This window comes from Rattus norvegicus, chromosome 13 (genome assembly GCF_021556685.1).
Source record: "Rattus norvegicus strain SHRSP/BbbUtx chromosome 13, alternate assembly SHRSP_T2T, whole genome shotgun sequence".
Taxonomy (NCBI): Eukaryota; Metazoa; Chordata; class Mammalia; order Rodentia; family Muridae; genus Rattus; species Rattus norvegicus.
This window is the reverse complement of record NC_141546.1, coordinates 100,457,900-100,529,988: the sequence shown is the minus strand read 5'-3', so window position 1 is coordinate 100,529,988 and position 72,089 is coordinate 100,457,900. Positions and strand designations below refer to the sequence as shown.

Below are 72,089 nucleotides of genomic sequence, written 5' to 3'. Positions count from 1 at the left end.
GGACTGGTACCTGCATCTACACTGCAGCACGGGGATTCTCCTCAGGTGGTGTTTACATCCCCAATGTCCACAGCATTTTACCACATCCAGTAGAATTACTATGTCTTTTTGACTGCCACCTTAGGTTTTCTTGTCCAACTATCTGAACTTTAGGATAAACTTCCTTAAACATTTTATACCCTCAATAAACAGAATCATTTTTATGCCCTCAATAAAGAGAATAAAAAGATTTTTTTGCACATATTAGTCAGTAGGAATTTAACTGTGCATAAGAAACATAAAGGTCTGTCTGCCACCCAATTTCCCTACAATGATAGACTGTGTCCTGGAGCCATGAACCAAGTCAACTTCTTTCTCCCTTAAGTCGCTGCGTCAGGTGTTTAATCACAACCGGAAGTGAGTTGGAGAACAAGAAGCTGGGTGGGCTGGAGATGCTCTTTATAGACTGGGTACACATTCAAGAGAATGACATTTTCATCTCTGAAGATTGTTATATTTCAATGATGACTTCTTTGATTTAAGAGAAGATGAGAAAAATGGTATCCATCAGAAATTACTCTGATGATAAGAGAGTAAGGGGAGAAACATTTGGGAAGATGAAGGACCTCTTTATAAATCCTGATCCACAGAAATATTTATTAAAAAAGATCATATGCATGTTCTGGTAATTCAAGCACAAGTGTGTTCATTGATGGAAACAATATGGGGATTAAATATCCACCACAGTTGTCATACTGAATGAAAAAGTTCACTGTAAATACATTGAGGAAGAGGTTCGTTTACAAAACTCATTATCACCTCAATTTTCATCACCATCATCATGACCATCATCATCACCATCATGACCATCATCACCATGATCATCACCATGACCATCATCATCATCATAGCCACCATCATCATCACCATCATAACCACCATCACCATCATCACCATTATCATCTTCATCCTCATCAAATTACCACTAAATGAAATGTTTATCAAACAGCTACACCATGAGAAAACTCCACTGATACTAAGGTAAACCAGCAGCTGTGTTTCCCAAATACTTCATACAATGGTAAACATACAACTTTCTAGATAAATCTGTTTGCATACTGGGAATGGAAGAATTCTGAAACATTTAAACCAAGATTAGACCCACAGTGCCATCAATGAAATATCTATTTTCAAATGGTCCATTACTACAACTTAATGTTAAAGAAAGTTCATAAAGATTCTGTCCTGTGCTATAGAACGGGATCACTAGGCTTTGTTGTATCATACTCCCTTAGCCTGCATCCATCCCCAGACCCTCTCTCCACATCTTTCCTTGCCTTCTCAGCTAGCATCTGAGTGTGGGCTAATCAGAGACCACATGACCAGAAATGGTGTTCTGTCAGTAGAGACCCTGAGACCCTCAAGTCTTTTAAAGGAACCCTGTACTACATCCCATCCTAGTCCCAAGGAAATCACAATAGTCCTGGGAAAGTTAAAGGATCAGCTTGCTGATGCGTGCAGACATATCACACACAGATAGTACAGCCTCGAGAAGAAAGAGGGACCCCAGAGTTACTGATGCTGCTGGGCCACCACAAGCTTCTGGAATGCTGGGCAGGTCATGAGACCTTTTCTTCTCTTTAAGTTAAAATATAAAAATAAATAAAGCAAACAAAGAAACAAATGATTTTTGTCCTTGGGAAGGACTTTATGAGACCATTAAAGAAATATGGAGGGGTTAAGAACATGCTAAAAATGAAGTTTGTCATGAGAAGAAAGGGAGGAGGAGGAGAAGGAGGAGGAGGAGGAGGAGGAGGTGGTGGTGGAGGCCTCTGAAAGTTTCAAAGGGATATGTTTTAAATTCTGGGAAACATTTAAGACAAAGTTTTATAGGATGAATGTGGTATTGCAAATGTGGCCATGAAAACTGAGAAGCAGCTTCTTCAGACTGAGACACCTGATCAAATAATCGTTAAGTCTGAGTTGGTGGATTCCAGGACACCCTCTCTCCTGGGTCTCACTTGGTCAGCAAGCGCCACATGAAGTGAGCAGGGCGGCCAACATGAACACCAATTTATTGATGGGAGATTCTTGTCAGAGAATGTCCAGTAGCACCACCTTCAGGAGAGCCATGTAAGGGATAGTCTTGTAACCTGAGGAATGTTCTGGAAGACACTACCTGTAGTTTCTGTCTAGGAAGTGGGTCTGACATAAATCAGGAGAAAGACACTTATTTTTAACATTGGTCACTTTCTCTTGGAATGTTTCTGATAAGGCCAGGTTGAAAACATAATTGGATAGGGATATTCACTTTTCAAAGCCAACCACAGCAGAAGTATGAAGCCTGTAGTGAGGCTTTGAGGGTACAGTGTTCCCACAGGTGTGTATGTTTGAACACACTGGCTTTTTAAAAATATCAGTTCAGTTTTCTTGTACAATGCCTCTAATGCTAGTGTTGTTGCTGTATTTCAAGATGATGAGTGTGGGGAGCATGGTCTAAGGCTGTAAGCTACTTGGAAACTGGGATGTCCACACAAGAGTCATCTTTTGAATAGCTCATTTAATCTACACAAATTCCTTGTGATATGATAATATATAAGTTCCTCAATCAGGCTCGACTCCAATCTGAGGGAATCCCAAGGGAGGGCAACTTCCGGTCTCCTGTGCACTTACTCTTTAAGGAAGAAGACATCTACATATAAACCCTCAGAGACTGTGTGGCCTTGTGTATGAGTGATATATGGGAATACCACTTATTTCATGACTCATAAATAAATATGCTTGAACCCATTTCCAGGTGTCTGGTGGTCAGTTGAGGGATATGACTCTGCCCACCATGTTCTAGAGGTTCTGGTTTGTATTCTACAAGTTGAGTCTTTAGAATTTCTACCTCCCAGGTGAACCTTCAGGACACAGAGCACATCAAGCCCATCCAAGGTGGCTTACCAAGTTTCCAGGTACAGTATCTTCATCAGGGCAAGCAAGGGAATGGCTAGGCCTCCACCATAGCCTTAGACATCAGTGTGTTATATGACTGCATCCAGGAAATACATAAGAAGTCTTTGGCAAGTCCTCTACATTTAAACAAAGAATACCAACACCTCATTAGCCCAACAGACTCTGCCTTGCCAGGTCCTGGGTGTGGGTGGAGCCTCACTCAGAGGGATCTGCAGAAAAATCCTAGGAGGGAGAGACCAAGGACACACTCAAATGGGTGCCATTCATTTCCATTTTAAAATCCTTGGGAGCCAGATTTGGTGAGGTACAACCTGAAACCCCAGCACCCGGAAGGTGGATGCGTTAGACTCTAGAGTTCACCTTCAAACCCACCACAGATCCAGGAGCAGGCCTGCGGGACTCACCTACTCCCTCAGAGCTAGGCTTCTACTCCACACTCTGGGTCTCCAAGGGAGATATACTCTCTTTAGATCTGTTTCGGTCCGGATGAGCAAACCCTTTGGCTTCAGCTTTCAGGGAAGGGAGTTTGCAATTCTAGATTGCACTTAGTAGCAGAAAGATTAAATCTGTTCAGTGTAGAGAAATCTAACCAAAAGCATCATTAGGGAAGTGCTACAAAGTCACTAAAAGTCCTTAGTAGGTTTAAGAAGCTAGTCAGGTTCCTGACCCTCTCTGCCATCCCCTCCCTGGGTCTACCTCCTCTCCTCGAGGAAGTGTGTGAAAAGTGTTAAGAGCTAATAAAACATTCTGTCTTACTTTGTAAAGTGCCAGACATTGATTCTGTTCAAAACACCGTAGGTGGTGACTTCTTGTTCCACTCTCTTTGCCAGTCACTCAAATGGAAAACACTGTGGAAAGAGAAAGACTGGGGATGGAGGAGGAAGGATAGAAGTGGGTGTTCCTGCCTGGACTTTCAGACAAGATGGCAGTTTTCACATGTATTGTATTAAAGAAACACACATGATGTAGAGAACTATAATACTCCTGTCCTCACTGTCCCATCCATTTCATTTGGATCTTTCCAAGAAATACCGTACTGTGCTCAGCCCAAGAATGAGATCAGACTCAGCTTCCCCCCATGTGGGAATGAGGCAAGAAGGGGCAGACCAAGAGAGGCTGAAAGGGGGGGATGTTTGAGGGAGGAAGGGAAACCACCTCAATGTTTCTCTGAGGCAAGCCCAGACCTGGCAAAGACAAAAACAAAAACAAGAACAAAACAAAAAAAAACCAGAAAAGGAGTTGCAACTCAGATGTTAATCTCACCCAGTGAGGGAGGTGGCTCTTGAGAGAATTGAGCATGCTCATTTTAGAGAGGGGGAGGGGAGGGAGAGAGAAGAGAAAAGAGAAGCCATGAGATTGTGGGCTGGCTCACTGGTCCACATTCAAGTGTGTGTGTGTGAGAGAGAGAGAGAGCTTCATATAATGTATTTAGATAATTTTCAACCTCTCTGTAAACTTTTTCTAGACCCACCACCACTTCCCTACCCATATAACGTTGTGTCCTTTAAAATGTTTAATATACCAAGTGCTGTTTGTGCTAAGTGCATGTCCTCAGACAGGTGGCCATTTGGTAGAGAATGGTCATAGCTATGTATGTTCTAAGAGAAAACAGAAAACCTGCTTCAGCAGCTATAAATTGCAAATATCTCCTTGGCTCCCGTGGGACTTGATATCCCAGTCCCTTGTCCACGCTGGGGTTTGGTCTTGCTTGAGTTTGCACATATCTTGTGCAGGATGTGACGACCACTGTGCATTCATCTCTGCAGCTGCCCAGCTGTGACTGGAAGACACTGTTTACTTGTTGTCACCTACCACCTCAGTCTCTCCTGCCCCTTCCTCCTCAAAGATCTATGGGTGTTGGGAAGAAGATGTTCTATTTAGGGCTAAGCATTAAGGAGTCTCTTACTCTCTGAACTTTGGCCAGATGTGGGTTACTGTGTTACTCACAAGTAGAAACTTCTATAAAGAGGACAGAGCAGTGTAGTAGGCCATGGGTAGAAGTCATTAGGAACTGGTTACATATACTGTCCTCTAGTAGAATAATAGTAATAAATTAGCTCTTAGGCCCTATGATGTGTGTATCTGTAGGTTCTTGGCTCAGTAATAGTGCCGAGTGTGGGTTTCACCTTGTGGAGGGGGCCTTAAATACAGCTAGAAGGTGCTTGGTTATTCACGTGATATTCATGCTACTATTGTCCAGTGGAAATGTCCTCAAGGTCAGTTATTATTGTAACTCTAGGCATTTACAGCTAGGTAAGATAGATGGTTACTCTCCTCTAGTATCATTCACAGCACCTTTCAGTATCTCAGAAGCTAACCAGTAGGAATGAACCTTCCATGTCAGGTACTAGCTTGATTTCTCCATGTTTTATGACCCAAGTATGTGATGTCTTCAGCTAACGGGTATTACTGTCAAGTTCTGGAGAGCAACAAATAGCATTGCATTACCAATAGCCTGTAATGTTTAGAAAATCCACAAGTCCTCACTTGCCAGCAAAATCAAAAGAGGCAACACATTGCTGGAACTGAGATTACTTTTTTCTGGCTTGTGGTTTCTAGTAGGACATTGTTATAATTAATTTTAACTCTTTTTGGGTATGTATACACAATACATACATACATACATATACACATACATGTGCATCTACTGTAGTGGGTTTCTTTATGACTTTTATAGAAGGTCTTTAATATTATTTTATCCTTTCCCATACACTTTCCTCTAACCTATCTCTTCCCCACTGCAGTTTAACTCTTTGTGTTCTATCATTCCTATTTATACCTTCCCTCCCTCAAAAGACATCCAGAGGTCCACCAACTGGTGAAAGGATATTGAAAATGAGTCATATTTACACAATGCAATATTATTAAGGTGTTAAGAAAAGTAAAATTATGAAGCTCACAGGTAAATTGATAGAACTGGAAACAGTCATTCTGAGCAAGGTAACCCAGACTCAGAAAGACAAATGCATGTTTTGTGGACATCAGCTATGACTCTTCACATACATGTGCTTCATTTGGAGTACTCATAGAGACCAGGGAATTCTCCAGTTTTCTGTACCTTTCTTGCCACTTCTGTCGTGAGGTAAATTTTTATGTCATCTCCTCATCCTGTGGTAAATCCTCACTGACCTGTCTCCCTGCTGTCAGAGGATCCTGCCTCTGCTATCGTCTCTTCAATGGATAACTGACAAAGAGGAAGTAAAGAAACAAGAGCAACCTCTAGCTCTTGAGTGTCAAACAGTTACAATCCGTGGCAAAAGCTACATATTTGAAGACTGTAAATGTTTGGGGTTTGAGAGACAGTTCAAATTTACAAAGATGTGATTCTAAAGGTGAGGCTTTTTTTTCTTGGCTCTTGAATATGAAGAAAAGGGAACGAGGTAGAAAGTTAATACAAGAGCTAGAATTCAGAATGGGTTCCCACTCCATCTTTAGATAAAGTTTAGGAGCTCCACAGAAGAATGTGGTTTCACCAGAAACAGACGTCTTCTGGGTACCCTAAATGATGGTGGAGTCAGCTAAGACTCCCACACTGACCTCTATAGACACAAGGCTGAAATTAAGACTGAAGGTCTGTTGGGGTGCTGTGGGCCTCAGCACGAAAGCATCAGTCATTTACGAGGTTTAAAAACCAATCAAATGAGTACACAGGCAAAGTCAGTACAGTTCTCTAAACATGAGAGCACCAACAAACAGCGTCATTTAGTTAGACATGTTTACCCTTGCACACCCAGTTGGAATGAAAAGGTAAACACAGTTGGAAACTTCCTTTCTTCCCAAGTCTAACCTTAACCACGTGTCATCCGTATTGAGACAATGAGAAATTGCTCAATTTATCTGTATACACTATGAGTTCCCTGGTTTGGTAGCCCAATATGTACTTCAAAGTATACTTCATTTCTTCCAAAAGGCTGGCAAAGAGCTTTGCACTTCGCAAAGGTGGTAAGGCAGGGAGGAGATGGAGAATGACACTTTTTTTTTCTGAAAGGAGAAAACAGTATGGGAGAAAAAGTCAATGAATGGACAAGAATCTGTCCTTAAGACTTTGGGGAGTATACAGCCTTCTAGTGAAAAGGCCAGGGAACTTATTTTATCTTATATATTTCAATTCAAAACAAACATCTATGATTTCAAAGAAGATTAAGCCATGAGAATGTCAGATATTTATTAAATGACTACAGCTTAGAGCTGTATCCTCCTATCAGTTGGTCAATGTGTAGGAAAACTTGATTAGTATTAGCCTCAGAAATACCCAATGTGGACTGTCCACCGATTGCTGGGGGCAGAGGACTCTAACAATCTGAAGGAGTTATAAAGTCTTTTTAAAAACTCTTCTAGATCATATTACCTGATTCTTTGGGCATTTTTCTAGAATGGAGAACAGAATATAAACTTGTAATAATTCTGGATTACTACTCTGGATACAGGAGACATTGACACAGGAATGGGAGTGAAAAGACGATAGGAGCCAGAGAACCAGAGCATGTGCTGTGAGATAGTGTCTTCTATATGTGACAAGGAGGTGCACCCATGAAATTTTGAAGATGTAGTCACCTAAAGACCGGCACAGTGGCAATACTAATTGACATTGCAAAGTGGCTGGTTTCCAGGATCAGTCTTGGAGAGCTGGTTTATCTCATTTAGGAAAAGTGAACTCATCCTAGTATGATTCCCAGTCAATGCATGAGAACGCCATGGCTGCCCCAATAAGCAATTAGGGTGCTGTTCTCTGAGTGACAGACAGTGCAAACCAAGCTGCTCTGTCTTTGAGCCTTGCTCACAGAACTTTTTCCCATACTCGTCTTTTGGGATGGAGACACTCTTGTCCTCTTGTGATTGGAGGAACCTTTCCATCTGAAGAAGTATCTTACCTGACAGCACGTTGCAAGCCCCAAAGGATCCAACTGCATCTGTCTGGACTTGTGACTGGGGCTCCACGATGAAATGGAAAATACAAACATGGAAAAAGTTAGCCTGCTCTGTGATCCTCAGACACAGGATGCTTAGTCAGTCAGCTACAGGAGCACAAAGCATAGAGCGTTGGGCTGGCTAGCACATTTTTCTCTCTTTCAGCGTAGCTGATGGCATCCCTGGACCTAGAGATAATGGGCCAGACCAGAAGAGAGCAATAAAGGTGAAATAAAAGGACCAAAATCACCTTTTGGTATTGCTTTGCAAACATACATACATACATACATAAACACACACACACACACACACACACACACACACACACACACACACACACAAGACCTTTGACTGTTAAAGGCCCACTTATTTTCTAATCTGCTCCGCCTATCCAGGTGTATCTGTCTGCACTTTCACCAAGTCAGGGCAAGACAGGTTCTTTTTAGCAGAGTTACAAATATCTTTACTCATAAAGTTCCTTTCCTCCTGAGGAACCTGTCCTATTCTAAACTCTCACCTCACCTATTAAGTTTTCTTACATATTTCTGTACGGAATTTGTTCCCCCTTCTTTGTCTTTCTTGTGTGTGATCTCAGTATCAAGTCAGCATACTGCTATCGTTGACTTGTGTTCTCTTTTAGTTGTGTATTTGCCGTGCTGATTTAGGCAGTCAGGAAAAGCCCTCACTCTCTACCACACCCTGGTCCAGCATCTAGAGAAAGCCATCGGGGGACTTTCGTAGTGCCATCGTGGAGAAAAAAATACTGATCTCTAAGTTATATGTGTACCTTCTCAATATATAATTCAGCCTTGCTTATGTCATTCAGAAGGATCCCAGTGAAGAAAGTATTCATGTCCCCTTCTACAGATGCATTCAGAGTTAAGCAAATTACCAAAGTCACATAGAAAGGGTCAAGGATAATATCCACAGCCCAGGCAAATACTTACGCCAGTAATCCCAAGTGCTTTGGTGACTTGGTGTTGGTATGTTGTGACGATATAGCATAGGGGAAGCATAGATGTTTTCCAAAATGCCATTGGCGATAGGATCTGCGATTGCCTAGCTTTCTAACACTAAACGGTGGAGCTGGTTAATTCTTCATTCGTGCAATTGCAAATCCTATAGCTGGCCTGGGTGGTGACTCAGGCGCAAGCTTAAGGACCTGAGCCCAATATCCAGCCACTGGGGAAGCTGAGGCAGAGGGCTCCAGGGTTCACTGGCCTGCCACAGTAGCCAAGTCTGTGAGCTTTAGGTCTCAGTGAGAGACCTTGTCTCAAAACACAAGGTGAACTTCACCTGAGGTTGACCTTCTGTGTTCCCCACATGCATATGTACACACCCATACCCACATGTGTGTACTTGCACATACCTGAATATACATATATATTACACATACACATTACACATATAGCTTATACATATACATACACATACATTATACATATACATTACACCTACACATTACACATATACCTTATACATATACATATGCATCCACATTATACATATACATATACACATACATGTACATGTACACATTATACACACATATACATACACATATACATTCACATACAATTATAATATACATTATACATACATATATAGAAGGTCATGTCTCCCTAAAATAGTATAGAAGTGTTTTTGTTGGTGTGGGAGGATAAAAACACATTGCAGAGCCATACAACAGTCTCTTAATATTGCTACAGAAAAAAATTAAAACTTTGTGATTTGTGCACTTAAATGGAGATATAAGTGGGCATTTTTTTCTAAATCTGATATGGAATCTAGAAAGACCACAATGGTTACCACAATTGTTAGTGGTTATCTGAAGGCCTTAGAGGAAAACTTCTTTTGTCCTTGTTTAAATGTTTTTTTTTCTATTCTTAATACAATTGTCATAGTTTGATTTTTAAAGTTATATATGGTATGAATACAGAGATTGTCTCTAAAAATAAGTGGTTCTGTTTTTATTTTTAAAAATGAGTTCTTTTGTGTTTGGGTGACAGAAAACTTAGTTTATATTATGAAATGTCAAACTTGCCCACAAGCAGCAAGGAAAGCGGCCTTTGTGCTTGTGGGAAACCCTAGAGAAAGAGCCGGGAGTTGGGTGATATCCCTGGATACAAGTGTGGGGCACAGCCTGGCTGGATCCCAGTAGCACATGGAGATATTAACTTTTCCTAGACATCATATCTCACAAGAGATGGAAACAATCGTTCTAAATTTAACCAATTGGAAAACAGGAAGAACCTTAGACAGTCCATTGTATAAAGGAATGGTAACCCACGAGAGACACAAAAGCCCATTTTATTATGGGATTGCCCACAATGGAAACTTCTCAAGGCACAGACAGTATTCCTGCTATGAGCCTTCATGTTATGCTGGGAAGGATTTTTAATTCTTTGAACTCTAAAAGAATGAGCCTGTGGCCTTTAGACTTGGGTACTCACGGTGGAAGTAACTAGCAACATGGACGTAGTCTTTTCTGGCTGCAGAAGATGAAGGGGATGGGGTGGGCTCATTGTGGCTATAGTTCAATCTACATCTGCTACCTTGTGGAAACTCAGACACTGTGGATCTAAACCAACAGTCTCTAGAGATAACAATACATACAGGGATCTTTCCTGTGTCTGACTTAGATCTTTCCAGCTTTAAAAGCCATCCTTAGAATTGTCCCACCCCGGGGCTGGGGATTTAGCTCAGTGGTAGAGTGCTTGCCTAGCAAGCGCAAGGCCCTGGGTTCGGTCCCCAGCTCTGAAAAAAAAAAAGACAAAATAACAGAATTGTCCCACCCCATTAAATTGCTTCAAGTGGAGCCACTCTGAATGTCCTTTCTCTGCTCCATGCCAGCATCTTCTAAGCCTTCAGTTCCTGTATTTTCATTGGATTACATGGCGTCTCTCAGCAAACTCCTTTCTTGGGCCATCACACCTGCACAATGAACTGAGCTGATCAGGGAAGGCTTGGTGAAGGAAGTAAGCAGAGATGGATTTGGTACAGGAGAGCATGCTCAGGAGAAAGGGACTCTCAGGTAAGAAAACCACTATTAGCTTAAGCACAGAGAGAGGCAAGGAGACCCCATGTGCAGGAGCCGTGCTCTTGCTTAAATAGGGAACACTGATGGATGGTACATGCTTTTGCTTTATTACTGTTCTATCTCCTTTTCACATTTCCATGTCTCCAAGCAGCTGCCTGACCAAGTGGTTCTTGACCAACTCATTGGCTGTCTCTCGTTCCTGCTTTGAGTTCAGGCTGTGAGGACAAATCCTCACCTTCTCAGCGGAATTCACCTGATCTTTGTTGACCACTGGTCCTCCCTCATGCTTGGTCTAAAGAGCTGGTCACTCACTTATGGGTTTTCATAACTTTCTCTTTCAGTTACAGTTCTAAATACCTGGCTGAGAGTGAGGTCAAGACCCAACACAACACACACGATGTCACATCATACTCTCTTGGCTCATTTCTGCCCCAGAGTTGACCTGGCAGGACCCTCTCATGTCTTCTAGTGTGTTGTTTTGGAGTGAACGTCATAGCTAAGGACAAGGCCAGTTTCTTATCTCCATCCTTTGTACTCTTCCTCCTCTTTGTGTGTGTGTGTGTGTGTGTGTGTGTGTTTGTGTGTGTGTGTGTGAGAGAGAGAGAGAGAGAGAGAGAGAGAGAGAGAGAGAGGAAGAAGGAGGAGGAAGAGGAGGAGGAGGAGGAGGAGGAGGAGGAGGAGGAGGAGGAGGAGGAGGAGGAGGAATCAAGAGATCTTTTCTCTACCATTCTTGCCCATGTTACTGTGAGACATAGTTTCTCACTGATCTGGAAGCAGGTCACTATGCTTAGCCAGTGGGCTAGATCATTCCTACGCTTCACCTATCTCCTTTCCCCCACAGCTGTAGTTATGCATAGCCATGACGAGCTTTTATATAGGGACTGGCCATTTGAACCCAGATCCTCATTTTCGCAGAACTAATGGTCTTACCTCACATTCCCTGACTGAGAAGACCCAGGCAGGACAGTATAATGTGTTTGATGGAGTTTTCCACACAGTGGACATTTAAACACTTTCAATAGTTGCTAATTTAGTCTAGGTTGTGAATAGAATTATTTTTCACTAGGATAGATTAATGTTAAAATGATTTCCTTTAGAAATCTTACTCCAGAGAAGCATTTTTAGGGAAATGGCTTAAAAAGAAAGAAAGAAAAATCAAAACACAAAGTTATGTTCACTAAAGAAGCAAATCTCTGATAAAATATATTTCAGAAACCATTTACATATGTAACTCAATATGTGTATGTGTGCTAGACATCATCTTTTTTTTTAAAGATTTATTTTTATTTATATGAGTACAGTGCAGCTGTCTTCAGACACACCAGAAGAGGGCATCGGATTTTATTACAGATGGTTGTGAGCCACCATGTGACTGCTGGAAAATTGAACTCAGGACCTCTGGAAGAACAGTTAGTTTTTTTAACCACTGAGCCATCTCTCCAGCCCGCTAGACATCATCTTAAGTGCTTTGTACTTATCAACATGCTTAATCTTGTAAGTAGTTTTACTCCTACTTTGCAGATGAAGTGCCCAGACATATGAAGTTATGTTAAGACATCTAAGAATAGATCACAGATACATGCTCAACCATAGTTAAATTATGCTACTCTCACACATGGCAATATTTAGAGTAATGATCATTTTAAAGCCTCAAGAAACAAAAAAATAACCATAATTCCAGGGAAAAGTTCAGTGATGTTGTTTTGAATAAATCATAATTAGTGACATTTTAGAATTGTAGTTATAAATGAGACAGTGTACGAAGGAGAGAAATGGCTGCTATATCAGAGCGATGGATTTGGTATTTATTCGGTTTAGTGAGGATTATTTCACCATGATTTTGCATGCTATTGAAAGGTAACCAAATTTTAAAAAGAAGTGGAAGTGGTAGTTGACCCCAGTTCTGCTGAGCAAATCTACTTCTGTCTGACTTCATTGTGTTTGTTTGTCTATTATCCAATAGTTCAGCTATCTTTGCCCTCAGAGACTATAGCAAAAATGATTGATAAGATGGAGATTTGATCCCAAATTGATACTTCCTTTAGTTGCTGCCTGGGGGAACTCTTTTTAGTCAAAGACAGTCAAGGAGTTGGGATATGGCCTGAGGAATGGGCTTGAACTCAGTCCCTCATGAAGGTTTTTGCCTGAGAAGGGCAGAAGTAGTTTGCACCTGCTGGTTGGTGGTGTTTGACAGGGACACTGTTTGCTGTGAGGCACAAGAAGAATGTAGCAGGAGCAAGCCTTCTCACACCTGTACTCATGGACACGTGTGCGATATGTTTGACATTCTTTGATTTGGGAAAATTCTGATTTTTGTTCTCTATTCTATCTTTCCACAAAAGATTAAAACAACAACATTCAGGGCAGGAAATATGGTGGTTAAAGTCCTTGATGACTAGGGTTCAATTCCTAGTACCCACATCTGAGCTCAGAGCTGCCTGCCATTCCAGCTCTAGAGGGCACAGCGCCCTCTTCCGTTTGCCTTGGGCACCTGTACCCAGAATGTCGAATACACACACAGATCCACATGTGCACAAAGAAATGAAAAAACATAGAAATCAACCTAACAAAACAAAAAACAAAAGAGGAAAAGTACAACAAGCAAAGATGTAGAAATAGTTTCTATGACTCCAAAGACAAAAATGTTAACTTATATGCACAACTCTGTCTCACTGTGAGACATCATCCAAAATAGCAGAAAAACCAACATCCATAGACTGAAATAGGCAAAGACCTTTACAGGAATCACAGCCATTTAACAATGGCATTTAAAACAAATCAAGGGGAGTGGAGTGTGAAATCAGACCCCACTCTTTTGCTTCCAAGTACCCGGATCCACAAGAGGCAGGCACATCTGTTTCTATGCACATCTGGATGTTCGCCACCGTCCCCTCTACCTTTAGACTGACACAAACAAAGCTGCATGGACGACCTACCCTCCACCAGCCTTTCCTCCTTGTGTAAACCATGGAATATTAAGCCCCACGTCTTTCAGATGAGCAGCAGAAGTGGACATTTTTAAGGCTTGTGCTTCCCACAGGAAGTCCCAATGCACCGTGGACAGATGCTTTCGATTTTGTGGGACACAGTGGGACTTTAATGTCTTCAGCTTTGAGGGATGTTAAATTCCAAAACTCCTTCACTAACCTAAAGAAACAGTAATAAAACATGCTTCAGGATTCAATTTGTGAATTTTCTGAGGCAGAGATGGATGAACTCTTTTTTTGGGGGGGGGGATGTGACCCAAGCTTTCACCTGACAAAATTGACTCCAAAATTTGAACTGGTGTGTAAAGTTCAAAATATGAATGAGTAGGAAATTTCTTCCTTAAAAGATCCTCTACTTTTATATCACCCACCACCATCTTGGATTTGTGGCTAGAAATAGGAGATATGAATTAAGGTGACAAGCCTTAGTCACACATAGAGTCAAGTAAGTGATTTAGTTTATCTCTGAGGCCATGAACTCTATGTTTGGCCATTAGAATTCATTTGGCTAATGAATTTCCATGGTAGTTTCTTTTCCAATGCCAAGGTCTTGCCCATCCTGGACAAACACTGAACGAGACAATCAGCCCAGTCGTTTGTCTTCATGATGTGATTCAAATCAAAGTTTCAAATACCTACACACACTCCTTGAAGTTTCTTTTTCTTTTCTTTCTAAAACAGTTCTTCCTGTCCTTGGAATTGACCGTGTGTAAACTCGAGCAGGCTTTGTAGACATCACGGTCAAGTGCATCAGCGAAACTCTGCACAGATTTTTCTCTTAAGGTTTTTGAATAGTTAGTCATTAATTTATTTTCATCATTCCCTTTGAAATAGTCTGTTGGTAATACACTGAGCTATAAGGTAACTGGCTCAGATTCTCTGGCTTTGGAATATATTACAGGCTACACACCCTTTCAAGGGAATTTGTTCGTGCAATGCTTTCATTGAGATAAGACCCGAGGGATGGCCAGTCACAAGGGTCGCAAGCTATCATAGCAGAAGGCATACCTGCTGGCATCAAGATCTGAGGCCAGTTTCTCACCATGTGTTTGAATGTAAACAAACTAACACAGAACCAATTCTTTCTCTTTGTGAAAGTGAGACAGGAGTGTCTTCATCCCTTTGTAAATTGCTTTCACATAGAGTCAGTCAGTGTGTGTTAGCTTTGTTCTGCTGCAGTCTGGTGGGCTAAGTGTGCCAGACATCGATGGAAATAACCCATTCCCAAACAGTTAGTGCATATTTTTTTTTACAAGAAAACCTGAGCTCAATTCAAGAAAGATCTTGACGCTCTTGGCTGCTCTTTTCTCAATGCTTTGCCAACCAAGAATTCAGAGCATGCTCAGAAATGATGGGGTTAAGAAAGAAACTGGAGCCAAGAAGTGGGAGAGAGAGACAGTCTTCAGGGAAGAGTGGCTTCACTGGCCAAGGGTCCATGGGCCACTTCTGGAAGAGAGGATAACTGAGTGCTTGCTAGGCCAGAGAGGCTGAGGCTGTGTTCTCTAGTTAGCGTCAAGATGGGCGGGGATGTATCGCAACTCTTCAGTCGTCTTAATAGCAAGGACCTTATTAAGCTGAGGGAACAGTGTGGGTGAGGATGAGTGACTCACTTTTAGTAAAAGAGGATAGTACTGGATGTAGGCAGGATCAGGGAGCTGGAAACAGAAGGCTAGTATCTTCCTTAAAGAACTCATGGCAAATCTTTCTTTGCCCTCTCTTTGGAACTCTGAGTAAGCATGCAGTAAGTTCTGTAGAAAAGGTTATGGCAGGGGTTCTAAGGCATTGCTCAAGCCAGGTGTGTATTCTACAGTGTTCCCTTTCTCTCATTACTTGACTGCTTTATGGCATTTTACTGTAGCAGAAGCTAGTCTAGTGCTCACCATGAAGCATTACCTCCTACCCCTGCTAAGGGCTAGCGTTATAGACAAACCTTTATATCCAGCTTAAATTCTTCTACATTTTAAAAGCTTAAATGAATATTCCTTGAAAGCCTGTAGCAGCTTCCGGGCACACTCTCTTCTCTGGTTCTCCTTATCTCTAAACGCTCTTCTTAAATCTCTATTAAAGTTTTCCTAACAAACACCAACTATGCTTGAAAATAGACATTAAAGGAGTCTACTCACTGTCTGGGACCAATACCACACCTTCAGCAGTTCTTAAAACGTGATGATTAATCTGCAAAAAGTAAATTTTAATGAGCTATGTTGTGATTATGGGGAAGTTCAATAAATTATTCTCTGTTCCTCTCTAAACTCTTGAAATACTTCAGGTGCTTATATATGAAAAAGGAAGAAAGGAAATTATGAGAATAAAGGATATACACGGTCTTACAAGTTCAGATAATCCCACTGGGGCAGTATTCAAGTAACGGGTTTTGAGTAACATTGGCCTGAAAGAGAGGTCAGGCTGCCTTCCCCAGGAATCTCTGAACTGAGTGGGAACGCAGGTGGCGTGATGGAAACGTTAAAGACTTCACCCATAATGCTCTGCTCCTTTATTTCCCCATGTTGACTCGAACAAAATAAATCTACATGCCCATAATTCCACGAAGCATCTGTTTCTTGTGGCTGCACAAGGCCTAAAAATATATAACATATGTTGACATTGCAGCAAGAAACAGAGCCATAAAAACCTCGAGGGACCCCCAGCTACATCTCCTTGAAAGCTTGTGCCTATGCCTGTGCTTGTCAGTGCTGAGAAAGACAGTGCTGGTGACAGAGGTCACTGATGTCACCATCTCTCCCCAACTCGAGTCTTGTATCTTTTTCACTGGGTTTCTCAAGAGACTACTGAGGAGCCTGCAGTCTAGACAGTCAGCGTGATTCCCAACGGGATTCCTCCCACCAAGATTTCATTGTGCTACAAGTGGCTGTTTGCAGGAAACACACAGTAACTTCTTTATTGCTGCCCATACCTTTTCTCTTTAGCTCACAAACTCTTAGCTCACCAGCCTCTGCACCTCATAATGGTGTGTCATGTTCTCCACTGGCTGAATCGCCAAAAAAGTAATAATGAAAACCACATCCCCGTGGGGGTTTGTGGGATATTTAACTCTCTCATTGGTCGTAATTCTCACAGATGTCATGGGCTGTGCATGCAGGTAAGGCTGAGTCCATCTACTCTGAATGCATTTTTTTTATATATATCACTTTTGTTTTCTGCAAAAAAAAGTATATATTTTTTATTTTCATTTTATGTGTATGAATGTTTTACCTGTTTGTTATATTTGTTTATCACATAAATGCCTAGTACCCAAAGAGGTCAGAAGAGGGTATTGAATCCCCTGGATCTGGAGTTACAGATGGAGTGAGCCACCATGGAATCATGGGAACTGAACCCAGGTCCTCTCCAATGTAACAAGTGACTTAACCAAAGACGCATCTTCAGCTCCCAAACACATTTTCTATTGAGTTACTATACTATGAAAACCTTCCTGCTTTACTTATTTATTTCTTAGAAGATCATAACTTGAACTCTTAGATACTATGTGCAAAGAAAACACTGGAAACGTTTTCTGGCAGAATTTTCCCTGCTGAACGAATGAGAGAGGATTAACTGGAATGTATGTCCAGATAACATTGGCATATGCTTCCTTGTTTTAGGCCTTAGGTTACACTTCAATCTTTAATAGTAGCCATATTTCATTGCATTCAAAGGACTAACATTATTTGGCTTTGCTGGGGGGACAGGAGTTGTTTAACAATCTCAAAGCAGATTTTTAGTTATAGTCTGTTTTCTTATATATTGAATAAACTTTGATCTAGCTAACTAGCAGTTTTTGTTGAAGAGAGATTCAAGTTAGGTATGAAGGTGTATTTTATCCATCCCTTCATACTCCCACCCCCAAATTCAGACCTATTTGTTTGTTTTCAGCTCCATACAAGACTTATGTTTCTCAGGTATGGGGACCATTGGCTAAGCTTGAACTACTCTATCGAAAGAAGAGTATGCTCGGGGCAAATGGCATTTTGTTGGTGCCATGAGAAAGTAACACAAGTTCACCAGGCTAAGACATTCCAAAATTATTATGTTCTAAGATGTGAGTGACCTTGCCCAGATCTCCGTGAGTTCTCATAGTGACAGCCACAGTCGTGGCTTCCTGAGCTTTGACTTAGAGCTGTTGGAAAAAGATTGCTTGCCAGACAACTGAGTTTGTGAAGGTCAGTATCACAGGGCTGAAAGACCAAGGACTCTACTTCATCGAGAGTGTCCTGGAGGTGCCAGTTACTTATGGACTTATGGTTCTTTTTGTGGGGCTTCATATCTAGCAACAGAGGATGGAGAACTTACATTTTGTAAATGAATCTCTGTCTCCTCCTCCTCTCCTGTCTGCCTTGTTGCTTCCATTCCTCCTGATGCATGGCTCTGAGACCAGCAGGAGGAAGTTCTCTCCTTATAGAGAATCATTTGATAATTTAAGCTCATGCAGATGAGCTATGATAATCTGCATATCCATGGTCTACAACCTGAACTACATGGGATTACTTGGTCCAGGAGACAAAGCATAGTTGTAACTGTCTGAAATTAGGAAGTGGGAATTTTAGAATGGGATGCTCTTCCTTCCAGCACGATTGGGGGTGTTTTATCTAACACTGAGCGGGTATCGGGAGAGGACTGGAGAGAAACAGACTGTTTTCTTATACTAGAACGTTTTCAGCCAAGAGAAAGTACTAATTGGTAATGGAGTATCCTGTGGAGAGTCTCATGGTGGCACATTAAGCCACTAAGATACTGAAGCTGTGACATCCTAATGATTTGACGGTGTTTTCTGTTAGTAATGCATGCTGGCTAGATTTTATGTCATTTGGGATGAGGGATCTTTAGTTGAGATCAGCCTGTAGACAAGCCTGTGGGTCATTTTCTTGATTAAAGACTGGTGTGGGTAGACCCAAATGATGTAAGAAAGCAGAAACTGAGCTTAGCAGGGATTAGTACAGGGCTCAACAGTCTGGCTGTTCACAGTGGCAGATCATCCTTCTGCCTGCTCTGTTCCTAGTCTATCACCCCGCAGGACCTGCGTTCTTTCTGTTTATACCCACTTGGGAAGGTATATGACCCTCTGCAGATCACATGAGGAACTGGACCTGACATCTGCCCATAGACTATTAGATCTTGTATTAACTTAGGGGACTTCACTTTATTCCTAAACAATATATTCCTAAACAATATATTCTAAACAAAGCTAGCACAGTGTTGCGGTCCTAGAGGGGGTGGTTCTAGATAGTACAAGAAACCAGGCTGAGCAAACCACAAGGAGCAAGCCAATATGCACACTCCTCCAGGACCTCTGCATTAGTTCCTGCTTCCAGACTCTTGCCTTGCTATTTGCCCTGACTTGCATGAATTATGAAGCATAAAGTGTAAGCTGAAATAAATCCTTTCTTCCTCAAGTTGCTTTTGGTTATAGTGTTTTCTCACAGTTCTAGGAAAGTACATGAGAAATAGTGCCCCTTTTAAAAACGTGGTGTTAAGTTCAATCAGGCTTACTTTCCCAGAGCTTAAGAATGGTTTTAATCAGTAGAAGTTTGTGAAATCTTAGTAAGTGATGAGTACTGTTTTTTGTTTTTAATAGGGTGTTTATGATTCTACAAAAGTTATTTTTAGTCCTTCTTTGAAAATGGTGCTTGTGGTAAATAGCTTCATCAAGTTGACACAACCTGGAATTACATGGAGAGAGAGTCTTAATGAGGGATTGCCTACATGGAGTTGACATGTGGCTATGTCTATTAGGGAGTTGTTTTACTTAGGTTGAATGATGGGGGAAGTTCCAGCCCACTGTGGATGGTACCATTCCCTAGGCAAGGGATCATATGCCATGGGACTTCACTTCAGTTCACAACAATATCATGAGGCAATGGAAAAGGAATTTTTAATTTCCTCATGATCAAGTTGATATACCCAGAGGATCAAGGTCTTGTCTTAAAGTCACATGAATGTCAAATGCAATTGGTCTGATTGACACTCAGCAACATCAATGGCCCGCCACTCTCCACAGGGTGATGCTGGAGTAAGCCAGGAGCTTTCTATAAGACGTCATTGAGAATGCTCTTTATCTCACACACTGCTAAAGGGGTGGGAAGTTCCAGAAGATCCTCCACAGAATTCATTAGTTCCTTAGGCACTTGTAAATCTTGAGACTTTTTTCCCTTGCATGTCCTGTAAGATATGCACTCCAGATAAATTTTGTTACTGGGCACATCTGGGACACTGGGGGTTAATATGCTTCTGTTCCTCTTGCCTGAACATCTTGCTTCACAACAGCGAGCACAATCCCTCTTCCCTGCTGGAGAAGAGGCTCAGCTGCACGGAGATTAGCTAAGAGCTGAATGCAGGCTGATAGGCCAACCAGAGCGATAAGACTTGATTCCACCGAAGCTCCAGGATCTTTCTAGCTTTTCCAGACCCCATTCAGCTGAAAGAGGTAGGGGTGAGAGGTCACCCTGAGTTATACAAACAGATCACTCCAGTTACTCCCACTTAGCCTACAATTGATTGAAAGGCTTGTGCTCAGGAAGGGGGGCATCCCTGACTTCTTAAGACTGCTATCTGGGGGACTGCCTTTTCTAGTCAACCTAGTGGTTCGCCTATGTTTGTTTTGGTGGTTACGCAACTGGGTTCATTTCTGTCAGTCTGTTAGAAAATACCCCATTTCTCACAGAACTCCGTGGGTGCTGCCCATCAGAGGACAAGTCTTACATTTGCCTTTTCTGTTTCCGTGAGCACCCTGATAAGACGTGAGGATGATGAAATCCAGTTCCTTCCCCATGAAGGAAGATGTTGGGGGGAAAAAAAAGCTCTTTACCGCAAAGATTTTTCTCAGAAAATTATGCAGTTTATATTATTTATTTGTTTGTTTGTTGCTTAGTATTCTTGGCTTTTATGGTGGTGATGGTGCAGGAGTTTGTATTGAATAAACTGAAGCTAGTGACATCTTAATATACAAGACAGAGTTCCTCCTTTATCGGCACTGTGAAGAGGAGCTGAGAGACGGCTAGCCTTAAACTCCCATGGCGATTGCCAGTGACATGAGCATTTCTAAGAGTAGATAATCTTGGGAACATGCGAGAGTAATAACCAGGAGCTGCACACGAGTACAGCCAGGCGGGTTGTGAAAGCATCAACTCTCCTATAAGAATCAGCAACAGTTTCTATGATGCCTCCATTAGTGTCCTGCCCTGTCCTTCATTATCCTGTTGCTTCCCAAGTGCCACATGACCTTCCTGGACCTAACCCCTACTCCAAGAGTCTTCCTGGACTCATCTACTTCCCAGCCACTAGTCTCCACGAGTGTCATGCTGAATAGAGAAGAGAAAAAAAAATCCCTCCACAGATTCTCTTGAGTCTGGGCAAGGTTTTGGGATACCAACTTTAAACCTGCCTTATCAAAACAAAAGCAAACATGTGGATCTGATCCAAGCAGAGTGCTATCAAGGGACTGTCCACTAGCCTAGGAGTTTCTCAAGATAAGCTTCCTGTGGGATTTCATTAGGTGGAAGCAGACTGGGGATTTGCTTCTGGGGGAGTGGTGGGGAAACATGGAGGGGGTGTTTTGAACCTGCTCCACTTGTAGTCACTCTAGGGTGGCTAGTTAACTCTATGGTAGCAGTAAGTGAGGCCACATTGGTGGGTTAAAACAATTTAAAGGATAGTTTTATTATTAAATTCAGCATGTAAGTAGCCCAAACGAGAGGCTGATGGTTCCCATCCAGAGCACCTAAAGTCACGTGGCTTAGAGTTCAGAGTGACATTCACTTTCTTGAGTGGAAAACTAAATGTTTTGGGATCAAGAAGAATTAGTTTGAGTCTTTGTTCCCTCTGCCATTACCTCTGTGAGCTGAGGTCAATAATGTGACTCCCATGAATCTGTCTTCTCATGTGGAACATTGAGAAAAAAAGCAAATCCTATGGTTAATTTAAGGATATTTTGTGTTTATTCTCTTCAAAATGTAAGACTTGTTCTTAAGTTGGGCCATGCAGAGATATCTCAACACTGTATGTGGTAGCCAAGGGGCAATGTTACAGTCTGGCCTGCCACCCTCCCTTGTGTCTCTTAATGGCTTTCTTGTTTCAGACCAATGTTGCTTGGATCAGATCTTCCCCTTCCAACTTCCTCTTGGCACGGAAGTGCCTAGATCCACAGAGGTCTAACTCACTGCCCAGAGGGCTGTATCTCAGCTTAGTGTTCCCACGTCTCCCACGTGTTTGTACCTCCCTCTCTGTTGTGTTAGAACTCTGTAGACCCAGGGTCAGGAGGCTCCCTGAGGACTCCGCGTGTACTTGGTCACTATTGGTAACTCATACAATGAGTCATTCAGTTTGTCTAGCCTAGTTGATTTCTGAGATCACTAGGTGAAAGAGAGTAGAGGTGACTTTTATGGAATACCTCCACAGGCCAGGAACTTGCCACATCATTTAATTTTATGTGAAGACCAGCAAGGGGAGGTATTGGCACTTGTAGTTCTCAGTGAGGAAAGCTGACCTCTGGCCTCTGAGAGGGCACATCGATCCTGTGAAGGGAGCTCTTGGACCTGACCATTTTATTAGCCCACGGATTGCAGGAGTCCCCGTGGAGGGTAATATGCCTAATGCTTCCAATGCGTCTGATAAGGTGCTCTGGGAACTCTTAAACGATGCTATATGTCAAGAGGTGATGGGTTTATGTGAGGGTACAATCTAGTTTACACATGAGGATAGATTTTTAAACACCTCAGACTGTCCTGTGTGTGTGCGGAACACAGACATAAGCAGAGAGAAGTAGGGGAGGCAAGTGAAGAGAAGCCACGCTCTTCTTATCTATGGGGGTCAGACTCTGAGGCAGTGTGGCTCAGGGGAGAAGAAAAACTGCGACTAAATCTTAGGGTGGTCATCCTTAAACCGTGTTCTCCTCACAGAATCATTGAAGTCCTGGGCCTCAGGTTCACTATCTAAAAGGTAATGAAAGCCTCTCTTGGGTTGACACAAGCTGTGGGGAGGCTTAATGGAGGTGCTGTTTTTAGAGCCTGATGTAAGTTCTTGCAGAGAGAATCTCTTATAAGCATTACCTGTCAATAAAAACACCAATGGCCAATGAAATGAGGCAGGAAATAGGAGGTGGGACATGGCAGGAAAAGAGAGGATTCTGGGAAATAGTGAGATAATAAAAGGAAATGAAGGGAGAAAGGCTGGGAGAGATTTGAGTGAGATGTTGGGAGAGACGACACATAGGAAGAAGCAGTCCAGGACTGAGGAGAGGTAACAAATCAAAGGGTAGACAAAGAAGAGTTTAAATGGGTTAAATAAGTTACAAACTACTCAGGGATAAGCCAAAGCTTATGGCCTAAGCATTTAATAATAAATAATTAGTCTCACAGCCATCCTTTTGAGAGCAAAGGCTGGGGAAATTGATTTAATTTAAAATTTTAATTTTAAATTGACCAGCTTTGAAGGGTCTACATGGAAAATGATCCGGAAGCTAACACAAAGCCGTTGGTCTCAGGTCTTATCCGAACAGAGAGATACACAGGACAGATAACAGAGTGGGAAGTCCAAAGGCTAAAGCATCCCACCGTAATGAGTGGGTTTGACGGCGAGCAAAATAAAGGAAAAAGCGGCGGTGCTCTGCTGTGCTCTGCTGTTTACTTCACACAGGCACTTAGACCATCACTCCGCTGCTATCAATCTGTGCAGTGTTGTTTCAGTTCATGGGGAAACTAGGGATTGTGTCTTCAGGATCAAATTATTCTCAAAAAGATTGCAAAAGGACCCACCAATAAATTTCGCTATCACAGTCTGTTCAGCAAAGAACAAGGGAATGCATGTCTGTTTTTAGGAATAGCCATGGAGGAGTTTGGATTCAAAGACAGCCTGCCTCCTCGACCTGGGTAAATACAGCTTTCCCCAAGAGAGCTCTGCTTCTAGTAATACTATGTATAGGGAGAACTAGAGATGATCCCAACCCCACCCCGCCCCCACCACCCCTGCTTGCTGCCACAGAGCTGATACAGCAACTGGGATTTAAATGTAACTTGAACTCAGAGTTCTTACAAAATAAGATGAAAACTGTCATTTAAAGGTTTCCAATGGCACCAAGTGGATTATATCTGCTCCAGAGACAGGCGTCTTATGTCAATCCCTGGGAACCATGTCTGTTTTCTGGAGGGCAGAGTGGATGCACGCAAAGTCAATTAAAGAGCTAACTGCATAAAAGACAGGGCTTTGGGACGATTCAGGCCACATTTGCCAAGCAACCCTGGCTCTACTTCCAGGGCCTTTTCCCGGAGAAGCAGGAGTGTGACTAATGATTTGAAACTGAAATCTGAACATCAAGGGTTGGGGTTGGGGGAGGCGAGATAACTAGACCAACTGCTCGACTCCTAAGGAGCAGAAAATTCTATACTCACCATAGATACTTTATGAATAAGAATTTAGTCTGAAATGAGACTTTATTATTTTAAAAATGAAGGTCTTTCCATTAACAGAGTAGAAGAGATAGAGACTGCACATGTGAGTGTGTGTATGTGATGTGTGGTGTATGGAATGCAGTGTGCAGTACGGTGTGCAGTGTGCAGTGTGTGGTGTGCAGTGCATGGTGTGCATTGCGTGATGTGCAGTGTGTGGTGTGCAGTGCACGGTGTGCAGTGTGCATTGCATGGTGTGCATTGCGTGGTGTGCAGTATGCAGTGTGCAGTGCACTGTGTGCATTGTGTGGTGTGCAGTGTGCAGTGCACGGTGTGCATTGTGTGGTGTGCAGTGTGCATTGCATGTTGTGCATTGCGTGATGTGCAGTGTGCAGTGTGCAGTGCATGGTGTGTATTGCATGGTGTGCAGTGCACGGTGTGCAGTGTGCGGTATGTGGTATGCAGGGTTGATAACCATTTCTGTCCAGTGTTATCTCTCCACATTCCCCTTTCACAAATGTCAAGGATACCTTTGCTGTCAGTTGGGAGAGCCTTACTGGTTTACCAAGGAAGGAAGTCATAACAGAGTACTCAGGAGCACATATGACATCTCCCTGAGCCATTAGGTCATAAAAAATTTAGTGTGACTTTGGGAGTAGGGTAGGTGTTCTGTGTGTGTATTCATATATGTGCAAGTGCACATATACATATATGTTTGTGAGTTCATGTGTGTATGTGTGAAAGTTAGCAGACAATTCAAGCTCTCATTACTCAATCACTACCACTTTGTTTGGTTTGGATTTGTGTTGGAAGCAGGGTCTCTCGTTGGCCTGGTGCTTGCTAAGTAGATGAGGCTGGCTTGCTGGGAAGTCTCATGAATCTTTAAGGACAATGTTAAGCTGTGCCATGGCTGAGCATCTGTGATAGCTTACCATGGAGACATAGATAGATACCGATAGGGTCCTAAAGGCTTTAAGCTTCTGACTCATTTAATCTTGCCAGATCCCCGTCAAGTATTGCCTTGCAGCAGCCTCTACTGTGCCCATGGTGCTGGCTTTCTGCAGCTTTCAGAATAAAGGGAAAGACAGCCGTAGATAACCACATTCTAGAAGTCATCACTCGAGCCCTTAAGCCAGCTTTGCAAATCCATCACGTGAGACAGTTCATAGGTTGTTCATTTAGGGATCGTGCACGTTATCCACACATCCTCTGTAGCTAGAAAAGTCAGTCCTCAATGACACAGAGCCACCCACTCCATGCAACAAAACAAAACAAAGCAAAAACCCAAGAAAACAAGACTGGGGCTTAAAAGTTCAGTTGGCTTGCACAAACTGGCACAGTGAACGGTGAAATGGGCCCTTCTACACAAATGTCCCCGTTCCCTTTGGTGACGCTAACCTGCATTTGTCAGCAGTGCCTCTGAACCCTGCGGTTCTCTGCCAACAGCAGTCACCCACTGGACTCAGTGTTCCTGAGATGAGTGTGCTCTCGGCATTCAGCAGGCAGGTACCTGAGACATCTCGTGGGAGGGGCTTGAATCCTCCCTGGTTGTGTGACCCTAGAGCCTGGGAGCTTGTGGGGTGCTTCTTCCAGTCACAATGACCTACCTACAGTTGGTTCTGCAAACCCTGAGACCAATCACTTTGATCCTAAACAGCTCCCAGTGCTCACGTGCTGCAGGCTGGTTCTTCAGCTTGGCGCCATTGAAAAGTGACGAAAAAGATCTTTGAGGACTTAGTGGGAATTTTAGGATTTTAGGGGCATGTTCTTGAAGCAGACGGGATGATGCCAGTCTCTTCTCTCCCACATCCCAGCTCTAAAGGCTACTTCCACTGTTTATTTCTACAATGACATGTCCCCTTGCCACAGGCCCAAAGGCGACAGGGCCAACCATGGACTGGAACCTCCAACACTATGAACCCAAATAAACCATTTCTCTTGGTAAGATCGCCCTCTCATGAATATTGTTGCCATACCAGGAAGTTCAGGAGTGCACTGGGCATAAAGAAATAACCCCGCTACCGATACCGAATGTATAGGAAACCTAGAGGAGTGCCTGTACCCTTTGATCCATTAATTTACATTTTCTGTAAGAAGTTTCATTCGCATCCTTAACAGAGAACTTAATAATAGTGGGCTGGGTATATGGCTCAGTTGGTAAAGCGCCTGCCAGGCAACCACAAGGGCATGAGTTCAGATCTCCAGAATGTATTTAACAAGCCACATGTGGCTGATTCTGAGGGGTTGTAGTCAAGAGGATTTCTGGAGTTTGACAGAGAGCTATTTTAGCTGAATCAGCAGTCTCCATGTCCAGCAGAAAGCCTGTCTCTAAAAGCAAGATGAATGGGTCCAGTAAGAGGGGCACAGTGGATACAGGTACTTGCTACACAATGACAGACACAGGTCTGACAGGCTTCGTTCAGCCCCCAGAATCCAGGTGGAAAGGTGGAAAGAGAAGCAGTTTCACCTCCACAAGGTTGTCTTTGTGTGCCTGCCTACACACACACACACACACACACACACACACACACACACACGCACACGCACACAAACACACACATACACACACACACACGCACACACATGCATACAAACACACACACACGCACACACACACGCACACGCACACACACCTCATGCAAGCACTCACACATGCATTAACACACATGCCTATACAACACGCTGTTCCCATAATGCCTAGTAATAAGAATTAGCATATTAATTTTTTGCAAGATGTATTTAATTCTGATTATTTTTGTTAAAAACCTAGGGATTCAGAGGAAAGATGAAAATAGTTTTAGTCAGAAGATATTGCCTCTAGTTTTGGTTTTTCCTTGTAACACCATTAACCACTCCACAGGTACTAGGACTTCAGTACCTTGGTTGAAAAGAGAATAGAACACTTGTTTTATCTATTTGAGAGTTTCTGTGAGGACATTGGGAAACATGCCAAGTTAATGTAAGACATGTTACTGTGTGCAGTTCTCTGTGGCAGCGAAAGAATACCTAAGACAAACAACTTAGAAGAGAGAAAAGTTTGTTTTGGCTCACAGTTCGGAGGTTCCAGACCTAGTCTGTGGTCCTTGTGCTTCCAGGCCTATGGCAGGACAGTGTTCCACAGGACGGTTGCTGCTCGAGAAGATGCTCACACACTGGAGCTAAGAGGCAAAAGAGAGACAGAGGAAGAGACAGGTATCCTGCAGGCAGTCTCCCTCTAAGCCACAACCCTCAGATACCCTAGGACCTCCCATGAGGTCATAGCTCAAATGTGACACCACTTCCCTGTAGCTTGATGTCATTATACAGGTGAAGGCAGGTACAGGATAGAACAAGGCCTGTCATTGGATAAGAAGGAAGGATGGGCAGGAGAAAAGTTTTAGAGAGGCAGAGGAGGCCAGGGGGAGGGAACTGAGAGAACATGGAGGTGGATATTAAGATTCCTTTCTGCACATATTACAGGTTGTTATGACCATTCTTAAGGGATGGATGTGTACAGGATTTTGTGTTGTCTAGTGTGCAAACTGTATCTTATCTAGGTGGGTGGTTTATATCCTTATCAATTGGTTATAAATTTATTGTGTGGATGTACTATGGATTGAGAATTTAACATGTAAATCTTGCTGTTGGGTTACAGTTTGTTGAGTTTTGATTTTACTGGGCAACTGGAACCAGAGTTCCCGGCTGGTCAGGGCTGGCCAGGGTGACTACTAGCAATGGGAGCGGAGAGACTGCTAGGGCCAGAAGATAGCTAGGCTAATGTGGTGTGGTGCCTCACCAGAACCAGCCGCCACTGAGATAAATTAAGGTTAGTTCTACATGGTGCTCTAGTGCCAGAACTACTGTGCAGAGACTCAGGCCCTTTTTAAATTTTTACCGCAACACTTCCCAGTAGCGCCAAGCTAGGACTAAGTCTTCAACATTTGAACAACAAATTATAGCATACTGAAAAGTTATTTTCTTTTTACTTTTTACATGGGTATATAAGAGGGTTGATGCCTTATACTTGCTTATAATTCTCATGAGTTGGGAAGTAAAGAAATTCACATAAAACAAAAAGTCCTTAGTCTTCTGGGACTGCTGGCAGATTCTGGTCTGAAATTCTATCCGGACCAAGTTGGTGCCATGGAAACAAACTATCATCATGGTTGCCACTGGCACCAGTGGATCAAAACAAACCGCAGGACAGTGGGTATGCTCTCGAAGGAGAGGCCGGCTTCAAACACTGCATACACATATGAGAGCCTTCAAACACCGCCTACACATATGAGAAAAGTTTCAAACAACAAGGAGCTTCATACTGAGACAGTACCAGACCACCACTGATTAGTAACCCTGGAGATTCAACTTTCCATCATGTTACAAAGGAGAAATTCCCTTTGCACTGTCTTCTCCAGGCTGGCTTCCTGGCATTTTATCTCATTTCTAATTACTTTCAGGGTGTGTGTGTGTGTGTGTGTGTGTGTGTGTGTGTGTGTGTGTGTGTGTACATACATGCACATGTGCATGTACAGAGTCCAGAAGAGGATGCTTGTTGTCCTCCTCTCTTAGTTCCTGCCTTATTCCTTTGAGACAGAGTCTCTCATTGAGCCAGGAGCTATGATGGATGACTGACAGCCCATAAGTTCCAATGACCCTCTTTTCTCCACCCCTCCACAGCTTTGGGATTCTAGGCAAGCACGGCCAAGCCCATTGGTTTCCATGGAGGCCGGAGAACTCAGCTTCTTGCTTACAGCTACTCTTATCCAGTGAGCCACTCCCACAGACCACTAGTTGTAGAGTTAACAGACACTTCATTGCTGGTGTTAGCCAAAGTTTTCTTCCCCTGTTAACTCCAGTTCTCTGCCCTCAGTGCTGCTGACACTGACACATTTTTCTTATGTGCACAGAAGAGTGAAGGGGTGAGGATGGCTGTAACTCAAGGTTGAATTATGAAGATCTTGTCATCTTTATCGCCATGTCTTTGTGTCAACATGCCCGGCATCATAGCCATAATTATCCTTGGTATCTGCACATGAGCTGCTTCCGGTTCAGCAGACACTTGTCCGTGAAGGTCTCCTGACAGAGATGTGAGTGAACACGGTAGCTGCTACTATCACTGGCTTAAGGCAAAGACAGATGCTGGCTCATTAAGAGGCCCCACCTAAAGTGCTGGCTGAGCACAGTTCAACCCTGGGGAACTCAGGACGCGCATGGCATTACTTTGATGCAGAAGCTAGGCACAGTCCTTGCGATAGCTGATTTTGACAGTTTGACTGCATTTGGAATCAACGAGGAGAGAGGCTGTGGGACAAACCTGTGGGACTGTCTTTTTCAGGTTGTGTCTCAGTTACTGTTCTATTGCTGTGAGGAGACATAGTGACCCAGGCAACTTACAGAAGAAAGCGTTTAACTGGGGGCTTGCTTATAGCTTTAAGTTGTTGAATCCCCAGCCTCTCCAGAGCATAAAAAGCCATTGTTGGACAAAGTTGCAGCATGTAAGTCAAACTAATCCATCTCCTTTATATCTGTGGACATTCTATAGGTCCTTGTTCACTAGGGAACCATAACACATACCCCAATCCCCCCCGAGCGGAATGTCGTTCCATGTCCCCACGTATTCCAGGACTTACTTTCTTCCCTCCCCCAAGGCTGGCCACTTTGTGACTGAATAGACGTTCTCAATCTTTGTCTCAAGTTCTCAAGATGTTCCCTAGGTAGAAACAGGGTCTTTGAGTTATCCTCAGCATTGCAAACATCCACCTTGTCTTCTGGGAATTGAATGTTAGCATTGGGAAGGTTCACAGAGGTGAATTCATACGTGTGGCAGACTTTCCCGAAGTGTTGGTTTTGGGGACCAGGATGAAGGATGTATCACTCATCACAGGGCATTGAGTAGAATTTCCAAAGCCATTCTGTGTTTCCATTCAGCCCATTCTGTCCACAGTCCTAAGGGTTCCCAAGGCAGCACTCCCCAGTGTTGCCTGGAATCACGGCTCTGCCATGAGTCCATCATATGCCTGCCCCATCATCCCCAATTTTGTTTTTAATTCCATGATGAATGTGCTTGTGGATTGGAATCTTGGCTCCCCAGGGCCTGCCAAGGGTTTCTATTTGTGGAAACAGAAAAGCTTCTGTAATCCAGGGGTTAGGTAAAAGTTTTTCTTGAGAAATGCACAAGCTTCTACTCTGCAATCCTTCTTTAAATGGACAGTTGGGACTCTGGCAGAAATGACTGAGCGGTTGTGTGCAAAGGAGTGCATAGGGCTCAGGGAGGACTGGAATGTAGGGTGCCACAAGTCCCGGGTACCAACTCCAATGCACACCTGAGCAAGTTCTGCCCACGGAATATGTTTGTCAAAGTGCAGCTCAGGACCTTCTCCACAGACAGTTGGCAATTATTTAGGAAGGGCAGGAGCCTGCCTCAAGAAGTCAGACCGCTTAGTCGTTGGAGTAATAAAATAATTTCTACCATAACTGAATGATTGTCGATGCTTCATTAGTACTTTGCAGAATCTCTCCCTTTGCAACTGTGGAAGAAGGGGGGCAGCAAAAGCGTGGAAGCTGAAAACAGGAGAGTGGTGGGACGGTGGCTTCTGGACATGATGAGCTCTTGTACTTAGGAACTCACAGCCACTTAGATCATCTGCACAAGTCTGGTGCAAGATCGAACTAGTCAAAATCCCAGCACGGTCGGAGAGGCGCTTCCCAGGCCTCACCATTAGCTGAGGAACTATTAGTTGTTGTTAGCTCCTAAGGGAGAATGACTTTTTGTTGGGGTGTTGTGACTGGTAGGTTTTCCATGCTCCTGTGGATGGCACCACATCTGTGTGTATATAGACATAACGAATGGGACAGTTCAAAACAAGGACATGAGGCTTGGTTTTTGTCATCTTGACAGAGAGAATCATCTGAGAGCAAGGAGCCTCGGTTGAGCAAAATGCCTGAATAATATTGGGCAAGCCTGAGGAGCTTTTATCTTGATCAATTTTCTTGATTGAAGACTGCTGTGCGAAGATGCCAGTAACTGTGAGAGATGCTAAATCTGGGTTGGTTGGTCCCGGGTTGTCGAAGAAGAGAAACTGAGCAGGAGGAGCAAGTGAGTAAGCAGACTTCTCTCAGGTCTCTGCTTCAATTCTCACCTCCAAGTTCCTGCTTTCAGCTCTACCTTATTCCGTCAGTGATGGGATGTAACCTGAGAGTTATGGGCTGAAACAAACCCTTTCTTCTCCAACTTGCTTCTTATCATGGTATTTTATTACCATAACAGAAACCCTAACTATGACACAGTTTGCGGGGGGTGCCTTGGAGGTGCTAGGGAGGTGGAGGGAGTAAATCTATAATCAAGATTTACATGTTTACTTTTATGAAAATTCGAAGGATAAATGAATATATTATTAAACACAAGTCACGTAGCTTGCTGAAATGGGCCACTGGAAAAGGAAGATTGACTCTGAGTGGAGCACTGCCATACCAACTTTGGGATATTTATGAAAGCGGGCATTCAGGTAGAGTCTTCTAGGTGTGCCCAGACAGGACTCCAGAGAAGTGGCTGCTCTTGGGGAACTTGAGCTGCCTGACCTCAACACCTTCCTCCCCATTTGTCACACACTGCGTTATCTCCTAAGGACTTGGGTGAGATGGCTGCCTATAGGTTTAGGTAGCTCTAGTATCTGGACCATCAGTTAGTGTTAAATAAGAATTAGCAGGTGGTTTGGTGAATCTCTGTGTTGCTGTCTTGTGTCAATCTAGGACACAGAAGCTTCTTTTACTTAAGGATATTTTAAATTTATGTTTCTTTTTTTTTTAAAGATTTATTTTATTTATATGAGTACACTGTAGCTGTCTTCAGACACACAGAAGAGGGCATCAGATCCCATTACAGATGGTTGTGAGCCATCATGTGGTTGCTGGAATTGAACTCAGGACCTCTGGAAGAGCAGTCAGTGCTCTTAACCACTGAGCCAACTCTCCAGCCCTAAATTTATGTTTCTTAAAAACTGTTGGAAAAACTCATGATTTTCACGGAAAATAGGATAATGTTCTTGTGATGGTTTGAGTATGCTCAGCCTAGGGAGTGGTGCCGTTAGGAGGTGTGGCCTTGTTGGAGTGGGTGTGTCACTGTGGGTGTGGACTTAAGACCCTCACCCTAGCTGCCTGGAAGTCAGTCTTCTCTTAGCAGCCTTCAGATGAAGATGTAGAACTCAGCTCCTCCTGCACTATGCCTGCCTGGATGCTGCCATGCTCCTGCCTTGATGATAATGGACTGAACCTCTGAACCTGTAAGCCAGCCCCAGTTAAATGTTGTCCTTATAAGACTTGCCTTGGTCATGGTGTCTGCTCACAGCACTAAAATCCTAACTAAGACAGTTCTTAAAGGAAATTAGTGTCCATGTTGCCTTTAATTTCCCCTACCTGTGTGCTCTGAATGCAAACTGAGATTTTTTTCTATAAAGTAGTTAAATTAGACAGTAAAGCAAGGTAGTGGATTATTCAAATTGAGGCAAAATTGTAACATAAAAGTCAGATGGCTATACGGTTATGACAGTTATATATGTATGCACAAAAAAATCCAAGTCAAGGTGCAGAATATTTCAATCTTCCAGGAAATTCCACATACCTCATTGCAGCTGACTCCAACCCCTCTTTAGATAAACACTGCCTGACAGCACAAATAGTCTGCCTATCCTCCCACTTTGTAGAAACATGATCATATACCGTGTGTTCTTTTACACCTGTCTAGCTTCACTCTGCAGTGACTTTTGAGATTTATTCCTGTATTTATTATATCGCTACATAATATTCCAGGCTATGTTTTGTTATTTATTTTCTTGTTGATCACTGGGTTGGTTTGTTTTGTTTTCTGTTTTTTTTGTTTGTTATTATGAAGAAAGTTTTTTATAAACATTAATATAAACATTAGCATGCCAACCTTCATTTGAATTTCTATAGGGAAATCACTGGCCCACAGTGCTTATGCTGTTCAACTTAGTAAAGCTACCAGGGATGACTAGAGCTCCCTTTGCTCACACACTGCCCAACTAGAGCTCCCATCACTCAAACACTGCCCAAGATTTGGTCTTTCTGTCTATTTACTGTCTTTGTGGGTGCCAAGTGACACTGTGTTTTTAATATTTATTGTATTTTCAATTATGTGAATACATATGTGGGGGACTCTGTGCAAATGAGGGGGCAGATGCCTATGGATTCTAGTCAAGGAGTCAGATTCCCAGTAGCTGGAGTATGGAGAAGTTGTGAACCTTTTAACATAAATACCAGGAACTGAACCCAGATTCCCATACTCATTCTTAATCCCTGAACATCACTCCAACCCAGACTCTGGGTTTTTTTTTTTTTCTTTCTTTCTTTCCTAACAGTGCTAAGAATCAAACCCTTGGTCTTCCCCATGCTAAGCAAAGGTTTTGCCACTGAATGCCCATCTAAATTTATTAATGTCTTACTGGTCTTTTACTTCACAATCCCTTGATGATTCTGAGCAATCTTACCAGGTATTATATCTATTATGTTAAAAATTACTTTTTAACAACTTAAAATTTTTAATAGTTTGCTTTATATCTATAAATGATAATTCAGATACATGCATTACAAATACCTTCTTTTATCTTGTGGCCACCATTTCTATGTTATTAAGAGTAGTACCTGTGCATGGGTGCATGTGTATGTGTGCGTGCACTATAAGCACTTGTCTATATATATATATACATATATATATATACACATATACATATACATATATATGTATATATATGGATGTGTTCTATAAGCACTTGTTTGTATATATTTAAGTGTGTGCATGTGTGTGTCTGTGTGTGTGTATGTGTGCACATGTTGTAAGTACTTGCCTGTATATATGTAAATGTGTGCATGTATATGTTGAGGCCAGAGGTCATTATAAAGTGTTTTTTTTCCTGGATCTCCACCTTTCGTTCTGAATTCATGCTCTCACTGAAGCTGGCACTGGTAAATTTGGCTGAGCTGTTTGGCCAGAGAGCTCTGGGGACTGACCTATCTCTCCTTCCCCCATGTAGGGGTTACAGACTTTGTTTTTGGTGAGTGCTGGGGTCTGTCCTCAGACCCTCATGACTGACTGCATGGCAAGCATTTTACTGTCTGATCCACCTCCTCCGCTCCTTCAGGGTACTGCTTAAAAGCACAGAACTCTTCATATTTTAACAAAGCTTACTTTATCATTTGCTCTGTAGAAAATTTGAAATGAAATCTAAAAAAATACTGTCCTATTTATTTTTTTTCTAGAAGCATCTTAGTATCTGCAGTTGAACACGTGACACCGGAAACTGAAGTCCTGACCGTAGTCCCTAAAAGCTGAGGACGCCCGCGGAGGACTCGGTAGCTCATGCGTCCCAGCCTGAGGAGCATGACGCCTTCTGAGACCCTAACAGAGCTGTTGTCTTTGGAGATGGCTTTAGTTTCTGCAGCTTCAGCTTTCTCTAGGATCAGAGCCACACTCTGCAGCGAAGGCTGCCAAGCCAAACTTTCCCCTAGGTTCGAAAGCACGTGTTTACCCACGTGCAGACCCGAGCCCCGGTGTCCTGCCGTAACTGCATCTGTAAAACCTCTTTCTCAAATATTACTCTTTGCCTCTGTGGAAAAACAGCATCTTTAGCAAAAAGGACAAGTGGGCAAAGGTCTCCCCTGTCGCCCCCCACACCACTGAGGGGTGGCGTTTAAAAATGGAAGTGGCTTGTGTAACCTGCTTTTCTTTGGCTTAAAATAACAGTTTGTAAGATCTGCATTTGTTTTTCATTCTCGGCCCTGTGACCTTCTGCTCCTGTTTGACTTGATAAATTCCATCTCTCCTTCCACAGGCTGGGATTCGGGCCTGAGTGCTTCCTGACCTATTTCATCAACCTGGTTTTAGGTAAGTCTCCAGTTCCCCAGACTGGGAATTTTGAACTGCAAAGAAGAAAAGTACACGTCAGTAATATTTTACCACTTCCCTTTCTCATTTTAAATGATTTTATGGGAGTTTAATGCAATTGCTACTCACAATTAGGCAACGAAGCGACCGTAACACAAAACAGACGCTCCGACAATTCCCAAACAGGGAAGGAAACGCTACGATATTTTATTTTCTTGTGGTTGTTCCATTCCCAACTCTGAGTTAACACATAAGAGCAACAGAATAGGTCTAGGACCCACCCGTTTAATATGCTGCAAGCTACATGACTACATGCATGTGAGTATATACACCTAAACGCCCACGGCTGATGGTGGCTAATGTAGAAAGCTCACGGAGAGCACAGAAATGCTCGGGTGAGGGTAGAAGTAGTGTCCAGAACGCAGGGGCAACCTCGTGCTACTTGCATCCACAAGCAAAGAAACAGCTCTGTAGAAATAGTTTATTACATGTGTATTTGTGAGCGCATGCATGTGTGCACCCAATGGCTTCCTTGTGGAAGTTAAGGAACAACTCTCGGAAGTCAGTTCTGTCCTTGCACCAGTGTGTATCTTGGAGATCCACCGAATCCGTGTCATCAGGTTAGGTAGGACGTACCTCAACCACAGATCCACCTCACTGGACTGTATAGGAAGATTTTAAGAGTCTAACAAAGTGATAGTAGACTGTGGTAGAAACATGACAATAGCTAGCACCATCCTTTCTGCTTCTCTGGAGGCTGAGGCAGGAGACTGGCAAGATTGTTGAGATACTGCATTATGGAGTGAGTTCAGGAGCAGCGTGCACATGAATGGTGGCTTGTGTCCCTTCAGTCTTCACTGGCCTTTACTGCTGCACACAGCCTGGTGTCTGTAGGAACAGAGCTCTGATCTTATCCTTACTGCTGGTCTGGCTCCCATATCCATCCACTTCAGCCTTGAGCTGCACGGACACACAGATAAGCCCACACACTTATCACTTGCTGTAGTGGTTAGAGTGTCTAGTTTGCTTATCGGCCATCTTAATAACATCTTTCCAAATAATCCCAGTTCTGTAAAACAGATTCACATGCAACGTGCAAATGCATGGCACACAAAGGAGTGTAGAGTACAGAAGGAAAACGCAATTGCCTAAATGCATCCTTGTCAAAGTAATCACCATTTACATCTCACAGATATCAACATAGGTGTATAGAAAGAAGATATAATGACAGAATTATATATAGATGATAGAAAATGGTAGCTAGAAGTAGATAATAAGATAGATAGATGGATGGATGGATAGATAGTAGATAAATGGATGGATGGATGATAGACGATAGATAGATAATAAGATAGATGGATAGATAGATTGTAGATAAATGGATGGATGGATGAGTAGATGGATAGATAGATAGATAGATAGATAGATAGATAGATAGATAGATAGGTAATAGATAAACAGGTAGATGGATTGCAGGTAGCTGGCCAATTGATAACAAGTAAATAGATGACAGACAGATGATATGTGATGAATATGTAGATAATAGATAATATGTAGATATATGATAGCTACTAAGTCGATGATAAGTAGAGTAATAAATGATAGGTACATGGTAAAATGTAGATGAATAGATGAAACACAAAAATAGGTAGATAGATGATAGATAAAGATGATAGATAGATAGATAGATAGATAGATAGATAGATAGATAGATAGATAGAAGATAGATGATAGGTAGGTAGATGGATAGTTGATAGTTGACAGAAATATGATAGATATATGATAAACAAATGATAGATTATTTCACATAATGTACATATGCCATTTTATCAAAACATTAAGGGGGCTTATGGACAGGAAACCCAAAAAGGGAATAACATTTGAAATGTAAGTAAAGAAATATATCTAATAAAAAAACATAAAATTCACTATTTCCTAACAGTGAAAGAAGAAATACAAAAAGAAAGAAATGTCTGAAGAGTTCTTAAGTGGACTCTGCACAGCATATGTTACAATGCTCTGAAGGAATTCTTTGTGTGGCATGGCCAAGTAATCCCAGATGACTGAGGCAGGAGGATTGCAGGTTCCAGAACAACATGGGCTGCATATCAAAACTCTATATCCAAACCTACCCACCTCATTTACTAACTTTCTGAACGATTAACTCTGATTTCTTAAGTAAGTTGAAAACTACTAACCAATGGGTTTGCATTTAACTCTGTTTCCATTCACAGGGCATGGATAAGAATGTGGATAGAAGGAATAAAACTCCATCTTTAGAATCCTGACACCCTACCCTGTCCACATAATTATTTATCCTGTTTAAAACACTGACATATGACATGGAAATATATTTCTCAAAATTGTGTAGGTTTCAGGCAAATATTCTATATTCAATAGGAGACAAAAATATACCTGTCCACCTACCTATTTATTGATTGATTCCTTGACTTTCTGAGAGGTGACAACTTAATCCCATTCATAATTGAGTTATTTATGTTCAGAGAGAAACCACATGGACTCTTTGTTTTGTAATGCAAACTTTAAGTATGCAATAGTCTACTTGGAAACGTAGTCACAGACTTTCATGTATTGAAGATTAAACTAAGGTTCATGCTAGGCAAGTGCTGTACCACTGAACAGTCTATACCGCCTGCTTGTTTTAAGGAATCTCTTTAAGCTTTTTGCAAGTCTTATGGATCTTTTTAAATAAAATTTTCTTTCAAAGTAGTTAACTGAGAAACAGTCACATAGTAAACACAGTAAGTCCTGAGAGTAGTTGTAAATCATACCCGTGGTCCACTCAATAGCTCTACTTAAGGCATAAATAATAGACAATAATTCCCATATAGTTGTTCTTTCTGGCTAAGCACACATATTATTAATATTTCTATCAGCAGATTTATTTTAAGCAACAAAATTTCTGTGAATTTAGCACATATTTATGAGTCTCCAAGTTTGTCTGGGAAGTTGTTTTGGATGTTTATCCTTATCGTCCATGTTAATCTTCAAAATCATAAGGTTTGTAGATGATATTACCATCCCTGTCTCATAGGAAAGTAAATGGAAGCTTGAGGCATTGAAGTAACTTCCCTCTAGTTACTCAGATTACAGCAGCATGGCTTCAAACCCAAAACCCACCCTTTTCTTTTGTGGTCTCTTGTTCCCAAGATCACACATATGTGCACTCGTGCATGCACATAGACACACACACATAAACACAAACACACACACACATACACACAAACACACACATACACACACACACACACACACACACACACACACACACACACACATACACACCTGGCAACTAGACAAAGAGCTCTTTCTGCCCCCAGGCCTTGAGTTTCTGTAGACCCTCATACATTCTTCAAGCCGTAGCACTTATCATGATTCATTGTGTTTTCCTTTTATGGTCCCATTTTTCCCAGGAGACCCGGGAGCTCTTGCAAGTGGGTTTCATGCCTTATTCATCTTTGTAACGTCTCTGGCAGATACTGCCAGCCACATGGAGGAGTTCTATTGAGACTGGGTTGCACTTAACTCTTAGCTGTCACTGTTTAGTGTTTATGGAAGGGAGCAAGAGTGTCTTGGAGGGTTTCTTCAGAGACGCCCATGTCTACCTTCACCCCTCCTTCAGGTGCTAGCACGTGCAAAGAAAGACAAAGCAAAACAAAGAACTACAGTGGTTTTATGTCCAGTATTGTCATGCAGGAAATAAACGCAAGCATACAGAAGTCATAGAGTAGAAGAAATGGGTCCAAGGAGAATGGTGGCATTCCTGGAGCCCCAGACTATGGGAGGGGATAAAAGTGGAATGGAGGGTGGAGGGTTGGGGTGGGGATTGGGGTGAAGCACATAGTTCTTCTTCCACACTTACCAGAAGGCAAGGATGAATTCTGTGGTGTGTGTGTGTGTGTGTGTGTGTGTGTGTGTGTGTGTATGTGTGTGTGTATGTATGGTGTAATGTATGTATGTGTGTGGTATATGGAGTGTGTGTGTGCTGTGTGTGTGTGTGTGTGTGTGTGTGGCATGATATATCTGGGTATATATGTAGTATGTGGTATGTGCATGTGTGGTATATGGTAGGTGTGTGTGGTATGAGTCTGGGTATGCATGTAGTATGTGGTGTATGTGTAGTATATCGTGTGTAGTGTGGTATGTATGTTTATTTGTGCATGTTGTGTGGTCAGTGTATGTATGAGGTGTGTGGGTGTGTAACACTGGCCTGAGCTATATCCACAGAATGAGATGAAGGAGGATGGGAACCCCAGGTTCTGTTAGCACAAGAGAGACGCCATGCCACTACCCATCCCTTCTCTATAAAATACTCAGGTTTTTACTCCTCCCCCTACTGCCCTGCCTTAACAATTTCTATCTCCGTGCTATAATTCCCTGCACCTTTTTCCTGCACACCAGTGTTTCTAGAGGTAACCAGAAAGCAAGAGGACATGCAGTGCTCATACCATATCCATGTTCACCATCGATATTTACCGAGCCAGGTTCTGACCTGGCTCACGATTGATTACCAGACGCCAGCACCCTTCCCAGCCTTGTCCCCTATCCCTTCGGTACTGAACCGTGTGTCACACAAAGCCCTTGCTTGTAGGTTGTTTTTTGGTTTCCATGAAGGTTTGAATAGGTTTGCTTCCCATCCATTCTGTGTTCATGTGTATGAATGCTTGGCCACAGGGTGTGCCACTCTTAGGAAGTATGGCCTTACTGGAGGACATGTGCCTTGTAGGAGGTGTATAGGCAGGCTTTGAGGCCTCCTATGCCCAGGCTCCAGTGCAGAAGAGAGTCTTCTCTTTGGCTGCTCTGGAACAAGATGTAGAACTCTCGGCTCCTCCAGCACCATGTCTGTTTGCATACATAAGAATTGCCTTGGTCATGGTGTATCTTCATAGCACTGAAACCCTAACTAAGACAGTTTCTTTTATTTTGTCCCTGCTCTTCCATTGTTTGGTGCCTCAATGCTAAGACAGTTTCTTTTATTTTGTCCCTGCTCTTCCATTGTTTGGTGCCTCAGTGCTATTCCCTACCTGGCAAGCCGCCATGCTATTCCTTCTTCCCAATACCTCTTTTGTTCACTGTTCAGGAAAGTCAATAAATATTAACAACCTACAAATACTTTCAAAAGGATGTACCTTGAGATTTCATGGCAAATGAATCTGTAACTTAGATATTTACAGGCTACTGCTGCATTGACAAAGAAAAAATAGACATATAGTCAAGATGTGGTTATCTGATAGTGATAGGAAAGTAAGGTTTATAAACCAAGAGATCCCCAAACTGTTAGCAGCTTCCAATATTAGCTTCTATCACCCAGATTTAGTCTTGGCAAAATGTGTGTATAATTAAGCAGCTGTCTTTCCTGGATCCTCAGATATTAACAAGATAAAAGCTTTGGCTCTTTTCCTATGTTCTTCGACAATCTTTGCTAATGCTCCTGTCTCCTGTGAGTCTGGTTAGCCATCTGGGTCTCTGATCACACCATTGTACAGTCATTTCATTTTCGGGTCAGCTGAAGGAGTGCTTGTCATCTCTGCTGTTCTGTACTCTAGTTCTCAAACTCTCATGCCAGTCTCCTGCTGGCTGTTAAAGATCAAACTCTAGAGGTGAAGTTCTGAGTTCCGACTACTTAATAGCTTCTTGACTATGGTTATATTACTGAAGTTCTGTGACCATAAAATGGAGAAAGCACTTCAATTATAAAAAGCTGAGGTGAATACTTAGTTTATGAAGCACTTTGAAACATACATGGAAAAAATAGGAGCACATAAGGAGTGGCTACTGTCTATGTTGTGAGTTTGTCTTCCAACAGTTTCCTATAACTAGGACAATGTGTATTAAGAGACATTTTAATCTATCCTATCAACGATCTTCTTAGTAGATATGACAAAATTCCTGACAGAAGTAACTTAAAAGAGGAAAAGTTTACTTTGGCTCACTGTTTCAAAAGTACAGTCTACCTAGTGGGGAAAGTATGGTAAAGAGAAGACTTGATTTATACTGGTGGGAACTTGTCTCAAGGCCTGTTCATATCCTGATGGGTTAGGAAGTAGAAAGCCTGGGACCAGAAACAGGGCCAGGATGCAACCTGCAAATCTGCCCCCCGCCCCCAGTGGCCTAACTTCACAACTAGGTACTACACCAACAGATCCCCGAAACAGGGCCATCAACTGGGGGGCAAATAAATGTGCAGACCCACAAGCCTTTGGGGGTCTTTCATACGCTAACCTTTACGGCCTTCATTTCTCCTTCCATTGGGAAAGGGTTTAATAGTCTAGAGTTGCAAGTTGGAAACATTTCCCTTCCGTTCTGCACATGCTTCACCTTTGTACAAAGTTCCTGCTTCCAGCCCTTGAGTCCTTTGTGGGAATGTCACACTTCTTTTCTGTAAGCTTTGGAAAGTGTCTTTGTGCATCACGTCTGTAAACTTCACAGTACAGTGCCTTACTGTAAACCTTCTGCCTTTCCTTGTTTGAGAATCTGGTAAGCTTTGAGAATTTGAAAGTCTAGGTTCTTCAATTTCAGAGATTTTCTTTGAACTTTTTTCTTGGTTGCTATTGATCTTTTTGGATCATTTGGAGATTGCTTTTTGTTTTGCTTTCTTGCTTTGTTGTTGTTGTTTTATCCCTGGATGAATTCATTTTACTGACATTTTCTTGGGATGCTAAAGGATCCAGACTTTCCCGTGGGTCACACAAACTATTCCTTGTTCTGACATCAACATTTATCTTACCATTATTTCATCTCACTGTCCCCAGATTTCATCCTTACTTGATAGAAATTCAGAGTAATAGCTTGCGTGTGACAGCATCCCTGAGATTGGTGACATCCATCATCTCACCTGTTCAGATTTTCTAGACCAAAGCAGAACTTTCAAAATCTTGTCCTTCCTTCTCTCTGGCCCTCTATTATTGGGCCAATTTCTTGACTTTTTCATTTCCCTAGAAGTTATAGTCATTCGCAGTTCCACAAGCAAAGCCCATCCCTAGGTCAATGGTCCACGTCTATCTGGGCTCTGGGGTTTATGCAACTGTTATTCTGGCTCATCATGAGAAAAGAGTTTGCTGAGCAGAGATGCTTTATGCCATAGTACAGCATACTTACCTTCTAGAACATGATCTAGAAGGCTCTGCCTTCAGATTCTATACGGTTGAAGTTTTGGCCAAATGTCGAACTTTCTTTACTCTTGACCTCAAAGCCTGGGTGCAGGAAAAACTAGGCACAAAGTCAGTTTTATAGAGGTACTTTTGAAGACTCCTGAACACTTTCAAAATATAATATGAGACACTTCACATTAGACACTTCAGTTCAGGGGATTGGGGGCCTCAAGACAAGACTCCCATATGCCTTGCTTACCTGTCCTATTCTTGGTATTTCTGCTGTTTCTTCTAAAGTTTCTGTATGCAAAGCGGATGGGCCTCTTGGCTGAGCTCCAGAGTATAAACAGTGCACACTCACACAAATTCTAGCACACCCAGGGACTGTCTGTTGTGATGCTACTGACTGAGGAGATCTGCAGCTGAGGCCCAGGCTTGCATCCTTCCCCAGACTCAGAGGCCCATGGATAGGAAAGGGAAAATTGCTGGGGTGAAAGCTCAGTGCTGGAAACAAAACACTCATCAGTAGCTGTCTCTTTGTGCAGTCATTGGTGGGGTGTGGAGGGGGCAGAGGGCATATAGAGGGGATTCAGGGAGTCAGCATGACTATAGGGCCAAAGTTGTTCTTTGGAAACACAGAAGATGGGAAAGGAGGAAGCTTCAGGGCCAGGACATCAAGTTCCTTCTGAGAATGGGTGGGCCCACTCATTGGTCATTCTAAGGCCAAAGATTTAGCTCTTGGGAGGTTGAGGGATGAAAAAAATGGAAGAAATAGGTTGGGGAGGTCATCCCAGGCAGATTTTTCTCCTCTGAACAGAAAGGAGCTAATAATAGTTTAATCAAACCAGAACTAAAGGAGAAAGGAGCTTGGGGGGGCAGTCATAGCCATTAGTCCCCCTTAAGTCTGGAGGCACACAGTTTGTGGAGAATTATAATGGGGCATGGCAGAATTAGGAAACTCAATTTATTACCTCATTGGAGAATGACATGTGGGAGGTTCCCTAATCTGCCCAAGGAACCTAGAGTTCATTCAGCAGGGTAGGTTCTGGAGAACCTAGTTAGTCTCTGACCTGAGGGCACCTGGTTAAAGATCCTAGCTGCTGTGGAAGCTGGCCCCAAGGCACCCTTAACCCACAGTGGTGGTGAAGCCACAGCAGAATCTGTTGTGTCAGTGATTGCAGAGGGCTCCAAGAGCTAGAATAGACAGGCAGGGGAGGCATCTGATTCTCTCACATGGCACCTACACACCAGATACCAAGCGTCTAAACAACCTTCTGGAGCAGAGTCAGATAGCAACTGAAGGAAAGGGTTGTGTCATGTAGCCTTGTATTTTCCTCAAACTCCATTCCAACCTGAACCTGTTCGTTTGCCCTGTGGCAATAACTTACATGGGGCCCACTTCACCCAACATTCAACATACCACAGACAAACCAGTCTTCCCTTCAGCACTGGGAACCCATGAATCCATTTATGAGGTAAAGATGGCCAGCCTGTCTGAAAGGAATAGGCGTAAATAATTGGGAAGACATGGGCAGAGCTTCTGGATGCTTTTACTGCTCTACGCCTATTAACAGGAGTGACAATTGCAGTGTTTTCCTTTGTCATTGTTAACTCAATATTGGTGATTTGTGTCACCAATATTGACACATCTCAAACTACCAAGATATTTTGTTAAGTACGTGTCTCACCATGATGAAACAATTGAGTGTCAATATTGTTGAGGATGGCATTACCAATCGAGAGGATTCTTGCCTAAGGAAGCTTTCAACCTCAGTGGAGAAAGCGTCCCCATCTGTGTTCAGGGAGCTAAGGAGGGAACAGACTGCTCGCTAGTCTTTAGGATGTTTCCACATAACCCTGGCTTGGGGACTTGCTCCATGCTCACTGCTCTTATGGCGAACCCAGAGCCCGGAATTTCTTAGCTTCCTGACCTTGGGTAGTCAGCTACATAATACCTCACCTCACTGTAAAGGTCACATGCCCCTTGGCTGTGTGGAATTGAGGAAGACAAAGAAATGTGATGTTTTATTCATCTTTCTAAACCTAAACCAGTTTAAATCTCTGAAGATTGTGTTACCTCCAGTACTGAATAGCTCCTATCTGTGTGCCTGCCTCTCTTTCTGCCAGAGTAACATTACACTTCAGCTCGGCTGCGCTTAGGCTACCTCAGTACACCCTTCCCTTCTGTTGTGATGTCTTGTCACTTACCCCACGTTTCTCTGTTTTTACCTAGCTTGTAAAATGCTCCTGTTATATCTTTCTTTTCAACTATTCTACATTTTTTTTTCTGGAGGGTTTCTTCTATGCCGCCTTGCTGCTTTTTGTTGGTCTTCCCATAAAACAGAAGGGCAGTGCCTTTTCAACTTGCCCTGCCTGACTAGAAACACTAATTCTAGCTTTATTTTTTTCCACGCTCTCCTGGTTTCAAGATCGCACTTTCCTCAGGCTTCAATGGCCACACCCACAGTGATGATTTCTGACTCTTCTAGCAATGACCCTCGTAGGATCTGCAAGTTTATGTTTCCTTTGTCTCCAGCAGAGCTTCTTGTGACTGACCCAAGTTCACCTGCACTGACAGGACTCATCACTACACTTCCCACCTCCTAGACTGAAAGAAAATCTGTCACTTGGTGGCTTCCTTCCTGCTCGTTTTATTTCATTACTGGAACCTGTTAATTTTGCTTCTGGGATTTCTAGGAAGTTGACCCTTTTCCAATCTCATTGGTCTGCTTTGAATCTGGGTGATCAGAATGCCCCTTCCCCCATCCCCCAAGCTTCCACACTGCTCAAACCCCATCTATCAACCTATCAAGTAGTGACTACTAGATTCATCCTAAGAGTCTCTTGGCAAAGGTTTTCTGGGCACAAAATGTCCTTCTTCTCCTCCCCCTCCCCTGCTTTCCCTTCACAGCCCTGCAATAGCATTCATGGGGTTTCTGTGACGCCATCTGGATGGAGACTACTTGGTCCTACTTGCCTTGGGAATAACTCTGATTATGCTCTTAGGGGCGGGGATCGAGGAGACGGCCTTTCCACAAGCATGCGCAACCTTCTCCCAGCAGCAAATCCCCGCTGATAGTAAAGAGTTGCTCTCCACTTGAGCTTCCAGTGCTCCATTTTCAGTAACACAAGGAGTATCTCAGGGGCTTGGCCGCTGACTAGCGAAGGATTTTAAAACCCATGCAGGTGGTATCCTCTAAAGTAAGGCAAATCCAGCACTTATACCCTAGGGATAAACAGACACCATGACTAACTTTATAATGCTACACTGGAAATACCCATCTCTGAGTGGGGTCAGAGTTTCTGTGAGAATAATCAAAATACATTTGGAAACACCATCCCACAAACTCGGTGTCATGATGACTTTATACTTCTTTCTCGCTATAAACTATTAAACGTTCTTCAATAAAAGATCGGAAAGGACCAAAGAACATGAAATTTTCTTTGGCAAAAAAAAAAAAAAATTCCTGGCTGAAACACAGTGAAAAGGTTTGTGTGGGTTCAAAAGGGGCGACATAGACACTATTTTTGCTATCATTGGCTTCCTTTCAACACTGGTGTCCAAAACAAATGAATCTGGATGGAAGTAGTCAGGGGCCGAAGCAAGCTAAGCCAATTCTTTTAAAGATACTATTGCTGCGCTATCCTCCCCCATTTCAAATCTGTTCTGGAAGATAGAAACCACTTCGGCTCAATGAGTCACTTCAACATCCTCGCCAGGACAATTAAACGTCCAGTATAAAACATGACCTGAAGCCTGCCCTCTACCACACCATCCCACTTCAACCTCCCCCACCCCACAGGGTGGCTTGACATTTAACAGCTCACAATTTCAATTGCTCAGCCAACGTAACCAACTTAATGCTTTCACAAATGATTTGCACCCTTCAGCACATCGGGCGATACAGAAAATGTGGTGTCAGTGCCTCTGCCCGTCTGAGCAACATTACACGCTCCTATGGACCACGATGGAGACGGTCTTTGCCGAATGGGGAAAGACAAGTCAGTTCTCCATCCATTACTCCTCTTTCTTCCTGAACCGACCCGCGAAGGAAGAAAGAAGGGAGGAAGAATTCCAATAAACACAGCCAAGAAAAAGATGTACGGCCTGAGCAGCCCCATCACAGATGGCCTCATGAAGTCTTGGGGATTAAGCCTCTTGAACTACCAGTTACTGAAGCAGTTAATACATCTTGCAAATTTGCGGCTGCCTTATTGCTAACAGCTGAGAAGCTTTCCCTCCTCCTCTCGGTCACTGTTGATGTCTTGCCATATTTTGAATATAATCCCTTCAACAGCATTACCTCATTACTTTACTCCTCTCTTGCAGATTAGCTCATCGAGGCTACGTTCTAGGGTGCAGTGTGTTGGTGCTGTGGGCTGACTGTGTCTTAATTTTTCATTCTTAAAAGCATCTCTAGTCATAAAGGTGCTTACTGAGTTTTTCCACACTACGTGCTCCACCTGTGCGTGAGCGTTATTGCTTGGTGTGTAGAGCAGGCTGGGTAATGTGTAAAAAGAGGTGCTTCGCTTTGCTTTCTTTTTCAATTGTTTGTGAAGCCCACTGTCTCACAGAGAGATTTACTTAGCACAATCATGATGGAGAGCCCACCTTCATACACGTTAATGTGATGCGATTCCCAGAGACTTCATTTGAAAGCAGCTTTTCATTTGTTGAAGACAATTTTTGCATAGATTAAAAAAAAATACAGTCTGTACTTCCTGTGGCTCGGAATTCAATACTGAGGAGAACCAAACTCAATTTAAATAAAATAAGCCAGAGTATAGTGGATCGCGACTGTCCCCTCTTCCAGGTCCTGAGGTACCACGCAGTTTCATTGCAAGTTTAATTGAGCCTGCTTTCCCTCTACTTATCCAAATTACAGCCCTCTGAGTAAACACTCGCACAGAGGTCCTGTGCCTCTCTGTCCCTGAGGTTTTTTCCCCATCAGTAACTGAAACAAACAGAGCACAATTTCTGTCTCTGTCTCTGTCTCTTCTCTCCATCTCACTCTCCCTACTGCCACTGCTGTCTCCATTCAGCTCTGCGTCCCTTATCTCTCTTCGTCTCACCCCTCTTCCGTCTACCCCTATTTATAGACCAACATAACCCCATCCTTCCTTACCCTGTTCCCACCTCCATCTCTGTCTTTAATCTATCCCTATTCCTACCTCCGTCCCCATCCCAACCCCATCCTCACCCCTCTCCCCATTTCTTACCCTAACACTTCCTCTGCCATTAGCTGTGTCCATATGCTCGGCCTTTTCCCCACTTCAGTTCTCCTTCTTGTGACCACTGCCTACCCCATCTTTAACCTCAGTTCTCACCTGACCTAGATGTTTACCTCTACCAGTCTCTCCTTGTTCTTGCTACTCTTGTGTCTACATCATGGTTTATCTAAAAAGATGCCCACCCGTGATATCAACCCTGATCTTCATGGTTGAACTCTGTGTAGAGGATTGAACAAAAATGATTTGGGAGCTCAGCCCCATCCATATCTGAGCATAAGAGAGACAAAAGAATTTCAATCGCAGATATTTCAGTTACGCAGTGTCAGAGTGGGGATAAACAGGCAAGTACAGAAGCCACTGGGAGACACTGGTTACCTCTTTTGTGAGGTAGATTTCAGAGTAGGAGAGGGCGCTTGCACATGTGCAGGAGTTTGCCGGACAGAAATGAGGGGGTGGAATGAGAGCGGGAGAACGATATGTTCACGGGTGTTCTGATTTAAGTGTGGGGTGTGCTTAGGGAATGGCAAAGGAGCCAGTGTGGCTGAAGTTTGAGTTGTGTGGGAAGGGATGGCAGAAACCCAGGATCCAAGATGGAAAAGACCTATTATCTCACAGTCCTTCTCCACCTCCCCCTATCCATCTCACAGCCAGCATCCTTGATGTTCTCATCCAGGGCTGGCCAGGGAAGTCAATTTAATCTCTTTGAACTCTAAACAAAAGGCGTTAGGAATGGAGACAGAGTAGAAGCCAGGTCACAACCTTTCTTCTCAATGACTGAAATGATTTGGTTTTACATGTGAACGTCTCTGCCCTTTATAAATCTGAGTTCAACATTTAAGTCATGTTCTATTTTTGATCAGTTTACTCAGATCAGCATTGAGACATTCTTCATCCTTGTATCCAGTTTCTTAGATCCAGTAAAAAATAAACTGTCATTTGATGTACCTTTGTGAAATCACAACTGACTTGTTGTTTGAGATTCAGGTCTGGTCTGGAGATGAGTGAGAAAGGCAATTATTTACTGAGTCTTTCCTTTCTTTCCCCACACAATCAAAACACTCTTCCCTCCTCAGAGCATCCAAACGAAGCCATAATGTATCTCCTTGTGGGAGAGGACCATTTAATTCTTGCATTTATCACTGTGTGGAACACATTTTTAATTACAAAGCTATTTCTCAGTAGTGTTGGAAGTCAGGTTGTGTAAAAGCAACTCCTTGTGGTATGCAGTAGCCTTCATATTTAGCAAACCACTCATGCTGTGCTTCAAGAGACAACATGAGTTTAGTCCACAGGATTGCTTTACCAAGAGTACCAGAAACTCGAAAGAATCAACACATTGCATTTTCCCATTTATAGCTATTATATTAACATTAAAGAAGAACTTAATGTGGTTTCTGAGATATCAAACAGTGAAGGCCAAGTTGTCCATGAGAATTAAGTTAGGATATGAAACCAGAGCTGAAAGTCTGACAAGGAGTTATCTAATAATCTATATGGAGTCACAAACTCCCCATGAGGTATTTTTAACTTGAGAAGGCTGATTGAAATGTCAAGAAGTCTAAATAAAGTCCTTTTGCACACATAACATGAAGCAAAAGTTCTTTTATGAAGCAATGATGCTAGCTAAATATAATGATAAATGACATCTCACAAAATTTGTAAATGCCAAGAAGAATGTAAGTTTTAATTGAAAATATCTTTGTTTAACCTTAGCTAATTGTGTAAAAGGTTAATTCACATATACTTTAAGAAATAGCTAGTAGAGAGGACAACGGATGTTTCCCATGGAGAAGGTGCATCATCATTTACAATGATGGCTGTGACTGTGCCCCTAAGCGGGCCACTCATCTCACATTGCATATATGTAATCAAAATATCACACAGTGCCCCACACATGTGCATAATAATTATGTCTTAAACATTAAGCTTCCTGAGGAGTGTAAATAATGTGCATTTCTAAAATGCTTCTATATACTATAAAATCTTGCTGTTCATTATGCAACCTTATAAATTCATACATTAAATTCATCTCTTGTATCACAATGATAAAATAGCTCTACATCACTGCCTATATTTAAAATATTGTGATGTGTATTGTACAATTCAATACTATTATTCAGATGTAAGTTGTATGTATTCTAGTCTGCCTTGTTTCAGTCATGCCCCTGTATATTTTTTCTCTTAGAGAGAGTAAGTAACATTACAACCCAGAGGCCGCAGTTACCTGTATAAGGTCTACAGAAGATCAAGCCAAAACTCCTCTGTGGATAGAGGAGGGGATCCAAAGTCCTCATCCCTATCCAAGGAGTTATTGGCAATGTGAAACTGTGGACAAAGGAATAGTTAATCTCCTTTGGGGATGTAACCACTGGTAGGCCCCAGTGAGCAGCACCACACCCATGGGCATATGGGCAGTATTGACTCTGTGGTGTCATAAATAAAATGGGGACAGAGAATTGGAAAGGAGACTGCGAGAAACTAGGAGCTACAGTGAGGTGATGGTGAATGGGTATGGATAAAACACATTATATAAACGCATGCAATGTTCAGTGTAAGTAAAAGAAAATTAAACATGCAGAAGCAATGAATAGCATGTATACATTTATCTCCTTATTAGCTTCTCACAAGGATTGTGAGTTTTAGTCTGTGTGTGTACAAATCGATTATAATTTATGGAATGGTCCTTTTGTGTCAGGTCCTTATTTGGTTATATACATTTAATGCCAAGTCTCCCAACAGCTCTAGGAGACAGTCCACCTTAATTCCATTGTACAGAAGAGGAGGGCAAGGCCAGCCTGAGTTCAAGGAGCTGGTGTGCAGGTAAAGCACAGACCTGGCTCGTCTATCAAGCTTTTAATCACAGCTGTGGATTACCCAGCTGCCACACAGGGTCAGCTCTGTAATCCTTGGCTGACATACAACATAGTCCTGATGTAGTATTTTTTATTTGAAAACAAAGGGGGTCGTTATTAAATGAGTTACCAAAAGTAGAAGGTAGTGTTAGTTATTAAATGAGTTATCAAAAGTAGAAGGCAGTACAGTGAGAACCAAAGAGTCAGATGCAGATATTTGCATCCAACCAATGGACAGAAGCTGCTGACCCCTGTGGTTGAATTAAGGAAAAGTCAGAAGAGCCAAGGAGGAGGGCAATCCTGTAGGAGGACCAGCAGTCTCAGTTTAACCTGGGCCCAATATCTCTCAAACACTAGTCCACCAACCAGGCAGCATACACCAGCTGAGATGAGGCCCCCAACACATACACAGCAGAGGACTACTGGGGTCTGGGTTCAGTCAGAGAAGAGGCACCTAACCTTCAAGAGACTGAAGGCCCCAGGAAGTTTAGAGGTCTGGTGGGGACATCCTTGTGGAGACAGCTGGGGAGGGACAGGGAGCAGTTATGAAATGTGGAACAGTTGGAGGGTGAACAGGGAGGGGAATAAAATCTAGAGGGCAAAAATAATAAATTTTTTAAAAATATGAACAAAAGAAACTCTCAAACCAATGTTCTCTAAATAGACTGATTCCCTATTTGTGATTATTTCTGTGGAAAGGTGTTTTCCAAACCTACCTGATCAATGACACCCAAGCTTTTATTTAAGCATAACTTCCTTTTTTTTCTTTCTTTTTTTTTTTTTTTACTATTTTTCTCTAAGGAGATCATTAATAGCCACAGCCTACTAATAATTCTGCATGACTTCATCGTAACCCTGGCATCATTTTTTTAATCTTTGCTCTAAAAATTTGAGTTGATACTGTCGGCTTTCAGATCAAGATCATAGAATCTAAAGAGGCACACAGGCTCTTCAAGAGAGAACTTGTGGGCGGTAGATTTTCAAATTCATGCTTCAAAGCGTTCAAATAATCACCGTCTTGTTCAAAATACTTTTACAGTAGATTAGACGCCTTCTTCCAGAATGGTAATATTTGAACATAGCTGAGTGCTTTCTTGACCCAGAGCCTCTTTAGTGTTGTTTCAATAGCATGAGGTCATTAGGAGTGGGCTTTGTCATGCTTTGATGAAGCTAGAATTCTATTCTTTTTAAATTGAAGCTCGCTTTCTCATTGTGCCTCTCCCCTTGTGAATTGCAGACATTCTGTCCTGTTGTGACTAACAGATGACCGGCTCCATTCCCACCTCCTAAAGCCCTGCTCACCCCCTTTTCTGCATATGCACCAACAGGGCATTGAACTTGGGATGTGAGACACAGCACATGTTTCTCAGTCCAGTGTTACATGTCCATCTGTGGAATAGAGACGATCAGATCTGATACTCAGGGGCCCAATGGAATGCATGTCCTCATTTGTGAGCTGCTACAATGATAAACAAGCACACATGAATTCCCATGTGCAGGTGGGAATCCCATGAGTGCAGCCAGGATTCAACCCAGTGTCATCCTCCATCCCTTTGCTGCCATCTGGCTTGCCTAGGTAGAGGCCTGTGCAGCTCTTCCCTCTCCAGTGTTATACGCATGCCAAAACTCACCTCTACTTTACCAAATAGCTCCTTTTGTGAGAAGATAGGTGGGCATTTGAAACTTGGGGTCCTATTGTGATTACTAACCAACTCACTTTGATCAGACTAGAAGAAAAGTTTAAAGATATCTTGAATTGTGTATAAAACAGACATCATGAGAGATATCAAACTTCATAAATAGGTTAAAAAGGAGCTTGATGGAAGGAATATGCAGGGAGAGATTACAGAGAAGGACGCTGAGCAGTATAAGACATGGGTTAAAAGCAGGGAGAGTTTTCCAGTGGGCACAGGACACATGGTCAGACTGAGGAATGACGCAGGAGACATAGAGGGCTGCATGTTTCTTTCAGTGCTTTGCCACAGCTAGATCCCCTGGCCCATGGTCACTCTGTTTCTTTGACTATGTGGAATGAGATGTTAACACACAGGTGGACAAATGAGAAGAGACAGATTTTCAGTGTCTTGATAATGTTTCCCTAGTTCCTTGTAATCCATCACTAATGTATTTATTGCAGGCATTTTTAAATTACAGGATAGTACTAACATAACTGAATAAGACGGTATTGTCTTTTTAACAAAAGTTAGCAGAACACCTTCCGAACATGCGCGCGCGCGCGCACACACACACACACACACACACACACACACACACACACACACACACACACTGTAGTACAATTGGGGCAACATTAGGATTTTCTTACTAGAACAATGCCACGTAAGATGTACGTAGTAAGAGTACAGTTAGAGTCCATGTTAGGGGGCTATGGAGATAAACCCGGTGGCTGTTCTGCAGAGGTTCTGGGTTTTATTTGCAGTGCCCACATGATATGCACGTTCTTCGGCAGCTCCTGTTACAGGGGACCCTATAATCCCTTATGGCCCCTGCAGGCACCAGGAGCACATGTGGTTCAGAGACACAATCCACCACATAAAAATAAAATTATTTTGAAGAGCATAGGCACCTGTCTTCAGAGCGGCAGAATTTCTATAGAAAGCCTGGGATGGATCCAAGCATCTACTGCCCCAGCGCTACAGTGTGGTCAGAAGATCCACTGGGCCATGATGGCAAGGGGATAACCTGGAGAGCTACTGAGCAGGACACTGGAGGTCATTAACTGGCACACACACGTGCACGCACACACACATCACATCACATCACATCACATCACACCTAGCACATTTACACAACAAAGCAAAGCAAAGCATACACAGACATGTAAAAAAGAAAAAAATTAGATTGTATCATTATCATTTCAAGCAAATTATTTTATACTTATTGGCTACTCATTCTTACTTTCTTTAACTATCATATTGGGGATAACATTTCTCTAAAACCCCTCATAACTGTTCTTCATGTTTCCTTTCCTCCTTTATTGATCCCTTCTTTTTCCACTCTCTTCTTCCCTTCCTCCATCCATCCTCCCTTCCCCCTCTCTATCTCTCCCTCCCTTCCTTCCTCCTTCCCTCCCTTTCCTTCCTTCCTTCCTTTTTTTTCTGGGGCTTGAACTTGGGGCTTTTTTATTTTTGCTCACGCCCTGTGTTTACCCTACTGCTCACTTACAGGATTATAACTATACTTTCAGTGACAGAATGCTCTGGTATCATTTACCTGGTATCCTATTATCTTTTGTTTAAATCAGTGACTAAGCTGAAATAATTCACTACTATTTAAAAGTTCAAACCAAGTCCATCAATTCAACCAAACATTCCAGGTTAACTTTAAGAAAAAGAAAAAACAAAAAAACCGAATTTGAGATGTACAAAGATCAAATTGAGATGCTTTAGGAGTCCCCTGGCTCATCCCTAAAGGAGTCACTTCCTTGGTCCCCCAGGGAAACAGCTCCCCAGGAAACACATCCTTGCCTACTTCCTTTGGCTATGTTGAGTGCAGCATGCCCCAGGACAGAGTCCAGTTGATAAAGAGTTCTGTGATTGATTTTGCCATTATTTTTTTCCCAAGTGGATGTTCTAAAAGAAACGCAAGACTCAACAAGTTGAGATTGGGGTTTATTCTTGGTATTACTTGGATTTCTAAGAATTTTTGGAAGTCTTGCCTTTCGGCCACAATGCTCGTTGGCTTTATGCATTATTTGCCAAATTCATTTCAAGCTCTTAAATTTACAGTTAAAAGGGAAATAAAAAAGTATTTCATTTGTTCCTGAGCTGTTTATTTTGCTTATAAAACCAATCATAGTGTCTACCCAATAAAAAAAAAGAAATGCATAAGGAGTTATAACTCTAGAAAAGTTAACTGCGAAAATCTGGAAAGCCCGTGGGCACAGCCAGACGTTCCTTTAATGAGACAAAAGTTTCTCTTTGAACTTGGAAGGCTACAAGCAACAGGCTTGCTGAAAAAATGATGCCTTTGTCCTTTTCTAGAACATTTTTCTTCAAGACAGAAAGTCACTAAGCTTAAGGCTAGACTTGCCGGGCCTTTAAGGTGCAGGACAAGCAGGCGAAAAGCTGGTTGCCATTTTTCATGGGACTGCAGCATAAGGAGAGCTGTTCAAAGTGAGACTGGTGGGAATGTGGTGTAGTGTGGTTCCCAGGGGACATCCCCGAGCACAGATGTGTGACTTGTATGCATTCTCTTGCCCTTCTGTATTAGCTACGTCCAGCAGCATCACCACCTGAAACCTGACAAAAGGAGACTTAAGACAGGAAGTATTTGTTTTCATTTGTGGGTGTCTTAGTTAGGATCTTATTGCTGTGAACAAACACCATGACCAATGTAAGTTTTATAAAGGACAACATTTAATTGGGACTGGCTTACAGGTTCAGAGGTTCAGTCCATTATCATCAAGGCTGGAACATGGTAGCATCGAAGAGTCCAGGCAGGCATGGTGCAGGAGGAGTTGAGTTCCACATCTTCACTCGAAGAAAGCTAGGAACAGACTCAGCATGCGAGAAGGAAGGTCTCCAAGCCCACCCCACAGAGACACACTTCTTCCAACAAGGCCACACCTTCTAATAGTGCCACTCCTTGGTCCAAGCATATGCAAACCATCACAGTGGGGTTGAAGGAATGAAGTCCATCATGGAGGGGAGGGACAGAGTCAGCTAGTGTGAGGCTGGTCCTGTAAATTCCTCCATAACCTGCTCAGGCCACAAATCTCAAGTACCCACCTCCAGATTCACCTCTTCTGACCAACCTTTCCCTTTCAAATGTTATAGAATATCCCATAATGCACCATAAGCTGAAGGTCAAGTGTTCAAACACATGCACCTACTTGGACATTTCACATCCAAACCATAGCACTCTCTTCTACTTAACACTTGGCTTTCACATAAACACTACCTTCTACTCTTACATGCAAGCACGCACATGCAAGCACGCACATGCACACACGCACACATCACACACACACACACACACACACACACACACACACCCCACACACACACACACACAAATGGAGGGGTAGGGGCTAGATGTCCACATACCTGTGAATTTGGAACTATAATTCTAAAAATATTAAAATAGACACCCATTCCCACCCCGACTCAGTATCTGGAGAAAGACTAGACATCAAAACCTTACAGAATGCAGGAAAAGAAATAACAGGATCTAAAAGCACATTGTCCGATTTGTATCAAGCCTACCAAAACCGGCACTGGCCATATGCTCTTTGTCCTACTAAAAATTTGGGCGCAAATCAAGGGTTTTGTTTCTCTGGGTTTAAAAGCTTTTCATCGCTTTTTCCTTCTAGAATGAAAACACAACACTGACTGCTTTACCAGAGAACTAAAATTGTTTGAAAAAAATAATTTCACCCCTGCCTAGAACCTGGGACTGAAATCAGTGTCACTTTTAATTTGTCCCTGCCTCCCCAAATACTTTATTCTTTCTCATTGGGAATTTTGCCCATGGGAACATGAATATCTGTGGCACAAATATGCAAGCAAACATGACTAACTTTGTGTGGAAGTGATGCTTCCTTGGCTTGCTTTCCCAATAGAGCCCACTCCGTGGTGGAGCTCCAAGGCAAGGCCACTCAGTGGTCAGTCTCTCCAAGAGGAGGTAAAAGTGGCACTCACAGCATCATAAAACAATGCACACTGACTACACTGTCGTCTTTAGGTTTCCATCCCTTAATAGTTCCTGTAGGGGAATCCCTAGTTTGTCATCTAACCCACTTCTATTTGCTATTTTCACTGTCTTCCTGTCACCTGCCTTACACGCTCATACTGAAAATGAAGTATCAACTTCAAAAACAAAACACAGGAATTCAAAGCAAGGCAAAAACCAAATGGATGCTGTCAAAGTCCAATCTTTAACACAGTAGGGACACCTGGGCTCTTTGCCCTAAGAAGCCCAACTGTGTTTCTCATGTATGGCAGAGCAGCTGAACTGAAGTATAGTCCTGGAGTGATCAGGAAACTGTCTTGGGCTTTTTTGTTTGTTTGTTTCATTTGTTTTTGTTTTTGTTGTTGTTGTTTTGTTTTTGGCACATAGAAATGTTTGGCACGTAACACTTACTCACAGGGTCCCTAAGAAGAAGGCTAAGCTTCTCTCAGTCATGGCTCCCACAGGTGAGAAAAGAGACACAGTGACATTCAGTGCTTGTTGGATGAACAGGAGAGGTAGCTTGAAGACTGTGTTATACCTGCCAGTCACAAAGTCCAGACAGAAGGGCCTGTGCTTGGAGCTGAAGTTACATTTTGCTTGGTTTCCGTTTGCAGGATAGACCTAAGCTGCTGGTAGATTTTTTTGCACCTTTGTTCAAGGCAATGGGAATGAGGGTTTCACACGAGTGGATTTGGCAACATTTCTTCTTCATGTTTGGACTTAGCCAGCAGTCCTATCTCCATCAAGTCAAATGGCTGCTTTGCTCATGGATCAGTATGTGGAGGGTTGGTAGAGTCATTTTATATATTTGCTTCATGTCATTTCAACTTTTTGAGAAAAGGTCTCACCATGTAGCCCATACTGTTCTCCAGTGTGTCACTTTCCTGCCTCAGCCTTCCAAATGGTGGGATTATACTGTATGCTACCATACCCAGCTTATGCAGTTTGAAAAATGAGTTCTTTTCAATGAACTAAAGTGTCACATGATGGAAAATTGTCCTCAACTGCAGGGGCTTGGTCAGTGACAGGCATGGTAAGCAACAAGGCCATGTGATGTTTTAAGGGGGAAGGTACAAGTGGGACTTATACTGGAAGGGTTTTGAGAGAACTAGTCATAGCCCACAAAGTACAGAGGTTTAGAACAGTTTGACCATGTTAAATATGACCCAAGTGGTATCATTTTCATTTGATGATTAAATCATAGTGTCATTATGAATTGGAACAGCATTATGCTGCCACATCCAGCCACACTTTGCCTTATATAGCATTTATCCCTTACTTACATGCATTTTGTGATACATACATATGTGTGAATTCTGTGTTTCCACTTACTTTATTGTACATCCTTTGAGGCTCAGTTCTATGCATCTTCTTGGCTAGGCTATTAGGCTTTGGCACTATAGTTTTCTAGCTAACCTCTAGACATTTGTTTAGAATTGCTTCTTTTAGATGTAAGAAGCATTCACTATCAACTGACTTCTAGAAAAGCATATAGTCTTCCCTAAATGAATGGGCCTCATCATTCTGTTGAGGACCTTAAGAATAAACAGGATTGACAGAGAAGAAGGAACTCTTCCACTAGGGAGCAGCATCAAGGGTTACCTGAACGTCTAGCCTGCTGGCCTCCTCTATGGATTTTGGGATCAAAATAAAACAGCAACTGTTATTGGAATTTAAGCTTGCCAGCTGGCCCACTCGTATTCACCAGAATGTCATAAGCTAAGCTACAAATAACACACACACACACACACACACACACACACACACACACACACACACACACACTCCTTGTTTCTTCAGGTCCAGCAAGGTTGGCAAACTATTGCTCATTTGCTATATCTACATCATACATACATACATACATACATACATACATACATACACATACATACATACATGCATTTATTTTTCTGAAATTAAGTCAAAACAGGTGAATTTGTCATAGCACAGGAACTCTTTTAAAGATTAAATATGTGTAATGAAGAGGTGATACTTTTCCTTCTAGTACCTTCTTTAATAAGTAAGAAAATAGATGTTCACCCAACTAAGTAAGGCTTCTCAATTTTCATAAAATGTGATTTACCTGATAATTTATAACCAGAAATAATATAATAATTATTTTAATAGAAGAGGGCATGGAAAAAAGGGAACACATGGAGGTCACATACACTTCCATTTCAGAAATGCTAGGCAATTAAAGTTCATATATACAAAGAAAGGTGTTAAGAGCTCTAGGCAGATACACTAAGTTGGTTGCAATGCTATTGTTTTTGATTTGTTTTAGTGACTTGAGTAGTTAGGAAGAGGTATCATGTTCTTTTAAAGATTGCAAAAAATCACATTGTCTACATAAGAAATAGGATGTTCATTCTCTTACCAGAAACCCAGGCTTAGAGAGACTGATGTGGTTTGAGTTAATACCTAACTTTGTTCCTTTCTTCTTTTAGCTCATTACAAAGCTTTGTCTAGATCAAATAGCACTGTTTGTCTTTCTCTCTTTATCATTTGGGTTTAGAAGAACACCACTGTCAGCCTTTGATCAAGTCAGCAGTCATCCATAGAAACTGGAATTCAAAACCTTTGGCATGTCATCATGAAATTCTAGTTTTCTTACCCTAATATAGTATAACATTTCAAATCCTTTCTACCATCCCCACTGTCATAAATAAAGTGGTCATAATCAGATGAGGATAGCTACTCTTTTACTGGAGGGAATTTCGTGGCATTATCCACACCCTGTTCCCATGAGACACTATGATTCACCCCATAGTCACCCTCTTCTTAGGGAAGGAAGAAGGCTGAGTGGCCGTGGATAGGATGATATTCTCAAAAGACGGAGCTGAAAGTAAGACAGTGTTTGGAGGCAGACAAGTTAGAATCCCAGGGTAGTCAATACCTGGACATGCCTGTGCACTGCATAACTGACTAGGTATGACAAAAAAAAAGACTACATGCTAAGAGGCCTAAGCAACAGGAAGACGCTTTCTTGTGTATTCAGAGAATAGAGATGTCAGGTAGAAGACCTTGCATAGAATTGGCTCTTTCTAATGGTCTCTGTCTTTGGTTTATGATGCTCTTTAACAACCTGCGTCCAGATCTGTTATTCTTCTGAAGAACATCAGCCCTGCTTCCACAAAATGAGTTCTTACGATCTCACGGAAGTTAGCCACCTCGTTTTAGAGTCAGGCTTTAAATACAGTTCTATTTGAGATACTGGACTTTGGACTTCAGTCTACATTGAGAGTGAGGCATTATTTATATGTATGTGGTTAGACTTAGTTTGAGTGTGCTTTCAAAGGATGGACACCAGGATAGGTGTGTTGAGCTGATTTAAAGAGATTCAGTCTAGTGATATGTAGTTGGCACCTTAGAGAACTACCTTTGGAAAGGAGCAGTGCATTTCTCTTAGGATTCAGTTGGTTCCTATACAAGCAAGTGGTTGCAAAGCTCATTGATGCTAACAAATAACACCCTACTGCCTGAAGTATATGGTCCTGCCACATCAACTCAGTCTGTAACAAACACACTCTGATCTTGTGCCTGGTTTCTCAGTTTTTGATCCTTCTGAGCACATTCTACACTCAGGGTCTCATGTCTCCACCTTCTCTTCCTCTTTTGTCTCCATTCTGAGTCTGGCCTGATAAAATGTGTGCACTTAAAACCACGTGTCCTGTGGCAGGCTGGCCACCGCTCCAGACAGAGCTGGGCCAGAAGCACTGAGAACATGCCTGCATAGGGGGAGGGAAAAGAGAAGAAAATGAGATGGATGGGATAAGAGGAAGGAAAGGGAAGGAAAGAGAAGGAGGAAGCAAAGGGACAATGGGATTGGAGGAAGAATAGGAAAGGAAAGCTGAGAAGTGGGGAAGCAGAGAGGGATTAACAGCAGAGGGATTAAAATAAATGTAATTTTAAAATGGTCAAACATTCCATTTCATTATGTGTATCTAGGCCCTATCAACATCAACTCAAAAAAAGGCAGAGGGGCACACAGGCTTTCCCTCTTTCCTCTGAACTCTTGGCTATTGAGAGCCTCTGGAAGACAGGAAGCTCTTAGTTGTGCACCCAGTGCTGAGCCAGTCACACTCCAACTGATGGTCACACATAGACTCAGCCCAGCTTGGTTGGAGCGTATCACCGAGCAAACTGTATAGTCTGTTAAAAATGCTTGCATAGAAATCAGAACAAACATTTCCCAATGATCCAGATGATAAGAATCTATCTTAATTTCTGTCCCAATTAACAAAGATTTTTTTGTCTGTATACTGCTGTGTTTGGAAGACAAATTAACATTAAAAGCTTTAAATGGATCACACATGTAATCATAATACTTAGGAAGCTCTTTCCATATGTATACATATACACATATCACATATACTTATATACATATACAATACACGAGCGCGCGCGCGCACGCACACACACACACACACACACACACACACACACACACACACAAACCAAGAAGCAAGTTGGGGAGGAAAGGGTTTATTCAGCTTACACTTCCACATGGCTGTTCATCACCAAAGGAAGTCAGGACTGGAACTGAAGCAGGTCAGGAAGCAGGAGCTGATGCAGAGGCCATGGAGGGGTGCTGCTTTAGTGGCTTGCTTCTCCTGACTTGCTCATCTTGCTTTATTATAGAATTCAGGACCACCAGCCCAGGGATGGCACCACCAACAATGGGCCCCTCCCTGCTTGATCACTAATTGAGAAAATGCCTTACAGCTGGGTCTCATGGAGGCATTTCCTCAAGGGAGGCTCCTTTCTCTGTGATAACTTCAGCCTGTGTCAAGTTGACACACAAAACAAGCTAGTGTCTTATACTGAAGTCCAGGTTGGCCTTGAAGCCATGACAATCTTCCTGCCTCACACTCCTACTGCTACGGTTACAGACTTCACTAGCCTGCCTACTTTCAAAAGGAAACCTCACTATTTTCAGTGAGCAAAACAAAACCTGCCATTCCCATTTCACAGTTTTCTTTTATTAAATAATTACAAATGAGATGAAAAAAGTTGTTGGGTAAGTAAATGTGTGTGAAACAGAGCCCCGGGGCTCTGAGCTTCCAAGGCTCTTGCACAACAGAATTGAGAAGCAGCCCAGACAGCCATACTTGATGCTTGCACCCGCATTGGTTCATGCTTCGGATGCTCAAACTCCAGCTGCTGACAATGTTGGGGGAGGACATGAACCTGCAGGAGTTGAGGCCAAGATTGCAAAAGTGAGGCAGGGAAGCACAAAAGTAGCTCAATCACCTGGGGCTCCACTTGTTAGTGACTTAGCACTCCCATCTACACCAAGCTGCAGAAACACCTCTTTTAAGCAATGAAAACAAGACACTCCCCTTACTCTTGATAGAGCCCTGGTTCTATTCAAACCCTCTGGGAAACAGCCAGCAACTAGGCACAATAGCCAGATCTGGCCTAGAATAGTGTTAGAAACATGTGCAGTAAGATTCAAAGTAAATTTTCACATCGAATCCCTTATTTGACATCTTATCCTGTGCACAATTGGGTGTGCATACGATTAAGGTCAGTTGCATTATGGGAAAGGACAGACTCAGTGAACAAAAGTTCCCTGTATCCACACTGCCAAACAGTCCTAACTTGGATACTTGGAGAGAGGTATGAGAGTCGTGGAGCAAAACTGAACCACTGAGGAACTAAGCTAGGCAGAAAGTAAATTACTTCCAACATGTGTGTTAACTGTAAGCTAAGGGGAGGGGATTTAGTCAAACAAGAAAGAGCAACCAGGGCCTGGAGAGATGGTTTGGTCGCTTAGAACACTCTAAGTTCAGTTCCCAGACCTACATGGTGGCCCACAACCATCTGTAACTCCGGTTCCAGGGAAATGACACCCTTTTCTGGCCTTTCCGGCACTAGGCACACATTTGGGGCACAGATATACATACAGGCAAACATTTACATGCATAAAATAAAAAGAAATAAATCTTAAAAAAATAAATAGCAAGTAGGTATGTATAGCTTGCTAGCAAATCTTAACGGTTCCCACCAAGATAGCAACATTAAGGAACTCACTGGAAGACCGTTGCAGACTCAGCTCTATTTGCATTTGACAGATAAAGGCTATAAATGCATCCGAAACCATGGTGGTGCAACTATTACTAAAAATACATTCAAAATTGAACACTCACACAGGTTTTGCTTTTGAAGTGCATAAAATTCAGACTTAATATCCCATTTACTCATTGATGATTTTTTTGTTGAAACCCTTCAATTTTGACAAAGTAGAAATATCAGATTATTATGGGGGCAAGCATGAAATGCCGAATGCTGTTCTTAGTGGAGTGATTACCCCTTTTCCACCGGCTATGATCCATCTCAGCATTTATTTGCAAACTACTTGAATTACAACCTACTTCTAAGCCAATATACTAGATTTCCAGAGAAGTCTTGCTATGGTTTATAAATGTGAACTTGGTGAAGTATTTTTCTTTCTAAAATAGAGGATATTAATACAAAGATATTTGGCATCACATGCAAATATTGATGAAAAGTTGAGAGCTGTGATATTAAGTGAATTCATACACTTATTGTTAAAAGTAGATATACATTTTCATCAATAAAGTATAAGGTATTAATCACAGGGCCACCAGTAATGTGGTCCCTTTATTCATGTCACATTTATTTCACTGGTTGGTTATCTAGAAGGCAGTGCTAAGTGCTCAGGATTCAAAATTAGGATAAGATCCAATATTACCTCAGACTTGCAGCCTTGATTTATTTTCAGAGAAGAAATTGCACGAAGTATCTTTCTTAGGAGATAAATGATGCCACGGGAAGAGTGTGTGTCTTCAGAGTGAGCTGTGCTAATTCATGTTGACACCAGGAATTGTGGAACCAATGGAAGATGCTTAGGAGAACGGCATAATCAGCTGTGGCTTCTAAGTAGACCTTGTTAGATAGAACCCACGCAGACAGTTGCTTGAATGCTCCAATTTTGATTCTGCAGAACGGTACTCAATTGATCAACAGACTCAGAGCACGCTAAATTCTTTTAAACTTTAAGCTTGTGTGCCCATTCATTTTTCTGATCAAACAGATATCAAAATCTGAACTTTGGTCATGAGAAGGCGACAGTAAAACCTAGGCAACAGGGTGACCAATTGAGCTCTCAGTTTGCCCTACCGTCTTGTTGGTTTCAGGAGCCGAGGTCATACATTTTGGAACAATAACCAATCACAGGTTAAGAAGTGTGGTTGCTCTTCCTAGTGGCGAGTCAGAAAACAGCATCAAGAGTCAGTGTGAAAAGAAATAAGCAGCTAGAGAATAAGGGTGGCCCTAAGAGCGAGAACTGACAGGACAGGGCAGCTGGTGGCTTTAAAGTGTTTCAGTAAGCACGACCACTCAGCAGCTCCCCCAGTTGTCTTCTTCTTTTCAGTTGCCACAAAGCAGGGTCAGTAGGCACAGTGGAGACACTGTGACTGAAATACACCATTGGAAATGAAAATATACTTTGGAATTATAAGAAATATATCTAGGATAGACATAAATTTATAAGTCATTGAATTATGAGTATTGAAACTATTCTGAAATGAAATTCATGTGAGTAGTGGAGGAATACAATATTGTACGTAGTTTCTAGGTTTAAAGACGTCCATAACTAACAGATCCTCCAAAGGATGTGAAAAAATTCTGCTCGAAATGATAAGGAGATTACTAAAGGAAATTGTAGATTTGGAATCCTCTGTGATCATCATCTACATCTTTTAAAGTTTTAATTGCTTTTCAATAATACTGAATAATACCAAGCAAACACAACCAGAAAGTAGGGAAAGAGAGGGCCTGGAATGTAGCTTGGTTGGTAGAGTGCTTGTCAAGCATCCATGAAACCCTGGGGTTCACCCCTAAAACTGCCCTAAGGAAGCATGGTGGCACATGGCTGGAATCCCAGCCCTCAGGTGGAGGCAGGAGGATCAGAAGTTCATAGTCTATAAAAGTACATTCAACCCCACCCTGGGCGATACCAGACTCTGTCACAAAAGAATAAAGAATTAAAGGAGCTACAGCTCGGTGGGTACCATGTTTACCATGCCAAGACCACAGTACAGCACAGTGTAGTAGTGTGAAGTCTCCAATCCCCATGTTCCCGTCATGGGATGAGAGGGATCCCTTAAAACTCAATGGTCATTGGCCTGATGGATACCAGAGTAAAACAAAACATGAGGTCTTAAACAAGGTGGAAGGCCAGGGCCAACACTTAAGAGTCTTCTCTGGAGCACAAAAATATGCAGTGGTCATGTGCCCATTTATACCACACATGACCAGGCACATCGATACACACACATACACATATACAAATAGGCTACATACATAAGTCATAAATAAACATCGTGTGTGGGGGAGGAGAACTAAATAGCATCATTTAAAGTCCATAATCATATCTTGAAAAGGTCCCTTGGAAAATATGTTCTTGCTAAGCATCAAGGTTAATTAACTGTCTAGGTATAGAATCTAGAAAACAATAAGATACAGCTACATAAACAGTAAATACTTGGAATGTTTATGGGAAAAGTAGTCTGCACTAGCAACAGTGAGGTAAAATGAGTACTCACAGGGTTGCTTCTTACAGAGAACCTTCCAGCGCTGATTCACCACATTCCCACAGGAGCCCATAGACATCCACCCGAACACATGGAGGCACCGAGTTTAAATAATTCATTTGTGTTTTTCCAGTTAGTTAAGTGCACGCTGCAATTTCTATCTAGAGAGACTTCATTCACGGGCTGTGGCCTTTGCTCCCTTGAGATGTAGTTTCTCTAAGAAACAAACTTTGTAAGGAATTACCCAGGAATATACTTAATAAAAACACATTCAAAATCTATTAAGAAGGAAGTGCTACCAGTGGGGGGAGAAAGGTTTGTAAAAACAGAAAAGCAGATCATGTTCTTAGACAGGAAAGTTAGCATTATTAAGATAAATTCCCTCCAAATTCATCTATATGTAAAACTTCATTCCAATAAAAACAAGGAATGGGTGTCTCCATGAAACTAGTTTCCAACTTCATATGGAAAATTTCAAGAGGAAAATAGAGAAGGGTCTGGAGGGCGAGCCGTTCAAATACTTAAAATGCTCAACAAGCAAAATGAAACAGAGCTAGGGCATGAGCAGATAGACAAATAAATGGAACAGAATGTGAAGTCTAGACAGAGACTGAAAGTCTTGGGGATTACTGTGTAATATGTGTGGCATTATATCATATATCCTATATCTGTGGAGAAATAGATGATTCAACATGTGATAGACAATGGGGAAGCCATCTGGATAAAAAGATTCATATCACACCATTTAACAGTAATACAAGAAAGTTGAACTCATTGCAGGAATACAATATTAAGAAAGGGGAAAATAGTTTTTGTAATCTCAGCATATAAAAGCCCTTTATCTGTATGATATAAATACAATAACCAAGTAAATCGTATCAGTAAATGTAACTTCAAGATAATTGAAATGTATTATTCCTGGGAAACTGCCATAAAGAAAATCAGAAGATAATAAATTTGGAATATATATGTATATGTATATATATACATATATACATATATACATACATATATATATATACATCTTTATTTTTAAAAACTTAGAGAATACAGAACAAGAAACACTGACCAATTTTTTAAATGGATGTTAGTTCTCAGTTTTAACCATAGTACAAGATATAGAGATTAAACCACACTAACATATCAGATCATCAAAAGAACCAGGACAAGATGAGGTAAAAGAGTGTCCTTATACATCACTGATCACATGCCAAATGTAGACTTTAACAATGATGGCCTGACCTGTTGTGTACAAGGAATGGAGGCCATTGGCTCATTCTTTCTACCAAGAAAAAAACAAGTATTAAAATTATGAGTTGAAATCATCTTAAAATAGTTCAAGAAGTCAAATAAAGAAACCCAACAACAGAAGCAAGAGATGTCTCTGACTCTGTTGCCTGTCTTTTGATCCCTTTCCCATAACTGGGCTGTGTTGTGTAGCTTCAATAGGAGAAGGTTTGGTTAGTCCTACTACAACTTGATAGGCCAAGAGGGTCAAGATACTTGTGAGATACTTTGAGTAGAAAGGGAGGAGGCATTGTGGGGAGGCAAGGTGAGAGGAAGGGACTGTATGTGTTGAGGGTGTGTGTGAAAGCTTCAATAGGGATGTAGAGGAAATTAACTAGTTAATTAATTAATTAGTTAGTTAATTAAACAAAAGAAGGGCAACTAAGACAAGGCACAGAGAAGTTAAGAACCCTGAGAAGGACAGTTAGGATCTGGGTGACAGAAGGCTGGCTGGACATACTCAGTGTACAAGGGGTGTATGTCTGGAAAAACCAAAGTGAGTTAGTATGCAAAAACCAGAAAAATTTAAAGGTGAAAGAAGGAGAAGACCATAGTCAAATAGATTGAAAAGTTCCAGTAATAAGTTTAGCAACCATTCCAAAGGATGACATTTTGTTAACATAATGGCAGAAGATGCTTCCGGAACTAAGGGTAAATGGTGATCTATAGATAAGTTCCAGCAATTAAAAATAGCAGTTGCATGCCTAAGCCTGACTTTCTGAAATTCTTGGAAGTGGGAACAGTGAAAACACCAAAGTCCAGTGCTGAGTAGAAGGCTCAGCAACTAAGAGCACTTGTCAGCCTGTGGAGGACCAGAGCTCAATTCTCAGAAGCCATGCTGGGCAGCTCACATCACAGATGGAGTCCACCTCAAAACCGACAAACAGCAGAGAAGAGGGCACGGTGAACCGGGTATTCTTATGGATGTCAGAGTTGGCCATTGTGTCACAAAGACTCAGTCAAGAGCCATAGGAAAAGTATAGGTGTGAATATTGAGAAACAGGCAAAAACGCATTTTATGTGAGTGTGCATGCACTTGCATGTGGAAGGACATGAGTGTGTAACAGGGAGGTACCCATGAACACATCTTCGTGTGCAAGTATAGCATTTTAAAATCACTTATTATTTATTTATTTATTTATTTATTCATTTATAGATGGGGTCTCTTATGGACCCAGGGCTCACAAAGTACGTTAGAAAATGGCTGACTAGTGAGCCCTTGGGACCCCCTTCTCTACATCCCCCATCACTAGGATTATAATTACATGCTGTGTCACCTAGCTTTTTATATGGGTCCTGAGTATGGAACTCAGATTCTCATGCTTGTGTATGAGCACTTTGCCAACTGAGCCATCACCACAGCCCCAGGGAAGAACTGTTGAAGAAGGCACTCCAGGGGGAGAATCTTCATGATCCAGAGCAGAAAATATTCCAATCAAGGTAGGATAGCTACAGGAACAGCGAGATACATCACTGGTTAAGAGAGAGTATTTGCTGTCCTTGCAGAGGACTGGAGTTCAGTTCTCAGATCTCCATATATTGAGCAGCACACAACCACCTGGAACTCAAGCTCTAGGGCATCCGAAGCCCTCTTCTGGCTTCTGAGGACACTCACTTCTGTGCAAACGAACACACACACACACACACACACACACACACACACCGCATATGTGCAAGCATACACACACACACAAACACACACACACATCACATATATGCAAGCATACCCACAAATGCACATGCACACACATGTACACCCACACAAAAGTACAAACAAAAAATAAATCTAAGGTTCAAGAACTAGGGGTAATAGTATTAGTCAGGGATCTTCAAAGAGACAGAACCAATAGATATCAGATTGGTAGATGGATAATCATAGGTAGTAACTGATGAGTAGTTGACAAATGCATGTATACACGTGTAGATAGATAGGCAATGATAGGTAATAGACAGATAATAATTGACAGAAAGTTTACAAAGGTGCATGTAGATATGTAATAATAGGTGATAGATGGATAGATACCTATTGATCTGTCAGATGGTTAAATACATGTACACATATGTACATATGTGAAGACTTCTATCAGAGAAATTAGCCCACTCAATTATGGAGACTGTGAAGTAACATATTGTTTATAAGCTAACAGAACACCAATAGTATACCTCAGCTCTGGTCCAAAAGACTCTGAACTGTGGCAGCCAACGACATAATTCTCAGTCTGATGCCAAAGGCTTGAGAGCTGCAGGTGCTGCTGGGTAAATCCTGGAGTTCCAGTGTCTTGGGAGCAGGAGAGGAATTCAAGTTTCAAGAGACGGAAATGAAATATTTTCTTTGTCTTTGTTCTACCCAGAGCCCAAGCTGCTTAGAAAGTGACTGCCCAGCTTGAAGGTGGCTTTCTCCCACTGAGTACCAAACTCTTCTGGAAAACACAAACACACCCAGAAAGACCACGTTACAAGCCATACAGCCATTCCTGATCTAGCCAGTCTAATCATCAACATGAGAAAGGAGCGTTTGTAGAGATTGCAAAGGTTTGGATAAATATATGTGCATGATTTAATGTGTAGAGACATGTTCACTAGCCTACGATGCTATTGGAAAGGATGGAATCCTCACAATAGATCCCACTGAGAGAATGTTAAGTCACTTCTGGTGTGTCCTTCAAAGAGGTATTGGGACCTCAGCTAGTTTTCATAGCTTTTTAGCTTATTTGTTTATTTAGTTGCTCCCCGGGTGCCATGGCTCGCTGGATGATGGATGACGTACTGCTCCATCACAGGCCCCAACCCAAAAGGATGGAAACTATAAGTGGGAATTAAGCTTTCCTATTTATAAACTGTTTTTAAAAATTCAGAAACTAACACAGAGACTGAGCCTGGCTGTCCTCGTATCATTTCTGCTGCTGAGATGAAACACCTTAACAAAAATCAACTTTGGGAAGAAAGGGCTTAATTCTGCTTATCATTCCAGGGTGCAGTCCATCAGGGCAGACATTTCAGGCAGTCAGTCAGATCACATCCACAGTCAGTCAGTCAGTCAGATCACATTCACAGTCAGACAGTTAGTCAGATCACATCCACAGTCAGTCAGTCAGTCAGTCAGTCAGATCACATCCACAGCCAGGCAGTCAGATCACATCCATAGACAGGCAGTCAGATCACATCCACAGACAGTCAGTCAGATCACATCCATAGACAGGCAGTCAGATCACATCCACAGTCAGACAGTCAGTCAGATCACATCCACAGTGAGGCAGTCAGTCAGATCACATCCACAGTCAGTCAGTCAGATCACATCTACAGTCAGGCAGTCAGATCACACCCACAGACAGGCAGTCAGATCACATCCACAGTGAGGCAGTCAGTCAGATCACATCCACAGTCAGTCAGTCAGATCACATCCATAGACAGTCAGTCAGATCACACTCACAGACAGGCAGTCAGATCACATCCACAGTCAGTCAGTCAGTCAGTCAGATCACATCCACAGTCAGTCAGTCAGATCACATCCACAGTCAGTCAGTCAGTCAGTCAGATCACATCCACAGTCAGTCAGTCAGTCAGTCAGATCACATCCACAGTCAGTCAGTCAGATCACATCCATAGACAGTCAGATCACATCTACAGTCAGGCAGTCAGATCACACCCATAGACAGTCAGTCAGATCACATCCACAGTCAGACAGTCAGTCAGATCACATCCACAGTCAGACAGTCAGTCAGATCACATCCACAGTCAGGCAGTCAGATCACATCCATAGACAGGCAGTCAGATCACATCCACAGTCAGACAGTCAGTCAGATCACATCCACAGTCAGGCAGTCAGTCAGATCACATCCACAGGCAGTCAGTCAGATCACACCCACAGACAGTCAGGCAGTCAGATCACACCCACAGACAGTCAGTCAGATCACACTCACAGACAGGCAGTCAGATCACACCCACAGACAGGCAGTCAGATCACATCCACAGTCAGGCAGTCAGTCAGATCACATCCACATTCAATCAGTCAGATCACATCCATAGATAATCAGATCACACCGACAGATAGGCAGTCAGATCACATCCACAGTCAGTCAGTCAGTCAGATCACATCCACATTGATGCTCCCTTGCTTTCCTGTGCTCAGCTTTACTGCTTCAATATTGTCCAGTTCAGAGCCAGCCTAGTGAATGGCTGTGCCTACAGTGGGCTGGGTCTTCCCATCTCAATGAACTTAATAAGAGAGATATACCCACAGGCCAACTCAGTGTAGACAACCCCTCCTTGAAACCCTCTTCCTAGGTGATTGATTCTTTGTCTGTTTACCATTACATTGACCAAAGGGATTTCAACTTTGTGATGTCATAAAAGGAAATAATTCCACATAAACCCTAGCATTTTAAATTTTGATTTTTTTCCCCAGGTTAGAGTGATATGAACACCGGAACTTTCCCATGATGCTAGGCAGTGGCAGGGGTCATTCTATCACAAAAATAAATGATCAGTACAGTAAAATGGGTCACCTGAAGTTTTAGGATAATGTTTTGAACCATCACACCCCACTCCCTGGGCTAAATGCCCATCTTTTGTCTTGAGGTGATTGAGAAGGGAGGCAATGAAATAATGTTATTTTTCAATTTGAAGAATGGAAGCCAGCAGTAGTCCAGGATTAGAACTACTGTACTCAAGGATCTTGCCTATCTTAAAGGATAAGAGATGCATCAGGGATGTAGGGACAATACAGGCATGGGTTAGACCCAATCTTATCAGAAAGAAAAGAGGTGGCCCAGGTCATAACATGGAAAAATTATTGTGTGGGTAGAGGACCGGAAATAAGCATATACTACTGAGCCAACCTCAAAAGGCATCATCATCTTGAGAATGTTAGCCAAGGATGGAGTTTAGAAAGAGCTGCAATAAATAATCGCACGCGAGAAGTGTATGTCCGAAGAAACAGTTAGCATTGACGAGTCAAGATAGTTCTGGAGTTGTTTGCCAGAGCAGACAGCCATTTACAAGGAGGCCAGACAGAGCAGGATTTGAGGCAGTAAACAACATAGAAAGCTACTTTAGGATGGAAATGTTACCACGTCCAAATGAAACTCCCCAATCCTCCATCAGAGGACCCTGAGCATTCAGGAATGTGAGTAAGCAAACATTTCCTGTTTGCTGTCACCAAGGCAAGGATGCCTGGATGGCCTCAGAATGTTTGCACACTGACTTTGGAACTGTTTTATTTCGAAGGAAAGACAATGTTGGAGACAAAACAATGACCCGTTCAGTAATCTTTTGATCTAAACAGTGCCCCAGGGTATCCTAAATATATGGCACCATGAATCCTGATAAAAAGATGTGTACTTGCACTGAACAAAACCACAGGTGTTCAACCAAAGGAGCAAAGCACAATGGTTATGTTCAAACAGTATTGTTTATACATCTGCCATGGCACCTGTTTGTGACCCCGGGATTCTTCCCTCAAGGAGAAGATGAGGAGCTTGAGGTCAGGTTGGACTCTATAGTGAGGTCCTTCCTCAAAACCAAAGAAGAAAAGGAACCCTCAAATCATGCCTTTTTATACCACGTTTTTACATAGTCAATGAGGCTGCTAAGCTTAGCCCAGTGCTCAAAAGATTCTGGGATGATTTAAATATACTTTCCGTCAAAAAAAAAAAAAAAAAAAGAGGGTCGCACAACCACGAATAAATGGCTTTCAAAGGCTCTAACTAGATTATGGAGATAAAAGAGTAAATCAAAAGCTCTCAGTGCTTGGACAACAGCTAATATGGGGATAGTGACGATGAGATGATTAAACTGTAACTACAGACAATGGTGAGTTCTGGGATGGAGGGAGCTGGACATCCAAACCAGGGAGAACTACACCTAAGACACTGGTAGAGCTGTTTCATACTTTTAGAAGCAGTGTCTGGGCATCAAGAAAAATGGATGTCCAGTAGGTGAAAGGCATATGAGCTGACTGACAGATATGGGGTGCCCCTGCTGGTCACGGAGATAAACATAAAAATGAAGCATGTGGTATAAGGACCACTTCTTTTGTGTCTGCAGGCATCATGGCTGCTACTGCATGAAGTGCTGGGGCCCTGGGGCCCTCTCCCAGCTGTTCTTGGGCTTCAGTAGAAAAACCTGAAGGCTTTCTCTTCACTGCATATTTATGAACTGAAATTAAATTCAGTTCAGTTCTCTGAATGTTCTCAGCTGTGGGTCTTCACGACAAGGATCAATCCCAT

At 42.3% G+C, this 72,089-nt stretch overlaps 1 long non-coding RNA gene across 1 annotated transcript; it reads right to left on the bottom strand.

The window, feature by feature from the left end:
• Positions 1-60,976: 60,976 nt before the first annotated feature.
• On the bottom strand, positions 60,977-70,156 carry LOC148001868 (uncharacterized). The gene is made up of 5 exons (XR_015636376.1): positions 70,101-70,156; positions 68,026-68,282; positions 64,588-64,791; positions 62,733-62,978; positions 60,977-61,204 (listed from the first exon to the last, which is right to left on the bottom strand). It is a non-coding gene; the product is annotated as an uncharacterized LOC148001868 (long non-coding RNA).
• Between the last annotated feature and the right edge of the window lie 1,933 nt (positions 70,157-72,089).